The sequence below is a fragment of the Mustela erminea genome, chromosome 14 (genome assembly GCF_009829155.1).
Source record: "Mustela erminea isolate mMusErm1 chromosome 14, mMusErm1.Pri, whole genome shotgun sequence".
Taxonomy (NCBI): Eukaryota; Metazoa; Chordata; class Mammalia; order Carnivora; family Mustelidae; genus Mustela; species Mustela erminea.
In genome coordinates, this window is record NC_045627.1 from 26424848 (window position 1) to 26496936 (window position 72089).

The following is a 72089-nucleotide window of genomic DNA, read 5'->3' on the forward strand; positions in this document are numbered from 1 at the left end:
TCACTGGATCAATGAAGATTCAGTCAGACAAGTGAAATGATAGTCCTTCAAAAGGGTCCAGTTTAATACAGAATAGTAAGAGCTACTCACCACTGAAAGCTTATTGCATGCTAGACACTTTCTGACTGCTGTGTAGGTGTCCTCTTTACAAACCCAGACAGCTACTATTATTCCCATTATAGAGATAACAAATGTAAGCCACAGAAATGTTTAGTAACTCACTCAGGGTCAAACAACTAGTAAGAGGCAGAACCTGAATCAGAACACAGAAGACTGACTCCAGAGCCCATACCCTAAACCAGGAGTGTGTAAATTACAGCCTGAATGCCAAATGTGGCCCTGCCACTTGTTTTTGTAAACAAACCTTTGTTTATACGCATGTCAATTATAATTTTAAAATTCAGGGATAATCTTGTTGATTATTGGTGGGTATATCCATGCTTTTCCAGTTCTTTCTTTTTTTGAGGGAAAGGAAAGAGATGATAATGTCTAAGAATAGAGTATTTGTTAAATTTACTTAATGTTTATTCTGATTCCAGAAAGCTATCACTCAAAGGATTTGAAGAAGGAAGTGTTCTAAGGAGAACAGAATATTAGTTCATTAAACAATCTGTATCTATTTAATTAGATAAGGCTATACCCTCAGATAGATTTTGATAATGTTGTCTCTGGTAAGCACAGCTGGCTGTATTGTTGTCACAGTTCAAGACTCAATTAAAATACTGCCTTATGTTTTGACCTAAAGTAAAACTGAAAATGCTACTAAGTTTGAGATCCTGGTTTAGAAATCAAAAGTGGTGTGATGTACACATATTTTTGAATTGTAAATACCAGTTATTCTTGAAAACAAAACAAAACAAAAATAAAATTCTAAAGACCAGCAATCAATCAACATCAAAATATGTTTATTAAGTGCCACTTCAAGAACTGTAAGTTAAGTAGAGAAAGTCAATTATCATATGGTTTCACTTATTTGTGGAACATAAGGAATAGCATGGAGGACATTAGGAGAAGCAATGGAAAATGAAGAGGAGGAATCAGAGGAGGAGATGAGCAATGAAAGACTATCGACTCCAAGAAACAAACTGAGGGTTTTAGAAGGGAAGGGGGTGGTATACGGTTTAGCCCAGTGATGGGTATTAAGGAGGACTCATATTGCATGGAGTACTGGGTGTTATATGCATACAATGAATCATGGAACACTACATCATTATGGTGACTAACATAATATAATAATAATAAAAGAAATTAATAAAAAAATGAAAAAAGAACTATAAAGTAGATATTAGAAAGATAATATCAATATTTTTAAGAAGCATAAAACCTTGCTGTAAAAAAGAAATTTTTGTTTATTGTCTTCATGAACAGAGCTCCTAGTTAGTATGTATGCATTATTTAAAGCACATTTTTCCAGGTTATTCCATTCTATGGGGATTATGAGTCTTTCATTGCTTTTGAACTATTTTACAACACTAAGTTGAAGGTAACTGATAACACTACAAAAGAATTCTTATCTACAAACCAAAGAGACTCTTAATCTCACAAAACAAACTGAGGGTTGCCAGGGGAAGGGGGGTAGGGAGAGGGTGGTTGGGTTATAGACATTGGGGAAGGCCTGTGCTATGGTGAGTGCTGTGAAGTGTGTAAACATGGTGATTCACACACCTGTACCCCTGGGGCTACTAATACATTATTATATGTTAAAAAAAAATTTTAAATTCAAACATATATGGAAATTGAGAGAATATTATAATAAACATAATCTCATTGACTTAAAAAAAAAGAATTCTTGTCTATACACAGACAAATAAATTCTGTCTAGTGGAAATTTGAAGATTTCCCTCCTCCACTACGGAAGCAGCCAGTTGTGTGTCCATTTACAAATTCATTTCAACCTTGCTGATCTATAATCATGTCTTTTGAACTGGTTATAACATCTTACCAGTTCTCTCATTTATTGCATGAGTTAAATAGAATCTTTGACATATGTTCACTTTATATTTGTTTAAAAATTATCCTTTAATGTGAACTTAAGCTATGGCATCTGTCATAGATACTAATCCTCTCTTGGCTATTTACCAGCTAGCTGTGTAACATTAGGCAAAAATTAACCTCTCTATTAAAAATACCTGCCTCATTGAATTGTTGTGGGATTATGTGATGTGTCACTTCTATTCTGAAACTTAGATGCATTCAGGTTTTTTTTTAAAGGATTTTCAGAGCCAGCGTATGGAATGACTACCATGTGACAGCAATAAAGTAGACCTAGTCAATCAATATTCAGGAAGTATAATGAAGGCAACTCTTTTTTTAACATACACTCTACAGTTCTTTTGACTCAACTACCCAAATAGGTCAAATGTTTTCCAAAGCCATGTAAATGAAACAGGCTCATGACTTTCAAATTCTAGTTAGGTATATTTAATATGCAAAAGTTAATCAGTGAGTAATCTTTGCAATCATGTTTGTACAGGAAGACACCTGTAGTAGTCAACTCCATGCCTTTCCTCTCTAAATAAGTCTTCCGTAAGTTCTTCTTCTAAATACAATTCTCATCTAGTGTATATTTACTATGAGTTTTTCAGTGGATTGAGAACACAGGCTATCCTCAAAAGATTAGTAGTGATCCTTAGCCTTGGTTCTAACTCAAATAATGAATATAATTAATTCCTTCTATAATTATACTTTGCCTTTTAAATTTAGAAATATAGAAACAAATCCCCCCTTTTCTTCCCAAAACTGGAATAGATTATTCAATACTGTTTTAAGCAGCGAAAAGCCAGCGGTTGAAATTGAACATATCACTGTATGGTATTACATGCCATTTATGTAAACAACTATTAATTCCAATCTGAGGTTCCTTTCAAAATCTTTCAGAGATTGAGAAGATCTCTGGATTTTAGACTTATTACCAATCTTCTTAACTTCTGGAACAAAGTTATTTCACCTGACCCACTTTCACATTCCCCACCCCTCTAGTCCATTCTATAATTACATACATATAAGCAGTATTTCCTGAATGAGAAACATGACAGTCTCAACAAGCTCTGTGTAAAAGTAACTTTGAAACACTGTATATAATATCCCTCTGGGAGATTCACAGATCATTAGATTACTGAAGATTCTGGGAAGGCCTATAGTAAAGAAATCTATTTAACTTTGTTAAATCCAGTGTTTCCCAAATCCCAGACCTCATCTCACGGTATGTTCCCCTTCACTCTCTTCTTCCTTCTACATTTGCCTTCTTTTATTCCAGAGTCTAAATAAATGCATTTTCCTGGTGTACTCACACTGAATCTCAACTCTGGTTCACATTAGATTCCCAGTCTCTAGTCTAAAGTGCACCAACGGTCAGTATTTTGTTATAAAACACCCCACCCAGGTCATTCATATTCAGCCAGCATTTAGAACCACTGTCCATGACTCTAAGCTCATGGAAGTAGAGTGTGCCATTGTGTTCACCAATCATAAAAGAAAATTTGTCAAATCAAGGGATAAATAAATGAATTACACATTTGTCAAATAAAGAATGAGTGAATTAATGAATTTGTCAAAGGGATAAATGACTAAAAAATAAATAGTGCTCCCTGGAAAACATTGCCTTGGGGAAACATTTGCTGAGCAATCATACTGCTCAATACACGTTTGTAGGTGGGTATAAGTGGTTCAGTTGGGCATTTTGTGAGGAGTTCAAGCCTTTTAGGACTTCTTCCTGCTGAGTAGTTCTAGATTAAACTACAAAGATTTCAGTTCAAAGTCTAGGGCAGGTCATGATCCTGGTCATACTCTGGGGCAGATTTGCTGTCAGAGAAGATTGCAAGTGTTTCTTACTGCTACTGATGACCTCATTTTTTCAGGGGCTTCTGAACCACAGAGATTCATGTGAAAAACTCGTGCCCAGATTCCTTTTTCATTCAGAATTCTTCCAGGGCCAGCTGAAACCTCACTACCACTGGGACTGCTTTCTTTGCTCATTACATTTCACACTACTCTCTAGGTCCTCTGCAAACCATTGCCCTTATTTACCCGTCTTTGCAAACCAGTGGCTCTGAGGGCCAGTGGTGTAGACGTTGGAACCAGATTGGTTTATAATCCTTCTGTTACCATGTTCTACCTGTCTAACTCTGTGCAAATTACTCAACTTTTTCACATCTTGGTTTCTATATCCATAAAATGAGGATACTAAAAAGTGTTCTCACTTCATAGAGTCGTGAGGTTTAAATGAGGTCATAAATGTGAAGTATTTGGCACATGGTCAGCATGTAATTATTAGTAGCTATTACTATCTCTCTCTTTACATAGTTGTGATTTTTTTTTATCTTGTTTGCTAGGTTTCATAGATTTATAACTTAATGTGCCTTCTTGAATTATAAACTCATTGAAAACTCATTGAAAGCAATGTCTTGATACTGTACATTGCATATAGTTGATTTTTAAAATATATTTTTTGGTTATTACAGATGGCTCTTTGGTTTAGTAATCTCTTCTAATCCTCACATCCCTAAATGGATGGAACTTCTAGTATCTGAAGAAGGATTACCTATGTCTTTACAACTGGACTCAAGGCAGAGACTCCCTGTTTGCCTCTGAAGTCTTATTTCTAGAGGAATGTCTCCCATCAATAAATACCTGTAACCTGTAATCAAGAAATACCTGTAATCAAGAAATACCTGTAATCAAGAAATACCTGTAACCTAAGACTTGAGGTTTAAGTTCACAACACGGTCCTACACTACCTGACACATTTGAGACAGCTAAGATAAGCGTGTTGAGAGGTCAGTGAGGTGTCAGATAACTCTTACAATAGCCAAGTAATCAGCGTTGATAAGAAGTCTATTTAACTTCTGTATCTCCCAAATCCTTATTTAAAAAACCCAGATTCTCTCTTCTCGCAATTTATCATGTTTCTTTCTCCACCCAATTTTGCAGAAGTTGGCACGCAACAATGGCAGAGAAGAATCACCTGTGGGACATTTAGAAAAAATACAAATGCCCAGATTTTATCCAAGACCAGTTAAATTTGAAGTTTAGAATTGGGGTTAGACATTAGTATTCTACAAAACATTCACAGGTGAATGTAATGTGCAGGTAGGTAGGTTTGACAATCAGTAACAAGGAGATGCTTCTCTGAATAAGATTAACAGGCAGTGAACAAACTGTCAGAGCATGATATTGTGCTAAGTACTGCAGAGGATACAAAAAACAACCAAAAATTGTCTCTCTCTTCAAGGATCTTTCACCAATTCATAGGAGAAAGTTTTCACCCAAAACTGATAAATAGCCAAAAGGCTACAAGTGGTATGTGTATGAGGGAGTCAGAAACTAAACGCTGAAGTAAAATTTAGAGGTGAAAAGTAAGTGAAGTTTGGAATGGCTAAAGTTTTCATGACAAAGAAGGGAGGTAACTGAAGATTTAGAGGGATATGAAATTTAGAAAGGTCATCCATGACTTTTTCAAATGAACTTTGGGACATGTTTTTAGGAGTATAGTGGGCTACTTGAAACATTCCTATGTTTGCAGCCTAAATTTCCAAGATATCACAAAAACTTTTTAAATACAACTTATTATTTCTGCAGTTTCAATTCTCACCATAGTTCTTGAAGGGAATGTTATTGTTATATTCAGCTAAGAAAATGACATCTCATAGAGGTAAATGACAGCTTTAAGAAATAGTAGTATATCTGCAGGCACATATTAGACTTGAGGGAACAAGCAGGTAACCTCTGAGGAACTCATACTCAGGCCAGTTGTCAATGTTTCTCAGAAAAGTCAGTGTTCCTTTTGCCTTTTTGGTCTCATTTCTAGGTCATACAGGAAAGACAACCTTCCCCATAAGTAGCTGGGCAAAGCTCTAGTAGCCTGATCCCTGCCTAGTGGCCTATAGCCTCCTTTGCATGTGACTTTGAAATTAGTCCTTGACTACTTCTGTTCTCTCTGTAAGAACTAGTAATTTCATTTTCACTCATTTCAATAGTTTCTTTGCTATTGGACCTGACTGGGTTTTATACTGGAGAGAAAAAAAGCAATGAAATTAATGTACATTTTGCCTCCTTTCAAGAGTATCTTTTTTACACATGGAGTTTGAGGTATCTGGATTTTCATTTTTGAAAATCACACCTTTGTAACAGTTTAGTCAAAAGAAACTCATTAACTTTCCATAATAGAAAAGTTAGAAGTATCACATGCTTATTTGAAGCTAAAGTTTTATTCTAGCAGAGGACACTGTATACTGCATACTTGTTGGCTTAAGATCTTCTTTTGGGGGATATGACTGAACACTGACCCCAATTACTGACAATTTTTCGTGCTTCAGTGCTGCTGTTTCAGAACAAAAACTAATAACCCAAGCCTACAGAGAAGCTTTATAAAGTTACCCAATGATTTTGTAGCTCTTTCCTCCTTTCTCATGGTCACTGAATTGATTTTTCCTTGTTGTTTGCACATGGCTCTCAATTATAGTGAACTTCCAGAATCAGAAGACAGTCAGGTATCCAAGAAAGTACAGAACTTGAGGGGAAAATTTTAAAAATGTAAGCTTTTTCTATTCATAATATCCCAGGCTTTGTCTTTCACACTTGGAGAGCCTGTCACTATTTCCAGTTTGCTCTATCAGGTAGTTTTGATTTTGTATTTTATGAGACCATATCAGTTGCTTCTATTAAAGGTAATGTGTAAATTGATTTAGTTTTCTATTTTGGGATATTTCTAAAACACAAATGGATTAGTTGTTTTTTTCAAGGGCTTTTTTGAGTTGGCCTTAAATCATGGCCATTAAAAATGAGTTAGCCTCAGGGTGCCTGGGTGGCTCAGTGGGTTAAGCCGCTGCCTTCAGCTCAGGTCATGACCCCAGAGTCCTGGGATCGAGCCCCGCATCGGGCTCTCTTCTCAGCTGGAAGCCTGCTTCTCTTCCTCTCTCTCTGCCTGCCTCTCTGCCTATTTGTGATCTCTGTCTGTCAAATAAATAAATAAAATCTTAAAAAAAAAATGAGTTAGCCTCAAAAAAAAAAAAAAAAAAGCCATGGGTTATAGGATCCAGCACAGGGGTCAGGTAAATGGCAAAGGATAAGAGCTGTACAGTTTTCCTACTAGGAAGCCAGTTCAAACTGAAATAGCAAGCCCAAAATGGTGTTAGGAGAAAAATCTTTAGAAAAAATAGAAATGATAAATTATCTGAAAGGTTATATTTATAAGCAATCTGGAAGCATTGTAGTTGCCAGAGGACATGGAAAGACTTAAGTGTATATACAGAGAAAACTGAATGACTTCTTTAAAAAGATGCAATAAAAAACTCTAAGAAAAATAAAAATTATGTTCAGGGAAGGAAATAAAATTATGTGCATGACTTTGCCCAATTATATTTATATAGTGAAATAAAGTTAATCTTTAAAAATATGGAGAACAAGTACCAGAAGAAACAGACATTTATAAGTAGTTACCTTTGGAGAGCAGAGTTAATGTTGCTGGTCTTAGGGGAACAGTTGTCTTTTTTAGTATAAGCTACTTAGCACTATTTTATTTTATTTTTTTTGTGTGTTTTTAATTAAAAAAAATTTTTTTTATTAACATATAATGTATTATTAGCCCCAGGGGTACAGGTCTGTGAATCGCCAGGTTTATACACTTCATAGCACTCACGCTCCCCAATGTCCGTAACCCAACCACCTCTCCCTACCCCCCTACCCCGGGCAACCCTCAGTTTGTTTTGTGAGATTAAGAGTCTCTTATGGTTTGTCTCCCTCCTGATCCCATCTTGTTTCATTTATTCTTTTTCTACACCTCAAACCCCCCACGTTGCACTATTTGTTTTTTAAAACTTTATACCTATATGGTTTTCATGAAAAACTAAATGTTTAAACATATAATTATTTCTAACCCTCTCTAGCATAAGTTATAAGCTTGGCATGCTTTCCTCAATGTTCTGTGGAACAGTGCTAAAGAGGGGTTGGCTTTTAAGCATAAGGATAAGGAAGATTTTGATGGGTTTGGTGGGCTGGTGAAAGAGCCATAGGATTGGAGTCCTGTCTAAAAGGCTCTGGTCAAATGTTTTCAATAACTTCTGTTAGCATTGATCCAGCCCTGATAAATAAGGACAGAAACTGTCATAAATTGCAGTGGATTGAGTTTTGTGTGTTGGATGGGTTGCTGAGCTTCTCTTTAACCATTATTGGCTATTGGCCCAAATGTAATTCTCACTTTCCTCTGGGCTGCCTGGGTGTGCATTGGGCATGTGTTTAAATCCTGGATGTTTCAGAGCATCTTACTGGATCAAAGGCCTTTGGATGAATGTGAATATAAGAGGCTGAGAAACTAGAACATAGGTCAAAAAAATATTATAAGGATTTACCTTGAACTCTTGTCTATAACCAGAAATGCTTTATACTTTCCTATTTATACTTGAATAAGTTTTAAAATCTTATATCAGCTGACTTTTATAATATGACTAATTATATGCATGCACCAATATTCTGTCATGCCTTAGTCATCCAAATATAACAAAAATGTTTCTGAGATGGCCTCTGGTCATTGGAGTTGAGGTATGTGAGTTATGTAGAGCTGTTTACACACAGGTTAAGAATTAAGGGAGAGACACATTGTAGTTTAGGCTCAGATTAGGAAAGAAAATTGTATGTGTTTGGGGAAAGAAACTCTGTATCTCTGCTGTAAAATAATGGAATAATATATGTAAAGTGCCGGGTACATAGTGGTCATGTGACTTCTCTAAAAACTTCTGACTAATGAGCTGTGGGACTGAAATTTTAACCAAAGTTTTACTAGCAACAAAAAAGGTAAAAGCTTAAGCAATTTTTATCAGTACAAATCTGCTTGCAGAAAAATCACTTGTAAAACTTTTAGTAAGTAGAAATTGTAGGGCTCCACTCCTAATCTACTGAATTAGAATTTCTGGGAGAGGTGCCAGAGAATGCCTTGTGACTTTTCTGTACCCCCAAATTTGAGAACCAGTGCTATGTTATAATTGTTATTATGCCCAATTATTTTGTAGGATTCAATGTGTTATCCTACAATTAAATTCCTTTGAAGATTAGCCTTGTTTTATCACCTACTATTTCTCAATCCCTATGGATATGGTCAGAATTTCTGAAAAGTCTATATGCAGAAAGTGTCCGAAGATTAAATTTTAGGGCATCTAGGTGGCTCAGTTGGTCAAGCATCTGACTCTTGATTTCAGCTTAGATCATGGTTTTGTTGGGGTTGTGAGATCAAGTTCCACATTGGGCTCCATGTTGATCATGGAACTTGGTTAAGATTCTCTCTCCCTCCCTCTCTATCCCTCCCCACCCTCAAAAAGAAGAGGATGATGAAGAAGAAGAACAACAACAAAAACAACGGTGACAACAACAAGATTAAATTTTACATTCAAATTGGGCCATGAAGAATTAACTTTTTCTTCTTAGACTGAGTTTGTGGAAGAGTCATACAAAGCAATGGTGGAGTACAAAAAACAAGAGCTGAGAAATTTTCTGTGTGTGTTCATGGCAAACACCATGATTGTGGTGCATCTGTTTCCAAATGACTGATATTAGTTTTCACTGATTCATGCATAGATTTCCACCCCTCAACCCATTCTAATAGGTGGTTGGCTGTGCTGGCCTTTTATACTCTTTCTCTTTTTTTTTTCTTTCTTATTATCTTTCTTTTGGCCATTTTTCTGCATAGTTTATGCATTGAATAGCTTAGTATTTGAGAATACTGAATAAATGTTCCCAGAATCCCTGGAAAAATTATTACCAGAAATTTAATAAGAAAATAAAAAGAACAGAAAAAAATTGTTATACAAAATTAAGGAAATGTAGGTAAGGGGGGAAAATGAGAAAGTTTGTGTTGGTCCATTTTTTCTTAAACCCTAATAAATGGGCCATGCCCTAAATATAACAGAGCAGAAATGACAGGATGAAGAGATGAGGGCCGGTTATGTTCTTCCTACTCTATCCCTTTCCAAAAATGGAAACTTGTTAATGTATAAAGGTGGGAGGTATAGATATTGGCACCAGAGTGTGGTTTTTATTTTATAATAATTCAGTATATTTTAAAATAGGAGAATATAAGGTCACCAGTTCACACTGTGATATTGAATGGAGTTTACATTAAAGTCCTCTGAGTTCGAAACCCAGAGGGTCAGGAGACACAAGTTCCGTCTCGGTTAGCCATGTTACCTCAAGCTGGCCACCCATTTCCTTTGACCTTCAACTCTTCCTCTGTAAAAGCAAACCAGATATTTCTGAGGTCCTTTCGGGCATTATGAGCCTGTGTCTGCATTTACAATTGTGCCACAATAGAGTCTGGAATTTTTCTTCAGTGTCTTAAAAGACTTTAAGTGAGGTTATTATAAGTTTGTTTCAATTGATAAAAATTACAATTGTACAGAAAGATACTTAAAGCGAACATGACAGCCTTTGTCTTTGGATAATATATTCAGTTACTATGAGTCCAGTTAAGGTTCCTAGTCAGCATCTGCCTGTTTCTGAGACAGTTTTCAAGTTAGTTATTCTGCTGATAAAATAAAATGCTAATATTTAAGGTGTAAAGTGGAAAGGAAAAAGTGGTAAACATTTGCATCCTGATCACCCTGAGGTGATATCTTCCCTGCACACTTATTTTTGAATAGCTTTATTGAGGTATAATTGTACAATAAACTGCACATTTTTTATTTACTTTTTAAAAATTAACATATAATGTGTTATTTATTTCAGGGATACAGGTCTGTGATTCATCAGTCTTACACAATTCACAGTACTCACTATATATAGCACATATCCTTCCCAATGTCTGTCACCCAGCCACCCACCCTCCCAACACCCTCTCTCCAGCAGCCCTCAGTGTGTTTTCTGAGATTAAGAGTCTTATGGTCTGTCTCCCTCTCTGGTTTCATCTTGTTTCCTTCCCTATGATCCTCTGTCTTGTTTTTAAAGTATACCATCTTGTAAAGTTTTGACATGACATATATCCACATGTCCAATATGATATATGAACTCATCACCACAATAAAGATGATGAACATGTACATACTCTCAAAAGATAACTTGTGCCCCTTTGTCACCTCTCCCTTTCATCTCTACCCACAACACCCTCTTGCTCATTTTCTTGGGAAACAATGATCTGCTTTCTGTCACTATACATTAGTTTGCATTTCCTAGAATTTTATATAAATAGAATTATATAGTATATATTCAGTTTTGTCTGGTGTCTTTCAAGCTGAGCCATTATTTTGAGATTCACCCACATTGTTGCATGCATCAAGAGTTCATTCTTTTTACTGTTGAATAGTATTCCATTATATGGATATAATATATCTTGTTTATCCCTTCATCTATTGATGAACATTTAGGCTGATATCAGTTTGGGGATGTTACAAATACAGCTGTTATGGACATCTTTATACAAGTCTTTATATAAACACATGCTTTTATTTCTCTTGGGTAAATAAAAACCAAAGATTAAAATGGCTGGGTCATAAGGCAAGTTTATTTTTAACTTTATAAAGAACTTCTAAACTGTTTTCCAAAGGGGTTGTTCTCTTAACTTTCCACCAGCAATGTGTGATCCCTTTATCATTATGAAATGATGTTAGCAGGACATATTATAATGTTAGCATGGCATGTCTTTTTGAACATTTTTAATTTATTTGTGTTTTTATATTTGAAGTAGTAGGTTTTTGTAGGCATCATATACTTTGGTCTTAATTTTTTATTTAACATGATAGGTAATCTCTGCCTTTTAATTTGGTTGTATAGATTTACACATCATATGATTACTAATATGGCAAGATTTAAATTAACCTCCTATTTGATTTCTCTGTATGATCTCTGTTCCCCATTTCCTGTCTTCTTTTGGATAAATGTTTTTATGCCGGATTTTTTCTCCTTTGTTAGCTTATTAGCTGTAATTATTTCTTCTGTTATTTTAGGGGATGCTTTAAGATTTATATAGTATATATCTTTAACTTATCACAGTTTATCTTCAAGTGATAACGTGTCATTTTATATCACATCTTATTACAAGGACTTTATAAGAGTTTACTTCTATTTTTACCATCTTAGGCTTTGGGCTATTACTGTCATACATTTTACTTCTATATATAAACCTCACATTGATTACTTTTACTTACACAATTATTTTTAAAAGATATTAAATAATAAAAATGAAATCTTTATTGTCTTTGTGTAAGTTCAACTTTCCAACTAATATCATATTCCTTTTATTGGAAAGAATTCTTAAAACATTTATTGTATTACAAGACTACTGGTAATAAATTCTTTCAGCTTTTGGATATCAGAAAAGCCTTTATGTCACTTCTTTTTGGGAAGCTATTTTCATTGGGTGTAGAATTCTAGATGGATGGAGTTTTTTGACCTTTCATAATTTTAAAAATGTTGATTCCTTGTGTTTTCATTTGCATTGTTTTAGACAGGAAATCTGCTGTTACTCTTACCTTTGTTCCTCTGTACATAATTAACATTTTTCTCTGACTGCTGATAAAATTTTCTCATTATCCTAGTTTTGGGCAATGTGTACCTTGGTGTAGTATTCTTTACTTTACTTATTCTTGAGTATTTGAGCTTCATGAAAGTTTAGAGTTTTCACACATTTAAGAATTTTTGGCCACCATGTCTTCAAATATCTTCTTGGTTCCCACCTTGCTTAATGACATACATTAAGTCCCTGAAATTGTACTACAGTTTATGGAATTTTATGTCCTTTTTTACTTTTTCATATTTTTCTTTCTGTTTCATTTTCTTTTTTTTAAATTCCAGTATTGTTAAAATACAGTGTTATATTCATTTCAAGTGCACAATATAGTGATTCAACAATTCCATATATTACTTAACGCTCATCAAGATAAGTATATTCTTTTTTTTTTTTAATTAATTTTTTATTTTTTATAAACATATATTTTTATCCCCAGGGGTACAGGTCTGTGAACCACCAGGTTTACACACTTCACAGCACTCACCAAAGCACATACCCTCCCCAATGTCCATAATCCCACCCCCTTCTCCCAAACCCCCTCCCCCCAGCAACCCTCAGTTTGTTTTGTGAGATTAAGAGTCACTTATAGTTTGTCTCCCTCCCAATCCCATCTTGTTTCATTTATTCTTCTCCTACCCACTTAAGCCCCCATGTTGCATCACCACTTCCTCATATCAGGGAGATCATATGATAGTTGTCTTTCTCTGCTTATTTCGCTAAGCATGATACGCTCTAGTTCCATCCATGTTGTCGCAAATGGCAAGATATATTCTTGATTCCCTTCAACTATTCACCCATTCCCCCACCCCATCTCCTCTTTTTACTGTCTATTTGTTCTCCATAGTTAAGAATTTGTTTTTTGGTTTGTCTCCTTCTTATTCTTTGTTCATTTGTTTTGTTTCTTAATTTCTGCTTACGAGTGAAATCATATAGTATTGGTCTTTCTCTGACTGGACTATTTCACTTAGAATTATACTTCTAGATCCATCCATGTTGTTACAAATGGCAAGATTTCATTCTTTTTTATGGATGAATCACACACATATATACATATATACCATATCCGCTCATTCAGTCATCTATCAACGGACATTTGGGCTGCTTCTATAATTTGACTATTGTAAATAATGCTGCAATAAACAAAGGGGTATCCTTTGTATCCTTTGAATTAGTGTATTTGTGTTCTTTGGGTAAAAACCCAGTAGTGTGATAATTGTATCATAGGGTAGTTTCACTTTTAACTTCTGAAGAATCTCCATATTGTTTTCCAGAGTGGCTGCACCAGTTTATATTCCCACCTACAGTGCATGAGGTTTCCTTTCTCTACATCCTCTCCAACAGTTATTCTTATTTTTGATTTTACCATTCGGACAGTGTGAAGTGATATCTCATTTTAGCATTTCCCTGATGATGTGTGATGTTGAACATCTTTTCATGTGTCTTTGGCCATCTGGATAAATTCTTTGAAGAAATGTCTGTTCCTGTCTTCTGCCCATTTTTAATTGGGTTATTTGTTTTTTGGGTGTTGAGTTGTACAAATTCTTTAAAAAAATTTTTTTTTATTTATTTGAGAGAGAGAACACACAAGATATAGGGAGGGGCATAGAGATAGGGAGAAGCAGACTCCCTGCTGAGTGGAAAGCCATATGTGGGGCTTGATCCCAGGACCCTGAGATCACAGCCTGAGCTAAAGGCAGACACTTAACTGACTGAGCCACCCAGCGGCCCCAGTTGTACATATTCTCTATATATTTTGGACACTGGGGCACCTGGGTGGCTCAGTGAGTTAAAGCCTCTGCCTTCGGCTCAGTTCATTCTCTTAGGGTCCTGGGATTAAGCCCCGTATCAGGCTCTCAGCTCAGCAGGGAGCCTGCTTCCACCCCTCTCTCTGCCTGCCTCTCTGCCTACTTATGATCTTTGTCTGTCATATAAATTTAAAAAATCTTATATATTTTGGATACTAACTCTTTATCAGATGTGTCATTTGCAAATGTCTTCTTCCATTCTATAGGTTGTTTTTCCATTTTCTTTGTTTCCTATGCTGTGCAGAGCTTTTCCTTTTCTTTCTTTCTTTTTTTAAAAATTAACATATAACGTATTATTAGCCCCAGGGGTATAGGTCTGTGAATCGCCAGGTTTACACACTTCACAGCACTCACCATAGCGAATACCCTCCCCAATGTCCATAACCCAACCACCCTCTTCCCACCCCCTCCCCCTGGCAACCCTCAGTTTGTTTTGTGAGATTAAGAGTCTGTTATGGTTTGTCTCCCTCCTGATCCCATCTTGTTTCATTTATTCTTTCCCTACTCCCTAAACCCCCCACGTTGCACTTCCACTTCCTCATATCAGGGAGATCATATGATAGCTGTCTTTCTCTGATTGACTTATTTCGCTAAGCATGATACCCTCTAGTTCCATCCACATCACTGCAAATGGCAAGATTTCATTTCTTTTGATGGCTGCATAGTATTCCATTGTATATATATACCACCCTTCTTTATCCATTCATCTGTCGATGGACATCTAGGTTCTTTCCATAGTTTGGCTATTGTGGACATTGCTGCTATAAACATTCGGGTGCCCATGCCTCCTTCAAATCATTACATTTGTATCTTTAGGGTAAATACCCAATAGTGCAAATGCTGGGTCATAGGATCTTTCTATTTTCAACTTTTTGAGGAACCTCCATGCTGTTTTCCAGAGTGGCTGCACCAGCTTGCATTCCCACCGAAGTGTAGGAGGCTTCCCCTTTTTCTGCATTCTCGCCAGCATCTGTCATTTCCTGACTTGTTAATTTTAGCCATTCTGACTGCTGTGAGGTGGTATCTCATTGTGGTTTTGATTTGTATTTCCCAGATGCCGAGTGATGTGGAGCACTTTTTCATGTGTCTGTTGGCCATCTGGATGTCTTCTTTGCAGAAATGTCTGTTCATGTCTTCTGCCCATTTATTGATTGGATTATTTGTTCTTTGGGTGTTGGGCTTGATAAGCTCTTTATAGATTTTGGATACTAGCCCTTTATCTGATATGTCGTTTGCAAATATCTTGTCCCATTCTGTCAGTTGTCTTTTGGTTTTGTTGACTGTTGCCTTTGCTGTGCAAAAGCTTTTGATCTTGATGTAGTCCCAATAGTTCATTTTTGCCCTTGCTTCCCTTGCCTTTGGTGATATTCCTAGGAAGATGTTGCTGTGGCTGAGATCGAAGAGGTTGCTCCCTGTGTTCTCCTCAAGGATTCTGATGGGTTCCTTTCTCACATTCAGGTCCTTCATCCATTTTGAGTCTATTTTCATGTGTGGTGTAAGGAAATGGTCCAGTTTCATTTATCTGCATGTGGCTGTCCAATTTTCCCAACAACATTTGTTGAAGAGACTGTCTTTATTCCATTGGACATTCTTTCCTATGCAGAGCTTTCTATTTCAATGTAGTCCCAATAGTTTATTTTTGTTTTTGTTTCCCTCGCCTTAGGAGACATATCTAGAAAGACATTGTTATTGCCAATGTCAAAGAAATTACTACCTATGCTTTCCCTGGGATTTTTCTGGTTTCAGGTTTTACATTTAGGCCTTTAATCCGTTTTGAGTTTATTTTTGTGTGTGGCTATAAAAAAAGAGGCCAGTTTCATTGTTTTGCATGTTGTTGTCCAGTTTTCCCAACACTATTTGTTGAAGAAACTATCTTTTTCCCATTCCATATTCTTTCCTGCTTTTTGAAGACTAATTGACTGTATAAATATTTATTGGACATTGTTTGTTGAACAATTGTTTATTTGAACAATTGTTTATTTGAACAATTGTTTATTACTGGACATTCTATTCTGTTCTATTGATCTATGTGTCTATTCCTGTGTCAGTTTTATACTGTTTTGATTACTACAGCTTTGTAATTTAACTGAAAGTTTATTTTTCTTTTTCAAAATTGCTTTGGCTATTCTGCACCTTTTCTGGTTCTGTAGAAACTTTAGGATTATTTTAGATCTGTGAAAAATGCTCTTAGTATTTTGGTGGGGATCACATTAAATCTGTAGATTGCTTTGAGAAGTACAGATATTTTTATATATTATTTCCAATCATAAGCATGCAATGTCTTTCCATTTCTTTGTGTTGTCTTCTTTCATCGATATTTTATAATTTTCAGAGTACTGGACTTTTACTTCTTTAAATAAGTATATTTCTAGGGATTTTATTCTTTTTGGTAAAACTGTAAATGGGATTGTTTTCTAATTTCTCTTTCTGTTGCATCATTATTTGTGTATAGAAATGCAACAGTTTTCTGTACATTGATTTTATATCCTGTGACCTTACTGAATTCTTTAATCAGGTCTAGTAGTTTTTTGGTGGAGTGTTTTGGGTTTGCATATAGTATCATGTCACCTGCAAATAGTGAAAGGTTTATTTTTCCTTAGTGATTTGAATGCCTTTTATTTCTTTCTCTTGACTGATTTCGGTGGCTAAGACTTCCAGTGATATGCTGAATATAATTTATGAGAGTAGACATCCTTGTCTTGTTCTTGACCTTAGGGGAGAAGCTTTCAACTCTTTCCCACTGAGTCTGATGTTTGTCATGGGTTTTTCATATAGTCTTCATTATGTTGAGGTATGTTCCCTCTAAACCTACTTTGTTGAGCTTTTTTTTTCTTTTTTAAATCATGAATGGATGTTTTACTTTGTCAAATGCTTTTTCTGCATCTATTGAAATGATCACATGGTTTTTATCCTTTCTTTTATTGATGTGATGTATCATGTTGATTGATTTGCAAATATTGCACCATCCTTGCATCCCAGGAATAAATCCCCCTCGATCAGAGTGAATGATATTTTTAATGTACTGTTGGATTTAATTCGCTAATATTTTGTTGATGATTTTTGCATATATGCTCATCAGAGATAATGGTCTGTAGTTCTTTTTGTTGTTGTTGTTGTTGGTGGTGGTGGTGGTGTCTTTAAGTGGTTTTGGTATCAGGGTGATATTGGTTTCAGAATGAATTTGTACATTTTCCTTTCTCTTCTACTTTTTGGAATAGTTTAAGAATAGGTATCAAGTATTCTTTATATATTTGGTAAATTTCACCTGTGAAGACATCTGTCCTGGACTTTTGTTTACTGGGAGTATTTTGATTACTGATTCAATTTTATTGCTGGTAGTTTGTCTGTTTAAGCTTTTTACTTCTTACTGCTTTAATTTTGGTTATTTATATGTTTCTAGGAATTTATACATTTTTTTCTAAGTTGTCCAATTTGTTGGATATAATTTTTTATATTTTCTTATAATCATTTGTATTTCTGTGGTGCCAGTTATTTGTCTTCTTTCATTTCTGATTTTGTTTATTTGAGTGCTTTCTCTCTTGGTCTCTTTCTGTCTGTCTGTCTCTCTCTTTGATGAGTCTGCCTAGAGTTTTATCACTCTTGCTGATCTTGTCAAAAGAACCAGCTCCTGGGGCACCTGGGTGGCTCAGTAGGTTAAAGCCTCTTGGGATCAAGCCCCATGTTGGGCTCTCTGCTCAGTGGGGAGCCTGCTTCCCCTCTTTCTCTCTGCCTGCCTCTCTGCCTACTTGTGATCTCTGACTGTCTAGTAAATAAATAAAATCTTAAAAAAAAAAAAAAAAAAGAAGAACCAGCTCCTGGTTTCACTGATCTTTTCAATTGTTGTTGTTGTTGCTTTAATCTTGTTATCATTTGTTTCTGCTCTAATCTTTATTATTTCCAGCCTTCTGCTGGATTTGAGTTTTGTTTGTTCCTCTTTTTCTAGCTCCTTTAGGTGTAAAGTTAATGGGAGGTTTTTCTTGCTTCTTGATGTAGGCCTCTATTGCTATAAACTTCTCTCTAAAAACTGCCTTTACCTCATCCCAAAGATTTTGAGTCATTATGTTTCTATTTTGTCTCACATGTGTTTTTTAAATTTCCTATTTGATTTCTTGGTTGACCCCTTCATTATTTAGTGACATATTTTTAAACTTCCATGTGTTTGTGTTCTTTCCACATTTTTTCTGTGGTTGACTTCTAGTTTCATTGTGGTGTGTCAGAAAAGATACATGGTATAACTCTGATCATTTTGAAATTGTTGAGATTTGTTTTGTGACCTAATATGTGATCTATTCTGGATAATGTTCCATATGCACTTGAAAAGTTGTATGTTCTCTGATTTGGGATAGAGTGTTCTGATTATATCTATTAAATTGATCTGGTCCAGTGTATAATTCAAACTATTGTGCCCTTGTTTACTTTCTGTTTAGATAGATCTGTCCATTGATGTAAGTGATGTAAGTTAAAGTCCCTTACTATTATTTTATTACTGTCAAGTAGTTTCTGTATGTTTGTTATTAAGTGTTGTTATGTATTTGGGTGCCCCCATGTCAGGTGCATAAATATTTAAATTGTTATATCTTTTTGTAGGATTGTCCCCTTAATGATTATATAGTATTCCTCTTTGTCTCCTGTTATTCTTTATTTTAAGGTCAATTTATTTCTGATATAACTATTACTGCTCCAACTTTCTTTTGGCAACCATTTGCTTAATAAATGTTTCTTCATCCCCTTACTTCCAATCTGCAAATGTCTAGATCTGAAGTGAGTTTCCTGTAGCATCTCCTGCTGCATATAGATGAGTCTTTTCTTCTTCTTTTTTTAAAATCTATTCTGTCAAGTTGTCTTTTTTTTTTTTTTTAAGATTTTATTTATTTATTTGTCAGAGAGAGTGAGCACGGGCAGAGGCAGAGGGAGAAGCAGGCTTCTTGCTGAGCAAGGAGCCCAATGTGGGACTCTATCCCAGGATTCTGGGATCATGACCTGAGCTGAAGGCAGCCGCTTAACCAACTGAGCCACCCAAGCGTCCCTCAAGTTGTCTTTTGATTGGAAAATCTAGTTTATTTATATTCAAAGTAATATTGTTACGTATGTATATATTGTCATTTTATTATTTATTTTGTGTTTGTTTTTGTGTATCTTCTCTGTTCCTTTCTTTCCTAGCTCTCTTTTCTCCCTATAAGTTAGCTTTTTTTTAGTGATATATGTGGATTCCTTTCTCTTTATTTTTTTGCATATCTATTACTGGTTTTTGATTTGTGGTTACCATTAGGTTTACATATAACATATTCTGCATATAGCAGTCTATATTGAGTTAAGTTTGAACCCATTCTTTTCTCTTCTCCATGTTTTAGGTATATGATGTCATACATTGCATCCCTTTATTTTGTGAATCCCTTGACTAACTTTTTATATACATATTTATTTTTACCACTTTTGTGCTTCCTACTTTTCTTACTTTTATTTATGGTATCTTCTTTCCATTCATAGAGTCCCCTTCCATATTTCTTGTAGGGCTGATTTAGTGGTCATGAACTTTTTAAACTTTTGTTTGTCTGGAAACTCTTTATCTCTCCTTCATTCTGAATGATAGCTTTGCTGGATAGAGTATTCTTGGTTGCACATTTTTCCCTTTTAGCACTTCGAATATATCATGCTGCACCCTTCTGGGCAGCAAAGTTTCTGTAGAGAAATCTGTAGCTAGCCTTAAGGGGTTTCCTTCATATGTAACTGTTTTTTTTTCTTTTGCTGCTTTTAAAATTGTCTCTTTATCATGGCTTTTTGACATTTTACTTACTATATGCTTTGGTGTGGGCCTTCTTAAGTTGATTTTGCTGGGGGAGTCTCTGTCCCTCCTGGACTAGATATCTGTTTCCTTCCCCCAGATTAGGAAGTTTTCAGCTATTATTTCTACAAATGAGTTTTCAAATAATTTTTCTACCTCCTTTTCTCTCTTTCATTTGTCTTCAATCCCTATAATGAGAATGTTATTACACTTGATAGAGACACTGTGTTACCCAAGTTTACTCTTATTTTCCATAATTTTTTTTTTTTTTTGGTTGTTACTTTCCATTATTCTGTCCTCTAGGTCACTAATTTGTTTGGCTTCTTCTACTCCCATTTATTCCATCTAGTATATTTTAAAATGCCATTTATTGTGTTCTTCATCTCTGACTGGTTCTTTTTTTTCTCTGTGTTAAGGATCTCACTGTTGTGCTCACTCTTCTCTCAAGTCTATTGGATATTTTTATGATCATTACCTTAAATTTTCTATCACACTTATTACTTATCTCCATTTTGCTTAGGTCTCTTGCTGTGATTTTTTTTCTGTTCTTTCATTTGAGACATATTCCTCTGTCTCCTCATTTTGTCTAACTCTTTGTATCTGCTTCTGTGTTTCAGGAAAGTCTACTATGTCTCTTGCTCTTCAAAGTCTGGATGGGATGTATGCTTTTAACAAGGTGGCCACTGGTCCTCTTCCATTGGGTACATGAAGCTGTCACAGAGACTAGGGTTGGCTTGGGCTACTCTGCAAATCATGTGTGGGTGGAGCATGTAGTTTTAACAGGGTGCTTGTGTTTTTAGCAGAAGGTGACCAGCTAATACTGCGACCAAGGCCCTACAAAGCATGGAGTTCAGAGATGAGGTATTTGCAAAGTTTAGCAAGTTTCGTACTGGTCTTCTGGGGGAGGAGAACTGCAGCCCTGGGACCAAGGCATGTTCAGCATACTTTAAGTATGTTAGGGGAAAGGCATAGTTTAAGTAAGTTAGGTAATGAATGTTGACACCAGTGCTGGTGCCCACAAGTCATTGTGTTTATCCTAGGGGTTGAGGGAGGAAGATGACACCTGCCAGCTCCTTTGTCTCTGGAGAAGTCTTTTAGCAAACTCTGAGAATAGTAAGTAATTTTCCCTCCTGTATGGCCCAGGCATTTTTCAAACCATTGCTTCTATGCTGTATCTCTCCAGGATGAGTTTTTTTGTTTGTTTGTTTGTCTGTTTGTTTTTGTTTTGTCCTGTTTTGTTTTGTGCTGTCTCTTTAAAGGCAAGCACTCAATTTCCTATTGCCTTTCTGGTTCTCCCAGAGCCAAGCCCCCTGATTTTTAAAGTTCTAGACTTTAAGTCTTGCTGGATAAGAACTCAAGAAATTCGCCCTCTCTGGTTTTCAATCCAAATGCTATGGGGATTCATTTTCTCTGTGCAGGCTACCCTGTGTGGTAGTCTGTTTCTCTTCCCTCCCCACAACTGCAGTTCCCTGCCTTCAGTGGCCAGACCTATGGGATTTAGCTTCCCACAACATTTTTTCTCTTCCTACTCTCTTTGACATGGCCTCTTCTCTATATTTTGTTCTGGAGTTTTTTCTGCCATTCTTCAGGTCATGTTCTGTGTTATTTACATTTTCTGTGTGTTATCTAGTTGTATTCTATAAGATGAGCTAAGCTTATGGTCCTTCTACTCTGCCGTCTTCTCCAGAAGTCTCTCTGTTTCATTTCAGATAGTATCAATTGGTGTCTTCAAGTTCACTAAATTTTGACAATGTTTCATCTGCCATTAATCCCATTATTGTCTTTTTCATCCAGGTTTCATTTCAAGGATTTATTTTCTGATTTTTGTCTCTGAAGCTTATATAGGTCTTTTTCTTAATATCTTTATCTTTATATTTAGCTTGTTCAATTTCTCCTGTAGTTTTTTGAACATAAAAATACAGCATAATTTTCCAATATTTTTTCAGTTAATTTTAACATCTCTGTCAGTTCTGGTCAATTTTGGCTGATTGATTTTTCTCCTCATTGTATGTGGCATTTTCCTGATTGCTTATATCCCTGGCAATTTTGATTAGATGCAAAATATTGTGTATTTTACCTTGTTGAGTGATGGTTATTTTTATATTTCTGTAATTATTCTTGGGTTTTGTTCTGGGATACAGTTACCTGGAAATAGTTTGATTCTTTCTGCCATTGCTTTTAATATTTATTAGGCAAGACCTGAACAGTATTTTGTCTAGGTCTAATTATTCTCCACTACTGAGGCAAGACTCTTCTGAGTACTCTATCCAATGGTTCATGAATTATGAGGTTTTCTTCTCTGTCAGGGAATTCTAGTCCTATACCCTAATTGAACCCAGTAATCCTGGTCCCATGCGGGATCTGAGTGCTGTTGTCTCTTACGTTTTTGAGTACTTCTTCTTAGTCACAGGTAGTTTCTGTACATGTATGCCAAGATCATTACTTAGCAGAGTAGTTGAGGAGGACCAGGAATATATCTTTATAAGCATGCTAATATCATTATTTAAGAAGGAAAATGTCATTCCAGTTATGAAACTCTGTATAGTTTTAGAGTATGTGACTATTTGGCCTAACTTGGCTGTGCTGATCCATTTATTATGCATTGAGTAACTTGCATCTAAGGGCACTGTAGAATGTAATGAGATTTTGAATGTCTTCACATGAGACCCACATCTCATCTTCACAGGATGACGCAAGTGATCATTACTGCTGATGAATTTTAAATAGAACAATCATTCTGATTGCTCTGCTTAAATCTGACTCAGTAATCCAGCTAAAGCATTTCCCCCATCATACAGAATCCTCAACAAATTTCAAGATTTTGCCAGACATTTTCATGAGAAAATTTGAAAAATGGCCAGGTTTCACCTATTACTATAAGGCCGAATCCTTTATATTTTGCTACAGTCTATGGACATGAAATAGGAAAAAAAAAAAAGTAAAGAATAAAGTTAGATTAAAATCAAATCTCAGATTTCACTGTTAGCTCTTATGCTCATTCTCTCTTTTATATTTTACTCTAATTTTCCCTTCCTTTATGTGAATTCTCTTTTTAGCTTTTAAAAAGTATTTTTCTTCAAATTCTTTAAGGAAGGAATGAGCAATAATACATTTAGTACATGTCAACAGACTTCTAATAGGTTACAGTAGGTGGCTGACCTACTTGAAGGGCAGATACTTCACATCTTCAGCAAGTAAAAAAGCTATCATAGCCTGATGTGAGTCAAAAATTGAAAAGATCTGGGGTTCCTGGGTGGCTCAGTGGGTTAAAGCCTCTGCCTTCGGTCGGGTCATGATCCCAGGGTTCTGGGATCGAGCCCCGCATCAGGCTCTCTGCTCAGCAGGGAGCCTGCTTCTCTCTCTCTCTCTGCCTGCCTCTCTGCCTACTTGTGATCTCTGTCTGTCAAATAAATAAATAAAATCTTAAAAAAAAATTGAAAAGACCTTAGTGATTTCATGGTCCAGGGATGGCAAGATTCTGGCATGAGGGCCTTCATTCTTCTATGCCATGCTTAACGCTAATTTATCACAGAACACTCTACCAATGCATCAAGATTCATCTCAGCTGCCTCAAGTTAGTACACTACACAGCCACTACCAATCACTCAAAGTAGGACTGTAAAATCAATTCTATTTGAGGTTCAGAAGCTAGTCCATTCTTTTAATTTTATAGAATGGGAACTTAGACTTCCGATCAGCTATAGAGGTCATTATTAGGACTAGATTCCCAACTCTGAGCACAGTCATTCTGGAATGTCTCCATAGTCCTACAAGGCCAAATACTTTGTGTGTGTGCATGTGTGTGTGTGTGTGTGTGTGTGAACATACAGTGACAAAGCAGGTGTATAGACACACAATGACAGACAAAAATTAAAAGATTTTTCATCTTTTTCTGCTTATTGCCAGACTAAACCTATGTATTAAATGGAAAATTTTATCAAAAGAACAAAAATATTTAGAAACTTACCCTGTTCATCAAGCAACCTAAAAACAAAAACAAAAACAAACAAACAGAAAACCCCATCAGTGTGAGATTTTTGGTTTTGTTTGGTTCTGTTTTCACCTATTCAGCTTTATACAGAGCCAAAGGAGAAGACTATCCACATAAAAGTATTTCAGCATCATTGACAATCTTCACCAACTTCAAAACCCTCTCCCATTTTCAGTTCCTAATATGTGAATTTCCTTTAATGGGTATATAGCTTATGAGTACCTGATGAATTATTATGCTGAAAAATAAATTCCTGTGGGGAGAAGGATATTATTGATTAGGGTGTCAGCAAGTATCAACAGATTATTTTCTAAGGACGTTGGTGATAAAGAGGAGGAAAAATTCATAGCAAGAGAGGAAATGTGGGAAAAGGAGGCTGGGATGATACAACACAGGGTATTTTTTAAACAATATTGAGGATAAGGGAGGATTGAGTGGGCTTCCCAACTTCTTTCAGGTGAAATTGAATTTTGAATCCTTAATTCCTTGATCTGATTCACATTATATTCTATTTCATTATACCCAGCCCTGACCATTTCTCAGACTCTCTCCATGAGCAAAAATTATCTACCATGCATAGTTTCATATTAATATTACAATTAAGTGAACACTAATATAATATAATATGATACAAAATAATATTAATATTAACTTAAGCTAATATTAAGTGGACACTTACAATGTGTCAAGCCATATGCTTACTGCTTCTCATATGTATTACTTTAGTATTTATAGAAAACTTATAAAGTACATTCTTTTATTTTTGCCACTTTGCAGATAAGAAAATTGAGTCTTAAAGAAGTTAAATAATTTGTCTAGGGACTTTCAGCTAGAAAGTGACAGTGGAGATTTGAAGTACAATCCAACTGATTGGAAGCCAAACTTCTAATCACTACACTAATCTGTTTCCTATCTTATCAGAACCAGATAAATGAATCTTAGCCTTGTTTTGTATGTTCCTTAGAATTAGGAATGAAATTATGAGGCAATAAAATAATTCTAAGGAATCCATACTTTCTCCACTTTTGATAAAAATCAACAAAAAATGTAAAACGATATCTGATGTAAGATTGTGAGAGACACCTAACTGTGAAAATCAACCACCAAATCAAATCCCTTGATTAAAATAGACTTTTTGTGTTTAAAAATATCCCTGATTAACAATACAGTTGAATGTTAAATATTATAATACATTTGTTATAAACCTCATCCTTATATCTGTTTACACACACATATTATTTACACACAAAATTATGATGCCAAAAATATATAACAAATCTTCACAGTTCAAAGGCCTCCTCACAGAATTGTGTGGCAGACTCTTTCTGGATGGTTGTCTGGGCAGGGTGTAGCCTGGGAGCTTTTTAGAGGCTGGAGACAATATGCACCTAAATGTTTACTTTGTCTGGATTAGAATCTGTGAATGCTGGTGGTGATTTTTTTCTAAATGAAAGTTCTTGGTAGGTCAGTAGTTAGAAGCCAGAGGAAGTTGAGGAAATCTAGATGCAATAAAAAGCAGTGTTTGGAAATGAGGGTCTAGAACCTGCGGCTCTACTATAAGAAGAATTAGTGGTATTATCACTTGTCTAGTGGAAAGGTCAAAAATTTTGAAAATGGAACAAGTATCAATAAAGGAAAGCTTTTGAAAAATGTGTCCAGGTTTTTACCAGAAAATCCTTTTGGGAGACAAGTGAGAAACTTGCTAATAAACATTAAAACTATTTCTATGGAATCCACACAAGCAGATTCACTTATCTCAGAGAACATGAAGCCCAATAATACTCTTGCATATGAAGTGTTTGGGTAATTATTTTAGTTTAGTGTTACAAAAGCAAGCAAAACAACAAAACAAAACAAAAGCTTTCCACTATGTACCTACATAATACAAATAAGTATATGATGCTTAACTTTCAAAAGTATAAAATATATGTGTACTAAGTATAAATATAAAAGAATAAAAATAATAAAGGTGGTATCTGCTACAAGCCAAATGTCTAATAATGGCCCCTGAAATTTCCAAGGAAGAATCAGAGATTCGTCAGAGGGGAATGCGCCAAGAAATCTAACACAGAGTTTTATCCAAGAAGAAATGACTCAGAGAAAAAAAAATTTCCTAAAGTTTGAACAGCTATAGTAATCCCTCACTGAGTCTACATCTCCTGAGTTCCTGCTCTAAGACATTTGCCATCACATCAGGTTGTCAGGGAAAGACTCATGAAACAGAATCAAGCTGACCCTTGCAGGTAGAGTAGGGCCCTTTAACATTTTGTTGTTCTCATGGATTTTGCTTACTGCAGGTATACTAAATCTTAAGTAAATGGCTACTTTCAACAATTGACTGAAAATGAGACTTTTGACCAGTCAATATCTGTTGTTGAACTTGCATGAACCCAAAATGAATCACAGATACTTCACTTATTAAAGTCATTCAGTCAAAAAAAAATTACTTAAAAATCTGCTGAGTTCTGGAAATTATGCTAAGTTTTGAGGATTCAAGGGTAAAAGATGTAATGACTGATTCAGAGCTTCCTGAAGTGATAGACTGTGCTATAAGTAATTACAACCCTAAGGGTAATTGTTATAGTGGAAATAATTACACATTGTAGTGGAAGAGTTGGCAGAAGGTTCCTGCCTTAGTCTGTCAGAGATCTGTAACAGAATATCATAGACTGAGTGGCTTATACACCCAGTCTATGGTATGATTTCTCATGGTTCTGGAGGCTGGGACATATAAGATTTTAAATCACCAGCAGATTAGGGCTCAGGTGACAGCCCACTTCTTGGTTCATAGACAACCATCTTCTCACTGCAGCATCCTGACCCGGCAGAAGGGAAAACGGAGCTCTACAGAGGCCCTTCCATTTGCACTAATCTCATTCATGAGGACTTTGCCCTCATTACCTAATCACCTCCCAAAGGCCCCACCTTCAAATACCATCACGTTAGGGATTAGGATTTCAACATATGAATTTGGTGATGGTGAATGGCGGTGGGATGGAGCGCAGCATTCAGTAGATGGCAGTTTCTAACTCTTCTAACACAGTCTAGGAAGGCAAAAGAGAACGTCCAATAAAAGAATGTACTTTAGGCAGAGGACATATCTCTGCTTCTCTGCTCTAAGTAGCACTTCGAGGAGAAAGAAATCATGTGGAATAGTGGATAAAGTTACAACCTGGACAAAGGGGTTATTGAGTATCTCTGAAAGTTGAGAAGGACTATTTTTAATCTTGGGGGAAAATATTAAGACCATACATTTCTACCAGCAATTTAAGCAAGTAAGTTGAATGGTCCTGTGTCTCCCTCTGTGAATTCCTGCAAAATAGGTTAATATTAATATCTCTATCATCTTCCCCAACTGCCCCTGCTAATGCAAGGGCTCTGGTTCCTTGCAGGATTCCTCCAAAAGGTGATGGAAATGTGTGGAATTAGATAGTGATGATGGTTCCACAATCTTATGAATATACTAAAAGCCACAAATGTACACTTTAAAATTATTAAAATGATGAATTTTTTATCATGTGAATTTTAACTCCAGAAAAAAATAAAGTTTCCCAAAATATTTTTGAAACTCCTCAAAAGATATGTTACAAATGCTTACAAAACCAGTCCAAGTCTCCTACTCACATCTGGCTTCTACTACAGGCCACTGCTGTTTACATTTTTAGAAATCTATGTACTAAAATATTTCAAGCATACAGAAAATGTAGAGAGTATCCACTCTCCAAAATCATATCACCACCCAGAATCACTAAATACTAACATTTTTCCATATTAAAATTATTTTAACTTCAGAAAGTTTTTTATAAAAAATAAAATGTAACATACGCTTGAAGACTTTTTCCATCTCATTCTTTTCTTGCCCCAAAGACAGCCAGTTTTCTGAAGCTGTCATGTTTCCTTTCTATAGCATATTTAAAAATATTCACCACTCATCTATTTTCATAAACTGTATACAATATTATTTCATAAGTTCAAGTTTGATAAATAAATGCTATTTAATTTTTTAAAGATTTATTTATTTATTTTAGAGAGAAAGAGAGAGAGGGAGGGAGCACATGAATGGAGGAGGGGCAGAGGCAGAAGGAGAGACAGAGAGACAGAAAGAGAGAAGCAGACTCCCCACTGAGCATGGAGGATGACACAGGGCTCAAACTTAGGACCCTAAGATCATGACCTGAGCCAAAATCAAGAGTTAGAGGCTTAACCAACTGAGTTATCCAGGCACCCCTAACCACACACAAATTTTTATTCCATATTATATTTTTAGGATTCTTGTTGAGACATATAAATATGTTTAATTCATTTTAATTTCTTTATACTATTGTATCATATGTATATAGTATAATTATTTATCTGTTCCTTATTGATGGGCAGGTAAGCTGCTTCTAAATATTCGCTAGGGCAAGATCATGCTGGGGCACCTGGATGGCTCAGTTGGTTAAGTTTCTGCCTTCAGCTCAGGTCATGCTTTCAGGGAGCTGGGATAAAACCCTGACTTGGGCTCCCTGCTCAGCAAGGAGTCCGCTTCTCCCTCTCCCTCTCCTTCTTCCTCCAGTTGTTCTCTCTCTCACCTGCTCATTTTCTTTCTTTCTCAAATAAATTAAATCTTAAAAAACAAAAACAAAAAACAAGATTATGCTGATCATCCTTCTGCATGTTACCATGAGTTTCTCAGGGATATATATCAGAAATAAAATTTATAATATATCACCAAATTCCTCTCCGAAGAGGTTGTATTTTCCTACATCTTCACCCGTATCTGTATTCTTATTATGTTTCTCTCATGGATGAGAAAAGCATCTCCTTATTTATATTTGATTAATGATTAGTTAGTTTAACCACCTTTTCTTAACATTTTTGGCATTTGTGTTTCTTTCTCTGCAAATTTGCAGCTCATCTCATATCTGTTGTCTGTTTTCTACCTGTTGTCTCTCTTGCTGATGTGTGGAGCAGCTTTGTATAGTCTGAGTACCATTCCTCTATTGATTATACATCTCCAAGTCTGAGATGGATCACAAAAATTTTAAATATAATCACATTTATTAATGTCTTCTCCAGGTTTCAACTTTTACATCTTTTTTAAGACATTCTTCCTTGCCCTGTCACAAAGACACTGATCTACATTTTATTAATAATTTTACTTTTTTGCTTTTTACATTTAGCTATTTGTTCCTCATGGGTTGTTGGTTTTTTTGTTTTTTTTTTTTTTTTGGCAATAGACCTAATATTTTTCTATCTGAATGGACGATTTTCAGAGCAATGGTTACCCAATAGTGCATTTTCGTCATCTTAATATAATGTCACCTCTCACCTATACCACATTCTGTTTCTGTACCTTTTCTATTTCATGTATTTGTTTATCCCAAAGTCTGTACCATACTATCCTAAGTATCATAGCTTTGTAATAAATATGTTTTGATATCTGGAAGAGAAAGTCTTCAGTCACAGGTTGTTTTCCCAGAGGAAGAAAACCCTGAGAAAGACATTAACCCACAGGAGGTTTATTTTGAATTTCTCTTGGGATTAAAACATATGGAAGGTAAAGGAAGGTTGCTGAATTGGTCAGAAAGAGAAGTTGAGCTGTAATGCATTCCCAACAGAGGCCTCAGCCAGCTGAGGAAGGAAATCTGGAACTGAGATAGCTGTTCAAACTTATCCCAAGCTGGGAGCAAAGGACTTGGCCTTTATACCTCAGCATTGATCAGTAAACTGCCCTGAACAAGAGGCATGGCCTTGGGCTCTTTTCAACAGAAGCAATAGCCAAAGTCAGCTGCCAGCTAGTGAGTGTCTGTCACTAGCTGACAAATACAAGATTCTCAGTATTTGGAGTATTAATTCCTTCATTCCCAAAGAGAGATCTGTTTTTCTTATTCAAAACTACTTCAGGGGTGCCTCAGTGGCTCAGTCCTTAAGCATCTGCCTTTAGCTCAGGTCATGATCCCAGGGCCCTGGGATCAAGCTCCATGTCAGTGGGGAGCCTGCTTCTCCCTCTCCTGCTCCTCCTGCTTGTGTGCTCTCTCTGTGTCAAATAAATAAAATCTTAAAAACAAAACAAAACTACTTCAACTATTCCTGGCTTTTGATGGTTGATATGATATGATTTTACAATCAACTCATAAAATTCCACAGAAACAAAACAACACCTGTTGGGGTATAATTGGAATCTAAAATGCATAAATTATTTGTGAGGAGATGACATTTATGATACTGATTTTCTCATTCATTGAACATGATTTTTCTATTTATTTGAGTCTTCTTATGTTCTACAATAATATTTTATAATATTTTCCATAATGGTCTTGCACATCTTGTTAGATTTATTCCTAGGTATATCAAGCTTTTGTTGTGGTTTCAATTATAACTGTTTTTAATATTATTACATTTTTAAAATTGTCTTAGTGATGCATAGGAATTAAACTAATTCTTCAATCCCGATCTCATATATAACAACTTTGATGAACTCTTATTATTTGTCTTTGTAAATTCACTTGGAATTTCTATGTCATTTCTTTTCTCTTAGCTATGACAGTAAAGTACAATGTTGAAAATATGCAGTAATCACTGGGTGTTATATGTAAGTGAGATATCACTAAATTCTACTCCCAAAGCCAAAAAAATAAAGGAGGAGGAGAAGAAGAAGAAGAAGAAGAAGAAGGAGAAGGAGAAGGAGAAGGAGAAGGAGAAGGAGAAGGAGAGGAATAAAGAAAGATAGAAAAAAATGAAGATATGCAGTAATAATTGTCATTCTTTTAAAAATGTTTTAAGTTTTCTTTCATTTATTTTGAAGTTTTTATTTAAATTCAAGTTAGTTAATGTAAGTGTAATTTTAATTTCAGGTGTACAATTTAGTGATTCAGTATTTACATACAACATCCAATGCTCATCACAAATACTGTCCTTAACCCCATCACCTGTTTCATCCATCCTCCCACCCACCTTCCCTCCAGTAACCTTCAGTTGCTTCTCTGTAGTTAAGAGTCAGTTTTTTGGTTTGCTTCTCTCTTTTTCACTTGTGATCATTTGTTTTGTTTCTTAGATTCCATTTATGAGTGAAATCATATGGTATTTGTCTTTCTCTGAGTTATTTTGCTTAGCATAATACACTCTAAGTCTATCTATGTCATTGCAAATGGCAAGATTTAATTCATTTTTATGGCTGAGTAGTATTCCACATCACATCTTCTTTATGTTTTCATCAGTTGATAGATATTTGGGTTCTTTCCATAACTTGGCTATTGTAGACAATGTTGCTATAAACATTGGGATTCATGTATCCCTTTGAATTAGCATTTTTGTATTCTCTGGGTAAATACCCACTAGGGCAATTAATTGCTGGATCATAAGGTAGTTCTATTTGTAAATTTTTAAAAAGATTTTATTTATTTATTTGACAGAAAACTAGAGAGAGAGCATAGGTAGGCAGAGCAGTGGGCACAGGGAGAGGGGAAAGCAGGTTCTCTGCTGAGCAGGGAGCCCAACTAGGGGCTTAATCCCCAGATACTGGGATCATGACTTGAGCCAAAGGCAGCTGCTTAACTGACCAAGCCACCCAGGCCCCCCAGTTTATAACTTTGCGAGGAACCTGCATACTGTACTGCTTTCCAAAGTGATTGAACCAGTTTATTCCCACCAGCAGTGTAAGAGTGTTCCCCTTTCTCCACATCCTTGCCAACACTTATTCTTTTTAATGTTGCTGATGTTAGCCATTCTGACAGGTGTGAGGTGATATTGTAGTTTTGATTTGCATTTTGCTGATGATGAGTGATGTTAAGCATCTTTTTATGAATGTTGGCCATTTGTATGTCTTTGGAAAAATGTCTATATATGTCTTCTGCCCATTTTTAAATTAGATTATTTGTTTTTTGGGTATTGAGTTGTATAAATTCTTTATAGATTTTTGGATACTAACCCTTTATCAGATATGTCATTTGCAAATATCTTTTCCTATTCCACAGGTTGCCTTTTAGTTTTGTTAATTGTTTCCTTGGCTATGAAGAAGCTTTTTATTTTAGTGAAGCCCCAATAGTTTATTTTTGCTTTCGTTTCCCTTGCCTTTGGCAACATATCTAGTTAAGAGGCTGCTACTGCCAATGTCAAAGAAGTTACTGCCAGTGTTCTCCTCTAAGATTTTAATGGTTTCTTGTTTCACATTTAGGCCTTTAATCCGTTTTGAATTTCTTTTTGTCTATAGTGCAAGAAAGTGGTCTAGTTTCATTCTTTTGCCTGTTGCTGTTCAGTTTTTCCAAGGCCATTTGTTGAAAAGACTTTTTCCCATTGGATATTCTTTCCTGCTTTTTTAAAGATTAATTGACCATATAGTTGTGAATTTGGCATTTTTATTCTGTTCTTGACTTTAAAGAGAATGCTAAGAAACCTTAATCAGATTAACAAAATTCCCTTCAAATCCCAATTTTTTTCCATAAGGGTTTTTTAAATCAGTATACTGAACATTTTGGAGGTAAGATATTAATAAGTTAATATTGATGAAGTAGGCACTGTTTTTATCTACATGTTACAGATGAGAAAATTGAGAGAAGTAACTTGACCAAGTTACTTGACCATTATTAATAAATGGTAGAGCTGGTATTTGAACACAGGAAGTCTATCTTCACAGCACATGTTCTTTTTTTTTTTTTCTTAATTTTTTAATTTTTTATTTTTTATAAATATTTTCTTTTTTATATTTTTCTTATTTGTTTTCTTTTTTTTAATTCTTTTCTTTTCTTTTTTTCTTTTTTCTCTTTTTTTTCTTTCTTCCTTTTTGAACCTCTTTTTATCCCCTTTCTCACAGCACATGTTCTTAACTGTGACAATTGCTATCTCTCAAGCAGTCTAGAAAGGTCTCCCAACTTCTTTGACATTATTTCCTAATATTTCATTTCTACCTTATTTTAATTTTGTTCCCCAATTTTCATTTTTACCTGAAGTTCCAGACTAATGAAAAGATTCTTGCCATTTTCAGACTCAGTTTTACAGAGGGTTCAACCTTTTAGACATCTTAACTTTGAGATTTGTGCAAGAATCAGTTCTACAGCTACACTTCTGGTCCTAGCCTGGGCACTAAAATTCATTTTCCTGGCCATTAGGATTACATTTGGGAACAATACCCTATTGGTCAGTTGTCACGACATTAGTTCATGTGCTTACTGTCCTGTTTTCTTGTTTCCTTTTATTTTTAACATCTAATATTTTTCCTTTTTATTGCATTTCATTATAATTTTTTGTTATATTTTTATCCAGCATTTCTGTGTTTGGAAGCATGGAAGTGGAAAGGAAAGGAGGATCCTTCAGTGTCAACTCAGTTCCAATGTTGGTGGAATTTCCACCTCTTGTTAGGTTCCTTTCTAAGTTCTTTTTAGTATTTTCTTGTCTCTGTCACCAGTCACTTTGTTAATTTGGCTCAGTCACTCTAAATTGCTTAATGATGCACAGTTTTGCAGTTTGCAAACCTAGAAGGGCAAGACTCTCTCCTCTCTGTGACATTTATGTGGTGATAGAGGAACAAAAACAGTTACTTGGGTCTAAAGATAGCTCCTTCTGTATCCTCCCCATTGAGGTAGGCATTACTTTGTACTCTGACCCACTGCTGCTCTCCTACCTCAGGCCCTATTGCTGAATCTCATAGAACCAGATTTTTCTAATCTGATAATGAATTTGATTTCAGTGCCTCTGTCATCTCTTCCAGCTCCACTTGTGCTGGTACCCATCCTCTCCTCCAGTCAGCACCCCTTCCAACCCTCAGGAGATTCAGTAGACACAAGGAGGTACTTGAACAGGGAGAAGAATCGGGTAAAGGGGTACCATGTCACTTTGCATTGTGGACCTACCTAGTCAGCTCTGACCCACTAAGTTCCACTATTGGTACTAAAAAGAAAACAAATCAAACAAGTGATATTAATTTTGTTCAAAAGAATAAATTAAAACTTTTGTTTCAAATGGAGATTTTTTTTAGCATTAATGAGATTTCCAACCAGTTATCCATTCATGAAAGAGAAGTAGGATGACTACAGAAGACCTGACTTTGGATCCCACCTTTTCAAGGCATTAAATCAACACTTCAAGATAGAATGTTAAGTCTAGATAAGGTGTGGATATCTGTAATTAAGGAGCTAACTGATGGGAACCACTTCTACCTGCTAAAGACTAGCTTTTTCTTTTTTTTTTTTTTTTTTTTAAATTTTTATTTATTTATTTTACAGAGAGAGATCACAAGTAGGCAGAGAGGCAGGCAGAGAGAGAGAGGGGAGGAAGCAGGCTCCCTGCTGAGCAGAGACCCCGATGCGGGACTCGATCCCAGGACCCTGAGATCATGACCTGAGCCGAAGGCAGCGGCTTAACCCACTGAGCCACCCAGGCGCCCCAAGACTAGCTTTTTCAACATTTGTCTATAATTTGCATACCTTAAAATTAATCTATTTTTGAGGAATATACAGTATTATGAGTTTTAACATATGCCTAGGTTCATGCAATCATGACCACAATCAGAACAGACAATTCCATCACTCCCAAAATTCCCTTGTGCTGCCTCTCATGTCTAACCCCCAGAAACCACAGATTTGCTTTCTATCATATTGCCTTTTCCAGAAAAACAATTATATTGCATGTCTTTTTTGAGACAGCTTGTTTCACTGAGCAGAATGCAACTAAAATTCATGCATGTTGTTAGTATCAATAGTTTGTTCCTGTTTAATGCTGAGTAATATTCCATCATATGAATTTACTATAGTTTGTTTAGCCATTTACTGTTAAAGGAAGTTTGGGTTGTTTCCAGTTTGGGGCAATTATAAAAAATTATGTTTAAGTACTTTTGTACATGTTTTCGTGTAAATATGTGTTCATTTCTCTAGGGTAAATACCTAGGAGTTTATGTTTAACTTCATAAGAAATTGCCAAGCCATTTTCTGGAATGGCTCTGCCTTAAGCAATGTATCAAATTCCCTGTGGCTCCACATCTTTAGTAGAACTTGATGTGCCAATTCTGGGTAGGGGGTTGTTATTATTTTTTAATTTAGACATCCTGTAATTGATGTTTAGCAGTATGGATATCAAATTAGCAGACAAAAAGATGCCGAATATTATTATTCATAAATAAATTTAAAGTCAAGTCTTTCAAAACTCTTATGAAACGGGTATTATGCTTCACACTAAAGAGACAAATATATCTTTCTGGGAGGTAAATAGTACAGCAATGTTGGAAGTATGACTCTTAATTAGATGTGGTCTGTGGATGGAGGAAGAACAAAAGGAGAAATAATAAAGACTCTGGAAGAATGCCTGGTCCAAAAATAAGAAAATACACTCCATAGTGTCCTGAAAGTCTCTTGCTGAGTATCTCTAATCTGTTGTTGGAATTCAGTGTAGAATTGATTTTCTAATAATGGATTTTTGACAGTTGTTGGGGAAAAAAAGGAAAGGTATTACATTTACAGTTGAAAAGTGTAATTTTTCTGTGCTGTCTGAAAATTCAATGGTCCCTTCACTGCAGGGTATAATGTGTTACATGCAGATAAATAGAGGGAAACTGAATTGCTGAGCATCAGTCCCTCCAAAGGGTTCCATAAAGTTGAGAGAGCCCTTCAGTGGTTTGTATAAGTTCCAGAAACTTGAGGTGAAATTATAGTCCTAGACTTAAAATCCTGCCAGAAGATCTTGCCCCCTGCAAGTTATCCTCCCCAACAAGTTCCAAGATCCTTGTTCCCTTGGCCTTCTCATTTTCCTTCAGTGCTTTGGAGTTATAAACCTTTCCTTCTACTTTCTTCTTCCTGAGACTTGAAGGACTCCCAAGTACAGGAAACATCTGGTTTCCTTTTGTGTTTCGTCCTGCCTCCAAATCTCTCTAGACCTCAGGACCAAGTGTCTAGCCAGGGACACTTCCCACTCTTTCAGCCAGGCAGGCTTCCTATGGTTGCAGGGAATATTTTTCTCTGTATCTTCCTGAAGCCTCCTGTGGAGTTACTCCAATTTTGCCTTCCTACTCCAGTTATTTCTTCTTCACTTTTTATCAGCCCTAAGGACACATTTTTCTACTTTGAGCAATGGCAGTACTATTAGCTAAATTCTACAACTCATAGTCAAGTCTTGCTTGAGTTTTCTTTTCCTCTGGATTGCAATAAGTTTCAATTAGTTTCTTCCTGACTTATTTCACACTTTTTCTACTTCTTTTGACCAGTTCTATGCCAATAGACACTCCAGATTGTTTATTTAAAGTCATATAAATCCAGGGGCGCCTGGATGGTTCAGTGGGTAAAAGCCTCTGCCTTCAGCTCGGGTCATGATCCCAGGGTCATGGGATCAAGCCCCACATCTGGCTCTCTGCTCAGCAGGGAACCTGCTTCCCCCTCTCTCTCTGCCTTCCTCTGCCTACTTGTGATCTCTGTCTGTCAAATAAATAAATAAAACTTAAAAAAATAAATAAAATCATAATAAATCTGGCTCTCTGCTCAGCAGGGAACCTGCTTCCCCCTCTCTCTCTGCCTTCCTCTGCCTACTTGTGATCTCTGTCTGTCAAATAAATAAATAAAACTTAAAAAAATAAATAAAATCATATAAATCCAATCCTAAATTGAGGTTCTTACTGTTCCATGATTGATTAACACAATAAGAATACTTATTTTTCCGTTTGCTTCATTATAGGGCCATTTCAATGGTACATTGCATCAGGAGGGTACTTTGGAGTCAATTCTTTTGATCTATTCATTCTGAAAATAAGAGATGACACTCTTTGAGAGAAAGGATGGCCTGAGAGAATTTATGACGAAAGCTTGGTACTTCAGGCACAGAGTGATTTGAGTCCTTATTATGTTGTTGACTCATGATAAGACTTCAACAAAGCCATTTAGACATATGCTTGTCTGTTAAGTGAGTAGAAACTGTCTCTCAGGTTTCAGATGAAAAATAAATTGCTAAATCACTTTCCTAACATGTTGTATTCTGCTGCTCATCCATTGTCAGGGACCTGAGCCAAGAAGTGGGGAAATGGCTCTCTGGATATCATCACATATCCCTCAAAGGTGAACCACTTATTTTAGGCAATAGAACTGGTACATGGAACCTAGAAAAAAACTTTTTAAGTCACAAGTGAATCATTTCTTTCAGGCAATGGAACTTACACATAGAAACTTAAAAAAATTATATAAAAAGTGTTAACCTTAACTTCATTTTAGCATAATTTATGATGTTGTGAAGTTCAGTTAATCAACCTGGAGCCCATATGCTAAAAAAACTCAAGGGTAATTCTCCTAATACCACTGTAATTAATGAACCCATAAATTAATACCTATCACACTAATAGATTGTAAACTCCATCAGAGCAGAGTTGGTGTCCTGTTGTATGCAATATATATATATATATTGTATACATAGCATTGTATGAGGGAGAAGTCAAAAGAGAAGAAGAATATATCAACCCCAAATCATGGCTCCCTCCCATCAACCATTGGTCAAAGGTGTGCCCTGGTAATAATTTTCCACTTTCTCCACCCTCTGATACAGACATATCCACTTCTGGATTGCTCCTTGCATAGGTGACAAGGTGATATCTTATGAGTCATAGGGAAGGTTCAGAATGGGGGACAAGGGGCACACGTGGCCAGGAGGCAAAGCACTGCAGGTTGGACTCATGTGAAGTCAGTATGGCAACAGCTGGCAAAGACTACCCAACATTGGTTGCTATAGCAGTGGCAGGGCTAAAAAATCTGGGCAAGAACTTCAGAGACAGGTGACGCTAATACGGCGTAAACCCATCCATTAAAACTATTTATACACTAAGATAGAATGTGGCAAACATTAATACCTAGGGGATGGGCAGAGGAAAAGTAGTAAGGGGAAGTAAAAAGGCTAAAATGAACCATAGAAAGATAGGGATAAGGGGGGAGTTGAGAGGAGGGAGTGGCAAGCAAATATATAGGTGTGCTACATTCCAGAAAAATGAATGATTCCACAAGTTTTTGCACTGACATGTCATTGTTAATGATGTTTCCTCTTCTTAAAGTATCTTCCCCTGAATCCCACTGCTGCCAAATCTAATCTTGTAATTTTACCCATTTGGCAAGTAATGAATTACTTTTGCACTCAAAAAGTCTTTTATTATCCTTTTATATCCAAACTCAGAAGTTCTTTCTCCTCATCCGTCCACTCACGGCATTTATAACACCTTTCCTTTTGGACTATTCTTCCTAATTATACGTTATAAACTCTTGGTTCTCTCCTCAAATGCTGTGCTAGTCATAGAGGTCCCAGGGATGCTTGTTGATTGTAAATCATCTGAAGAATGAAATAATCATTGAAAAACTATTATCTAGTTAATATTTCAAAGGACTGAGTTCCAAAATGACAATTCCCTGAAGCTGAGACTCTGTGTAAGTAGTAAGTTGTCCAGGCCAAGAAATAAGAATGAACTGGGCTTCTCTCCCTTCATCTTCCTCTGTCTCACTTTTTGTCTATCCCCTTTTGCCACCTGTCTACTCATTCCCACACACATAAACATTGCCCATCCTTTTCTTTCTTCATTCTTCATGACTCTCTCTCATTCTCTCCTCACTTCATTTTCAACCCACCTGTCCTTTCTTGTTCCCCCATCCCTTCCCATTTCAAACTGTTTATAAAGCACTTATGATGTATCAGTTCTCAAAGAGAATCAGATTACTGACATTAAGGAAAAGAAAATCTAATAAGGTAAATAGAACACAGACATCTTAATACAATCTTTCAGAAAGTGTCTGGAACCCCACGCTCTATTCCTACTATTTCTATTTTCTCTTCTCCCTCACCTTGCTATCCTTATTCTTGCCTCAAATTTTCAACAATTTCAAAGTTTCCATTGGTCATCAAAGTGCACTATAGCTTTGGGTGGGCAACTTTGGGTTTCAATCACAAGCAGGCTTTAGTATAAGGTCAGCTCTACCACCAGCCAGCAGGGTGATTTTGGAAAAATGAGAATAATAGTAGTATTTATTTCTCAAGATTATTGTTAGAATTAGAGATAGTGTATGTAAAGTATGTACCTGGTCCAGAGTCACTTCTTAATAAACAGAACTTTGGTAACATAATCAGCATAATATATCTAGTATTACTAAGTCATAGTCTTCCTTTTATGTCTAAAAGCAAGATTTGAGATTAACCTTTATAACTGTTAAACGTAATTCACAATTAAATGAAGTTGCTTATGTATCACATGTCTTCTGATAGGGGTAGAGGTGGGGAGAGGAGTTATCTTACTCTGTGGGAACGAACAAAGGGGCATTTTGCCTAAAAATGGATGAGTGAGAATCAATATCCTGCCCTTTATCCACCTAACCTCCTGATGTTCCCCTTCCAAAGACTAGGTAAAGTATGCTTTCTCAAAAAAAAAAAAAAAAAAGGTGGGGGGGAGAGTCAATTTTCTTTATGTTTAAATTTAGTTCCATGTTATAAATTTCTAACTCTATCCAAGCTGTGGGCTGCTTTCTATTAAGAAGGTCCCATGAAAGGGTCAAGCTAATTTCCCCCCCTAGAATTGTGTTTTTAGTAATCTATTGGCATTGACAGTCCCTATGGTTACACACTCTGTTAGCCAGAGCACTTCCCACAAGCAAGCAGAGGAGTAGAGACCAGAATGGAGAAGGTGGCTGGCAGTGCCCAGCAAGCAGTCTGGTTGGGGGAAAGAAATGGGGTAGGAATGATAGATGAAAGAATAACTTGTGAAAGAGAGACAAGCAAAGGTAGAGGACTAATAACTCAGCCGAAAAGGACTCTGGAACTAAAGGGAAAAAGGAATGAATTTACCATAAAAGAACATAGGGATAAAAATATAATACTTATTAATACAAAGCTAGATCACAATGAAATTGTTTTAAGTTCCTAAATTACTATGGAGAAGAAAGCATATTTATTTTGTGAACTTAAGGTGTTTGGGGTTATTTTATATGTCTAAATATTCCTTGCATTAAGATGTAGAAATCAAACCTATTTATTGATACAGAATCTCTCACACTCCCAGCTTGGGAGAAGTTTCTTCAGCTTTTTGGAGCCATGAGATACATTTAAGAATCTGGTAAGAGTTGTAGACCTTCCATCCTAGAAAAAAAATACACTTTTTTTTTTAAATACACTTAAGATATTATGTACATAATTTGATTCATTTATGGGTATGGACATGTTAATAGCTCTTCATGGATTCCAAAATTCTCTGATAAAGAGTCTGGAATAAAATATTTCAATTTCAGGTGACTGATACACATTAATACATTAACACATTAAATATAACATTAACAAGATGGTCAGACCAAGTTGATAACTTCTGCTTATGTGTTTTCTGTCAGGGCCTGAATTATGCAAAAAAAAAAAAAGAAAATTATACATTTCAGCTGATCCACTTTAAGTTGATTGCTTGTCTGATCAAAGGAAAGGGGTCTTCAATAAGAGGCAGGGCAGAGAGAAAAGGGGCCAGAGAGGAATTATGAATTGAAGAGAGATTTACAACTGTACTTTAGTATGGTGAATAAATGATGAACACAGAAGTTTAAAGAATTAACATCAGGAAATTCCCAAAACACACAATTGTCTTGATATAAGGATACTATAAAGCCTAAGGCTTGATTCAAAAGTGAAATTTAAAGAACTATGAATTGCAAAATGCAATGTGGGAACCTGGATTGAGTCCTAGAACAGAAATAGTCCATCAGCGGAAAAGTAGACTTTCCCAGTGTTAATTACTTAATTTTCATAAATATCATAGTTATGTAAGATGGTGACATAGGGGAAATCAAGTACTATCTTTGCAACTCTTCTGTAAATCTAAAAGTATTTCAAAATAAAAGTCTATAACTTTTTAAAAGAATCTTGAATAGAGGAACTAAAATGGATCTTGAAAAAAAAAAACCTCACATCATCTAATATGATTTCAGAAAACCGAGTATGAATACATGCCACCTTGAAACAAAGATTCCACCTGGTTCTTCAATAAATCTACTCTCATGTTTCGTCTCCTTTACTAACAGAGTCCTACTTTATAATTAACATGGTCCTTCTTTCCAGGGTTCTTTTCAGTCAGGAGGAAAGGAAAATGCCTGGTTGACCATGATTTAGCCTTTCATATTCTTGAATTAGTGTCTCTATTTCCTGGAGCAAAAAGACTGCTCTTTAACCTTTCTCATAGATGAAATTAATCCAGCAATTAATCATTTCCTTTCTGTTCAAACTTGCTTCAAATTTCAGTTCCTCCTAAGATCCTATCTATGAATACTCAGTTTAATTGGGTGGAAAAATATCTAGTGTGTACTACTAAATGGATATTGTTAGTGTGTGAGCAATAGGGGAAGAAAATTCTGCTCTTTCAATGGTTAAGAAATTATATTTGCTGGCTTACTAAAAACAGATCTACTGAACATTTTTATGTAATCCAGTAAAACAAATGTTTACTAAAAGCCTTTTATGAGCCATGTGCTGTGCTAAATTATGGGAAAATAAGACTGAGTAAAATGAAATCCTTGACTTCAAGGAGACTCCATTTTAGGGAAGACACAGACAAGGAAAGAGGTCATTTCAGTATATTAAATTCTGTCAGAGAATATGTATAGGGTCTCATGGGATTGTACAAGAAAGGCACTGGGACTCTGGCCAAATGCATGTTTAATCATTACTTTGCCCAGTGTTAAACAGTTTCAAAATAGACTAAAATGGTGCCTTTCCCATGTTTTTTGTTTTTTGTTTTTTAAGACAGATGCTTTCTCCCTACACACAAAGGATCTCTTTAAATTGTTTTACTCTAGATACAATGCATCTATGACATGCCATTTTCTGTGAAACACATTGTTGCATTTTGGTCTAACACATTATTTTCCCAATCACTATTTATCATCTGCTCTATGTTTGTCTAATGAACAAAAAGTGCAAGACAACAAAATAAATAAACCTCAGCAAAACGATGAAAAGGCAACCATGCATCATTGATTTAGCAGGGAACAAATAGAAAGTGGAGCAAATAAAAAGGGTATAGTGACTTAGTTGCTTCTGAATACCCAGGAAGAGACATCTGTGTTTCTCAACAAGTTAAAGCATCAACTGTGCCAACAACTTGGAACTACTGAGTGGGAAAGAAGTAGCCAGCCAGATTTTAATACAAAAAAATTATTAAGCTGTATTTAGGTACTTCAACAGTAGAGTCAATCAAGAAACCAATGAAGCAGCTGTAATAAGATTTCAAAGGTGTCCACTCACAGTAATTTCTCCTATCACTACCATTAACTCAAGCTAGGGAAGTATTTTAATAACTCGAAATTACACTATATATGGCAGCCTGAATTAGCATAACAGAATACCAGAATAGACTGTTGACAACAGAACAGAATAGACTGTTCGGCTTAAACAAATTTCTTTCTCATAGTTCTGGAGGCTGAGAAGGTGCTGTCAAGGGAAGCTTCATTCTGAGGTTTCTTCCCTTGGCTTGTAGGTAGCTGCCTTCTACTATGTGCTCACATGGTCTCTTCTTTGTGAAGTGAGAGTAGGGGGAAAACACAAAAATGTCTCTTTTTATAGGAAGACAGCCTTTTAAATCAGAGCCCTACTCTTAAACCTCATTTAACCTTAATTTTTTCCATAGAGGCCCATCTCCAATACAGTCACACTGGAGTCTAAAGCCTCAACATATGAATATGGAGGGACTCAGATATTCAATTTATAACAACTCACAAGAGAAAGGAGGGTTTTGGGGTTGGAGGGAGAAGAATGCAAACCAGTGGTTGAAAAATACATAATCTCCTACTTTTTTTTTAGGAGATGTGAATACACATCTTCTAAAAGTGGTGTCAACTATAGAAGCATTTCTAGAAATGTCAGCGCCTTAGGCATACCTTCCTGATTGTCAGAATGAATAGAGAGTCCCAGGAAACCAGCATATCATACATGATAAGAAGTGATGTAGTGGTTGGATTAGGTCTAGAAAAAATGTAGTGGCTGTAAAGAAGATGCTAGTAGGTCAATAATATTTTCCAGGAAAGAGTATTTAAAAATTCCAGAAATAGTAATTTCCTAACCTTTGTTTGAATTAAAGTTTTTTTTTTTTTTTAGTTTTTGATGACTTTCTGAAAGTAGCTTTGGAAGCACATTGAAAGGCATTTTAAGAGGAACTATAGGATTGTGGGGTGTGTGTTTGTGTGTGTGTGTGTGTGTGTGTGTGTGTGTGTTTGTGTGTGTGTTTTCTCTAGTTTTATCCCAAATATATAGAGCACCCTAAGGTAAAACATTTTAACCTCTCTGTGCTTAGACCTCTACAATCATTATATAAAATGATAGTGACAAATGTTTTTCCATAACTTATCGCATTGAGACAAAGGAACATGTAACATATTAATAAAAATGATTATTTAAAATTTGGGATCCAAATTTTAAAAAAAAATAGAGAAGGGTCTTTAACACAAACACGAATGCAGCTCATATGTTTAGACAAAGCACCAAGCATTACTAGTCTATCAGATTCCTCAACTGTAAAAGAAGGATGTTAAACTAAAATCTGATCTCTGAAGTTCCTTTGAACTAGACTCTATGTTTTTAGGTGATCAAACTAATAAGCATAAAAAGGATCTAGGAAATCTTTATTTTTAGATAAAACTGTACATATTTTCTTATTATTCTAACTAAAATGCCTTCTTACTTTTTGTACATTTTAGACTTTGTCAAGCAATTCCTCTCATTTTATATTTTTTTCTCATTACACCCTGTGAGGATTACAGGCTTTGCTTTCCAAACAAAGTAACTTGTTCAAGTCCAGAGGTGAAATGACTTGCTGGAGGTTTTCTCACTAGTAAATTGTAGAGACTCAATCCACTCTTTTTGACTATAAATCCAGTATCCTATCTACTCTACCTGTCCAAGGGTAAATTCTATTCTTCAGTCCACATAAGTACCATTTTCAAGTGGAAAATAAAAAGTTATTCTCCAGTCAATCATATTATTCCATAAACTCTTTTTTTAAAAGATTTTATTGATTTTTTTTTATTTGACAGACGGAGATCACAAGTAGGCAGAGAGACAGAGAGAGAGAGGAAGGGAAGCAGGCTTCCTGCCGAGCAGAGAGCCCACTCTATCTCAAGGCCCTGAGATCACAACCTAAGCCGAAGGCAGAGGCTTAACCCACTGAACCACCCAGGTGCCCTCCATAAACTCTTTTATTGAAGTTTAATTGACATATAACATTATATTAGTTTCAGGTGCACAATATATAGTGGTTTGGTGTTTGTATACATCGAAAAATGATCACAAGAATAAGTCCAGTTAACACCTGTCACCATGCATATTTAAAAAGAAAAACTTGTTTGGTAAGCATTTATTGAGTATTTATTATACATTTGTGTTGGATTTTGCAGTTATATTAATTAAATCAGAATTCCTACAGGATCCCTCTCCACAAAGCAAATATGATCTATAGACATATTTGTAAAAATGAAGTTTCCACCAGTTTATAATATTTTCTACTCACTTACCCTTAATTTCTACCCTTCTATGTTATGAGATAAAAGGCTCCTTCTTTGACATTACTTACAGTTTACCTACAAGGATGCATTGACTTAAAGCTGTGGCAAGAAATGAATACAAAAGGGGAAGGTGTAGCATTACATATTTATTTTCTGTCTATAGCCTCTTAGCTCTGATACATGGGAACTGACTACTTTGTGTTATTAGGCTAATGTAAAATGTTAGGAGGTAAAGCTTTCATTGGAAGCTATCCAAATAAGAGTTCCAAATAATGATGGTGGATATAATAGAAGTTCTAGTGAAATTCAGCAGTTTCACAAATAAGAATAATTCACGAAGGAGATTCAATAACATTGTACTGTCCTTTTTAAAATTTTTATTTATTTTTTAATTTATTTTCAGTGTTCCAGAATTTATTATTTATGCACCACACCCAGTGCTCCATACAATACATGCCCTCCATAATACTCACCACCAGGCTCATCTAATTTCCCACCCCCGTCCCCTCCAAAACCCTCAGTCTGTTTCTCAGAGTCTATGGTCTCTTACGGTTCATCTCCCCCTCCAATTTCCCTCAACTCACCTCTCCTCTCCATCTCCCCATGTCCTCTGTGTTATTCCTTATGCTCCACAAATAAGTGAAAACATATGATAATCGAGTCTCTCTGCTTGACTTATTTCACTCAGCATAATCTCTTCCAGTCCCATCCATGTTGATACAAAAGTTGGGTATTCATCCTTTCTGATGAAGGCATAGTACTCCATAGTATATATGGACCACAACTTTTTTATCCATTCTCTGTTGAAGGGCATCTTGGTTCTTTCCACAGTTTGGCAACCGTGGCCATTGCTGCTATGAACATTGGGGTACAGATGGCCCTTCTTTTCACTACATCAGAATCTTTGGGGCAAATGCCCAGTAGTGCAATTATGGGGTCATAGGGAAGCTCTATTTTTAATTTCTTAAGGAATATTAACACTGTTTTCAAAAATGGTTGCAACAGCTTGCATTCCCACCAATAGTGTAAGAGGGTTGCCCTTTCTCCACATCCTCTCCAACACATTTTGTTTACTGTCTTGTTAATTTTGGCCATTCTAACTGGTGTAAGGTGGTATTTCAATGTGGTTTTGATTTGAATCTCCCTGATGGCTAGTGATGAAAATGTTTTCATGTGTCTGTTAGCCATTTGTACGTCCTCTTTGGAGAAGTGCTTGTTTATGTCTTCTGCCCATTATTTGACATGATTATCTGTTTTGTGTGTGTTCAGTTTGAGGAGTTCTTTATAGATCTTGGATATCAACCTTTTGTCTGTACTGTCATTTGCAAATATCTTCTCCCATTCTGTGGGTTGCCCCTTTGTTTTGTTGACTGTTTCCTTTGTTGTGCAGAAGCTTTTGATCTTGATGAAGTCCCAAAAGTTCATTTTTGCTTTTGTTTCCTTTGCCTTTGGAGACATATCTTTAAAGAAGTTGCTATAGCCAATGTCGAAGAGGTATTTCTTATGTTCTCCTCTAGGATTCTGATGGGTTCCTGCCTCATGTTGAAGTCTTTTATCCATTTCAAGTTTATCTTTGTGTATGGTATAAGAGAATGGTCAAGTTTTATTCTTCTACACATAGCTGTCCAATTTTCCCAGCACCATATATTGAAGGGACTGTCTTTTTACCACTGTATAAATTTTCCTGCCTTATCGAGATTATTTGACCATGAACTTGAGGGTCCATATCTGGGCTCTCTACTCTGTTCCACTAGTCTATGTGTCTGTTTTCTTGTCAGTACCATGCTGTCTTGGTGATCACAGCTTTGTAGTAAAGCTTGAAAGCAGGCAACATGATGTCCCCAGTTTTGTTTTTCTTTTTCAACATTTCCCTAGCAATTTGTGGTCTCTTCTGGTTCCATAACAAATTTTAGGATTTTTCGCTCCAGCTCTTTGAAAAATGCCAATGGAATTTTGATAGGAATGGCATCGAAAGTATAGATTGCTCTAACCAGTAGAGACATTTTAACAATAGTAACATTGTACTATCTTGATGCAATACAGAGCTAATCTAATCATTGCATGTTAGAAAATTAGGTGTTGAACACGCAGTGTACCAGTATAATCACTATATATACTTTTGTTTGAGCTACCACTAGCTGGAAAAATTTAGAAAGACAGATCCTAAATAATATTTCTCTTTATTATTAATAAAGAACTGAAAATACAGGAACTTGGAAAAAAGAGAATAGCTTGATGCTTAAAAGCACTCCCTAGGGAGACACAATGATATTCAAAACTGTGGGCTCAGAATGGAGTTGGATTTGGAAATGGAGAGCTGAATTCTAGACTTAAAGTTCATACAGTGAGGAGAACAAAAGCTCTATAGAGCCTGAAGTAGGCTGTGCTATAGGGTTGAAAGGAGAGAATGGCCTGACCTTGAGATAGGGGTCTCCTATAAAGCTATATAGTTGGGAATTCTCATACTCCTCAATTAATCACTTATTAAAATCTGTTGAGGAGGACCACATTCAGTTCAAATATCTTCACAGGTCTAAAGCAAGCTTTCTAGCTGGTTTTATTTCCAAGCCCTTTAGGCAAAAAAAAATGCATTCTTAATTTTGTTAATTTGGCAACTGAAGTTAGAGGAGTGACTCCTTGGGGTCAGGGAATGTTGTTAACAATATATTCCATTTCTGGACCAGGATACCCTTAGCATTAAAATGAATTACTTGGTTTCATTTATAGGAAAAATGTTCACTTTGCTGAAACAGAGCTGAAAAGCATTTGTGTTGAATAATTCTTAGCCATGAAAGAAAATGTATGAAACTGATTTCGTTTAAAGTTAAGAGTTATTTTATTAGTATTCCCTTTTTATAATCATTGGTTCATGGCAAAACTCGGGGAAAATGTGAAAAGGAAAAAGAAACTCCTAGTGGCTATTTTGTGTATTTTGTGTTTTTACAGCACTGCCCATGTGCTACATATCACTAACTATGCCTACATAATATCAGATTTTATAAGAAAGATCTTACATAATTAGTAGCCATATTATAATCATATATTTATCATAAAAAGCTCTATATTCTGCTTCTAAGACTATGAAATGCTATTTTATGCCTTGAGAAAAGCAAGGAATTAACAGACTAGAAATAAACTTTAATTTCTTTAGAATTCATAATCAATATTGATTATTTGTTGGATATCTTGAAACTTCTTTGGTAACAGAAACAGTCTAACTACAGGAATTCTACCCATGCAAAGACATTTATTCTCTCCCTAAAAAATAACTCTTAAATTTTGTTCTGGTGTGTTTAGGTATAAATGATTTGGTATTTAACTTTAGCATTTAATCAATATTTCAAGTTACTGTTTTATTAACAGATTTATCAGAACTTTAAGGTTTTTTTAAATACTGTTTGGATTTGTATTTGAAAACATTACAGCAATATGTTACTTTGATTTTGCTTTTTACTATATGTACTTTGTTTTATAATATACATATTAAACTATTACTTTAAGAGCTTGATAAAATAGCCAAAAGTAATAACAACATTTAACTAAGCCATTCTTAGGGAAAGATCCTAAAAACTAAGTGATCTAGGTAAATTCTGGAATAGCATTCTCTGGAGATAATCAGCAAGACTATTAATGCCACGATCTAGGGAAACTAGCCATGTCTAAGAATAATCCACAATTGTAAATAGAGATATGACCACATTTTGGTTGGATCTATCCCTTCAGAAGATGAATAGGCTCTGATTTTTATTTTATAATCTTATAAGATATTCTCTGGGACTAAAAAACAAAAACCATGGGTAAATTTGATATGATTCTGTTTTTAGTTCAACTGATGAAATTTGGGACTTTTTGTGTTAAAAATGCGAAAGTCCCAGACAAACTTGTTTGAGTTGGTCATCTAACAATTGTCCTTAACTCCTCTGCCTACCTGGAAATAAAGGAATCTTTCATCTTGAGACTATGAGGACAAATGTTTATACAGATAGAATTGCAAATAGGGAAAAACTTGGGTCCCTAATGCCCTATATGAGCAGCTATATTTGCTTTGAATTGTCTACCTCTGAATTTCATGCCTCTGAATTAGATGAGAAAAACCAGCCTAGTTTTGTTGTTTCTGTAGTAGTATTTCCTGTTAAGTGCAGCCAAATGCATTCTCAACTCATGGATACATCCAGTTAAATCTGGAGATTCAGAGATGCTTTATGAAAAAGATGATGATTAATCTGAATCTTCATCAATGAGTAAAAAAATAACGAGGTTAAGAAAGGCTTTAGCCCATGGTCAATCCACAGTAGGCACTTAATGGAGTGACTAAAACACCAGTAGAAAACCCATAGTCTCTCTGGAATGAAGAAGCAGAGGATAAAATGTAAGACAACCATAGCCATTTGGAAATAATGTATGCAAAGGAGGGTGTGATATATAATTCCAAAAAAGAGAAAACCTGAAAGTATTGGAGGCAGCCAGAGGAAAATGACCTATAAATACGGGTTATTTGCTCTTTATGAAGCATGTCCCAGAAGGTGACCCCTCTTGAAAACAAAGGAACTGGCTGGTCCATTTCCCTCCCTCACCCACTCAGCCACCTCTGGGAACCAACACAGTGCAGATATTCACTACCTAACTTGCTTACACCAAGCCCCATCCCCATGTACTCCTCTAGAACTCTCCTCCCAGTCATTCTTGCTTCAGTCCCTGTATGGTGAGCCCCTCCACCACAGAACACAAGCCCCAAACCCTGCCAACATGGAGACTCCCAATGCAGGAGCTCCTTCATTAGATATTACCCTCAAGAACAGGAGATGTAGCTGACTTTCTTAACAACAGAAGCAGGAACAGAGACTTGAAAAAATGAGAAGAAAGAGGAATTTGCCCCAAATGAAAGAAGAGGACAAGGCCATGGCCAGGGATCTTAGTGGAACACATACAAGTAAAATACATGATAAAGAATTGAAAGTATGATCATAAAAATACTCACTGGACTTGAGAAAAGAATAGAAAACATGCTTGAAACCATTAAGACAGAGAAGAAATAACATAGCAGAGATCATGACCTCAAGAAACAAAATAAGGAGTAAGATGGCAGAGGAGTAGGAGACCTAAATTTTATCTGGTCCCAGGAATTCAGCCAGATATTTATCAAACCATTCTGAACTCCTACAAACTCAATAAGTGATCACAGATAAGAATGCCAGTAATTCTATGAACAGAAAACTGACTACTTTATGGAAGGTAGGACATTTGGATAAATAAATTTGAGACAATATACAGGAAAATTGACTGTGGGGGGAGGGGCCAAATCCTGGCAAGTGAAAGAGCAGCAAAGCACAAAATCAGAACTTTTAAATTTCTGGTCCATGGAGGACATTGCTCCAGTGGCTAAGCAGGAGATGGAATCCTCACTGGGTCTGTGTGATCTCAGGACCCTTGAGGGTCTCAGAAAGACCAGGGATGGTTGAGTGTGACAGAGCACCCAGGTATCAGAGAGGAGAAGCTGGCTGCAAAAATGGAGCCAGGGAGAGGGCTCTCAGCTTGAGGTTGCCATAAACCATGATGTGAAGCTAAGTTGAGCCACTACTCTTCAAGCAGGACCCCCACGTAGAGAGACCCCACCCTTCCTCCACTGAGAGGAGTGGCACAGGAGTGCACTACAGGAATCTGCTGGGTTTGGAGACTCCAAACTGGGCCACGTGCCAGAGACAGAAACACTTGATCATAGGCTGGGTGAGCTCAGAGTGTGGCCAGAGATCAGGGAGACAGGAGTGATTGACTGCTTTTCTCTAAGGGCTCACTGAAGAAGGGGGCCCCAAGCACTCCTCCAGTTCAGAGATTGGGAGGCTGCCATCTTCATTCTCATCTCCAAAGCTGTAAAGAAAGCTTTTAGAGAACAAAAGCTACCAGGAGCAAACCTGAGCAGATTGCTTAACCTGGCCCCTAGCAAGGGTCGTGCAATTCTGCCTCAGGCAAAGACATTTGATAACCACTTCAAGAGGTGCCTCCCCCAGATCAGCAAGAACATCCAGCCAAGACCAATTTTACTCATCAATAATAATGGCAAAACACCACTGCTAAAGGAATACAGCACATAGAATTCATGGCTTTTTTTCCATGATTCTTTAGTCATTCAAAGTTAAATATTTTAAATTTTCGGGACGCCTGGGTGGCTCAGTTGGTTGGACGACTGCCTTAGGCTCAGGTCATGATCCCGGAATCCCGGGATCGAGTCCCGCATCGGGCTCCCAGCTCCATGGGGAGTCTGCTTCTCCCTCTGACCTCCTCACTCATGCTCTTTCTCACTGTCTCTCTCTCTCAAATAAATAAATAAATAAATAAAACTTTTAAAAAAATATTTTAAATTTTTATTATTTTTTTCTTTTCTATTTTTTAAAAAAATTTTCTCTTTCCTATTTTAACCTATTTTAAGTATTTTATCTTATCAATACCTTTTTAAAAATCTTTTTTAATTTTAATTTTTATAGTCATATTCTATCCATTCATTATATTTAACCTTATTTTTTATACATATGTGTTTCCTTTCTTCCTTTCTTTATTTCTTTCTTCTTTCTTTCTTTTTGTATACATATGTTTTTTGGGATACAGTTTCTTCTAACAAACCAAAATATACCCTGAATCTAGTGTATGTATAGTGCTGTTCTAGCCTCCAGCCGATTACATTCCCTCCTTTTTTTTTCTTTTTTTGAACCAACTGCTTATCAACTCCTTTTTAAAAACCTTTTTTAATTTTCATATTTAGAGTCATATTCCATCACTTCATCGCGATTACCTTTATATTTGTGTGTGTATGTATATATATAGATATCTATATATATATACATATATATGTTTTTCTTTCTTTAAAATTTGGGGAGGCAGTTTCTTTCAACAGACCAAAATACACCCAAAATCAAGTCTATAGCTCTGTTCTATTTACCAGCCTAATCTAATCATTATATATATATATATTTTTTTTCCTCTCCCCAGTTTCTAGTCTCTTCTGATTTTGTTAGTGTATATTTTTCTGAGATCATTGTTACCTCTTAGCATTTTGTTCTCTCATTCATCTATTCTTCTCTAGACAACAAGAAAAGGTGGAAAAACTCAGCTCAAAAAAGAATAAGAGGCAGTAGGGCACTAGTGACTGCTAGGGATTAAATTAATATGGATGTTAGTAAGACATCAGAACTAGAGTTCAAAATAATGATTATAAAGATGCTAGCTGGGCTTGAAAAAAGCATGGAAGACACTAGAGAATCCCTTTATGAAGAAATAAAATCCTCTTCTGGAGAGATAAAAGAACTAAAATCTATACAAGTTGAAATTTTTAAAAAGCTATTAATGAGGTGCAATAAAAAATGTGGGCTCTTACTGCCAAGATAAATGAGGTAAAAGAGATAATTAGTGATATACAAGACCAAATGATGGAGAATAAAGAAGCTGAGAAAAAGAGAGATAACGAGGGAAGAATTTGAGAGATAATTGATACCATAAAATAAAACAATAATTAGAATAACAATATTAGAACAATTGGGATCCCAGAAGAAGAAAGAGACAGAGGGGCAGAAGATATATTGGACCAACTTAGAGAACTTCCTTAAATTGGGAAAGGAAACAAGCATCAAAACCCAGGAAGCACAGAGAACTCCCTTCAAAATCAATAAAAATAGGTCAACAGCCTGTCATCTAATAGTAAAATGCACAAATCTCATAGACAAAGAGAAAATCCTGATAGGAGCTCAGGACAAGAGGTCTGTAACCTACAATGATAGAAATACCAGACTGGAAGCAGATCTATCCACAGAGACCTGGCAGGCCAGAAAGGACTTGCATGGTCTATTCAGAGTGCTAAATGAGAAAAATTTGCAACCAAGAATACTATATTCAGCAAGGCTGTCATTGAAAAAAGAAAGAGAGATAAAAAGCTTCCAGGAAAAATAAAAATTAAAAGAATTTGCAAACACCAAACCAGCCCTACAGGAAATATTGAACAGGGTCCTCCAAGCAAAGAGAGAGCCTAAAAGTAACAGACAAGAAAGGAACAGAGACAATATACAGTAACACTGACACTAAACTATACCTTTTAATAGTACCCTGAATGTAAATGGGCTAAATGTTCCAATCAAAAGACACAGGGTATTAGAATGGGGGGGGGGAAGCAAAAAACAAAAAACAAGACCCATTGATATTCTGTCCTCTAGAAACTCATTGTGGACCCAAAGCCACCTCCAGATTGAAAGGGAAGGGGTGAAAAACTATTTACCATGCTAATGGACATCAAAAGAAACCTGGGGTGACAATCCTTGTATCAGATCAATTAGATTTTAAGTCAAAGACTATAAGAGATGAGGAAGGACACTATATCATACTAAAGAGTTGTGCAACAAGAACATCTAAAAATTTTAAATATCTATGCCCCTAACATGGGACCAGCCAATTATATAAACCAATTAGTAACAAAATCAAAGAAACAGATCAATAATTCAGTAATAGTAGGGGATTTTAACACCCCCCTCACTGATATGGACAGATTACCTAAGCAAAAGATCAATAAGAGAATTAAGGCTTTAAATGGCTCACTGGACCAGATGGACATCACAGATATATTCAGAACATTCCATTCCAAAACAACAGAATACATATTCTCTAGTGCACATGGAAAATTCTCTTGAAGAGATCACATCCTGGGTCACCAACCAGGTTTCAACTGGTACCAAAGGATTGGGATCATTCCCTTCATATTTTTAGACCACAATGCTTTGAAACAACAAGGGGAAAGTTAGAAAGAACTCAAATACATGGAGGCTAAAGAGCATCCTACCAACGAATGAATGGGTCAGCCAGGAAATTCAAGAAGAGTTGAAAAAATTAATGGAAACAAATGAAAATGAAAACACAACTGTTCGAACTCTGTGAGACACAACAAAGGCAGTTCTCAGAGCAAAGTACATAGCAATACAAGCCTTTCTCAGGAAACAACAGAGGTCTCAACTAGACAATGTAACCCTACACCTAAAGGGGCTGGATAAAGAACAGCAAAGAAAGCCTAACCCCAGCAGGAGAAGACAAATAATCAAGATCAGAGAAGAAATTAATGAACTAGAAACCAAAAGAACAGTAGAACAAATCAACAAAACTAGGAGTAGCTTCTTTGAAAGAATAATATTGATAAACTCCTGGCCAGACTTATCAAAAAGAAAAGAGAAAGGACCCAAACTAATAAAATCATGAACAAAAGAGGAGATATCACAACCAACACTGAAGAACTACAAACAATTATAATAACTGTATTATGAACAACTATACCCCACCAATGTGACAATCTGGGAGAAATGGCTGCATTCCTAGAGACATGTAAACCACGAAAAGTGAACCAGGAAGAAATAAAAAACCTGAACAGACCCATAACCAGTAAGGAGATTGAAGTAGTAATCAAAAATCTCCCAAAAACAAAAGCCCAGGGCCAGACAGCTTCCCAGGGGAATTCTACCAAACATGTAAAGAAGAATTCATACTGTTCCTCTTGAAACTGTTCCAAAAAATGAAATGGAAGGGAAACTTCCAAACTCATTTTATGACTCCAGTATTACCTTGATCCTCAAAACAGACAAAGACCCCATCAGAAAGGAAGATTACAGACCAATATCCTTGATGCACATGGATGCAAAAGTTCTCACCAAAATATTAGCCAATAGGATCCAACAGTGTATTAAAAAGATTATTCACCACAATCAAGTGGGATTTATTCCTGGGCTGCAAGGGTTGGTTCAGCATCTGCAAATCAATCAATGTGATACAATACATTAATAAAAGAAAGAACAAGAACCATATGATTCTCTCAATAGGTGCTAAAAAAAAGCATTTGGCAAAGTACAGTATTCTTTCTTTATCAAAACTCTTCACAATGTAGGCATAGACAGTACATACCTGAATATCATCAAAACCATCTATGAAAAAACCCACAGCAAATATCATTCTCAATGGGGAAAAACTGAGAGCTTTTCTCCTAAGCTCAGGGACAGGGCAGGGATGTCCACTATCACCACTGCTATTCAGCACAGTACTAGAAATCCTAGCCTCAGCAATCAGACAACAAAAAGAAACAAAAGGCATCTGAACTGGCAAAGAAGAAGTCAAACTATCACTCTGTGCAGATGATATGATACTCCATGTGGAAAACCCAAAAGACTCCACTCCAAAACTGCTAGAGCTCATACAGAAATTCAATAAAGTGTCAGGATATAAAATCAATGCACAGAAATCAGTTGCATTTCTATATACCAACAAGGCAGAAGAAAGAAATTAAGGAGTTGATTAAATTTACAATTGCACCCCAAATCATAAGATACCTAGGAATAACCCTAACCAAAGAGGCAAAGAATCTGTACTCAAAAAACTACAAAGCACTCATGAAAGAAATTGAGGAAGACACAAAGAAATGGGAAAATGTTCCATGCTCATGAATTGGAAGAACAAATATTGTGAAAATGTCTATGCTACCTAAAGCAATCTCCACATTTAATGCAATTCCTATCAATATACCATCAACCTTCTTCAAAGAAATGGAACAAATAATCCTAAAATTTATATCGAACCAGAGAAGACCCCTGAATAGCCACAGGAATGTTTAAAAAGTAGACCAAAGTTGGCAGCATCACAATTCCAGACTTCAAGCTCTATTACAAAGCTGTAATCATCAAGATGGTATGGTACTGGCACAAAAACAGACACATAGAACAATATAACAGAAGAGAGAGCCCAGAAATGGACCCTCAACTCTGTGGTCAACTAATCTTCAACAATGCAGGAAAGAATGTCCAATGGAAAAAAGACTGTCTCTTCAATAAATGGTGTTGGGAACATTGGACAGTCACATGCAGAAGAATGACACTGGACCATTTCCTTACACCACATGCAAAAATGGACTCAAAATGGATAGAAGACCTCAATGTGATACAGGAATGTATCAAAATCCTTGAGGAGAACACAAGCCCCAACCTCTTTGACCTCAGCTGCAGCAACTTCTTCCTAGAAACATCACCAAAAGCAAAGGAAGCAAGGGCAAAATGAAGTATTGAGATTTCCTCAAGATCAAAAGCTTTTGCACAGCAAAGGAAACAGTCAACAAAACCAAGAGACAGCCAACAGAATGGGAGAAGATATTTGGAAATGACATTAGATAAGGGGCTAGTATCCAAAAATCTATAAAGAACTTATCAAATTCAACACCCAAAGAACAAATAATCTAATCAAGAAATGGACAGAAGACATGAACAGATATTTCTGCAAAGAAGACATCCAAATGGCCAACAAGCACATGAAAAATTGCTCAACATCACTTGGAATCAGGGAAATACAAATCAAAACCAAGTGAGATACCATCTCACAGAAGTCAGAATAGCTAAAACTAACCGGTCAGGAAATGACAAGAGTTGGTGAGGATGCAGAGAATGTGAAACCCTCCTACGCTGTTGGTGGGAATGCAAGTTGGTGCAGCCACTCTGGAAAACAGTCTGGGGATTCCTCAAAGGGTTGAAAATAGAGCTATCCTAGGACCCAGCAATTGCATTACTGTGTATTTTCCCTAAAGATACGATGTAGTGATCTGAAGGGGGCACATGCACTGGAATGCTTATAGCAACAATTCCACAATATCTAAACTATAAAGAGAACCTAGATGTCCATCAACAGATGAATAAATAAAGAAGATGTGATATATATTTATATAATGGAATACTTCTCAGCCATCAAAAAATGAAATCTTGCCATTTCCAATGATATGGATGGAACTAGAGAGTATTATGTTAAGTCGAATAACTCAATCAGAGAAAGACAATTACCATATGATCTCACTGATATGAGGAATTTGAAAAACTAGGCAGAGGATCAATGGAAGGAAAGGAAAAAATGAAACAAGATGAAACCAGAGAAGGAGACAAACCATAATAGACTCTTAATCTCAGGAAACAAACTAAGGGCTGATGAAAGGGAGGTGGGTGGGAAGGATTGGTGGTGGGGTTATGGACATTGGGGAGGGTATGTGCTATGGTGCGTGCTGTGAATTATGTAAGACTGATGAATCACAGACCTGTATCCTTGAAACAAATAATACATTATATGTTGATTTAAAAAAAAAAAGAAACAAAATAAGTAACAAGCTTGATAGAATGAATAGCAGGCTGGGAACAAAAGCAGAAGAACAAATTAATGATCTAGACAGCAGAGTAATGGAAAGTAATCAAATTGAACAAAAAGAAAAAAATAGTAGAGAATAAAAGTAGAAATGAGAGATGAGACTAGATTTAGGGAACTCAGTGACTCCATCAAATATAATCTTCACATTATAGAAGTCCCAAAAGAAGAAGAGAGAAAAGGGGACAGAAAATTCATTTAAAGAAATAATAGCTGAAAACTTCCCCAATTGGTAGAGGAAACAGATATCCAAAGCCAGATGTCACTGAGAACCCTCAACAAAATCAACAAAAGCTGATCCATGCCAGGGCATATTGTGACTAAAATGTCAAAATATACTGATAAAGAAAAACATCTTAAAAGCACAAATACAAAAGAAAACAGTTACATATAAGGGAAACCCCTTAACACTGTCAAGGCTTTTTCAACAGAAACTTTCCAAGCCAGAAGGGACTGACATAATATATTCATAGTTCTGAATGGAAAAAAAAAAATCTGCAACCAAAAATGTTCTATTCATCAAGGCTACCATTCACAATAGAAGGAGATATAAAGGGTTTACCAAACAAAGAGAAACTAAAGGAGTTCATGACCACTAAACCAGCCCTGTAAGAAAAACTAAAGGGACTCTGTGAGTAGAAAAGAAAGGCTAAAAGTGACTGTATGAAGTTAGGAAACACAAAAGTTAGGAAACACACACACAAAAATGAATATTTCAGTTAAAAAAATCAATCAAGGAACTCTCAAAAGGATGGAAATATGACAACATATACGTAAAACATAGGGAAGAGAAAGGAAAAGATGGGCTCAAACTAAATGACCATTAACCTCACCTAGACTGCACTATGCAGAAAATGTTATATACAAATTTAATGGTAACCACAAATCAAAAACCACTATTAAATATTCAAAGACTAAAGAGGAAGAAATACAAACATACCATTAAAGAAAACCAGCAAATCATGAAAGAAAGACAAGAAAAGATCAGAAAAAATCTTCAGAAACACCACAAAACAAGTAACGAAATGGCAATAAATACATACCTATCAAGAATTACTCTGAATATAAATGGACTAAACCCTCCAATCAGAAGACATAAGGTGAAAGAATAGATGTTTAAAAAAAAAGAATAAAAGATAAACAAGACCTATCTATATTTTGCCGACAGAATACACTCTAGACCTAAAGATACTTTTAGATTGGAAGTGAGAGGACAGAGAAACAGTTATTATGCAAATGGATGTCAAAAGAAAGTTAGGGTAGCAATACTTATAAGACTTTTTAAAAAAAGATTTTGTTTATTTTATTTGAGAGAGAGAGAGCTTAAGTGGGGCGAGGGGCAGAAGGAGAAGCTGAGCAGGGAACCCACTGTGGGGCTTGATCCTGGAACTCTGGAACCATGACCTGAGTCAAAGGCAGATGCTTAACCTACTGAGTCAACCAGGTACCCTGAAAAAATAGACTTTAAAACAAAGACTAAACAAAAGACAAGGAAGGACAGTATAAATCATAAAAGGGGAAAATCCAACAGAAAATCTAACACTTGTGAATATTTATGTGCCCAAAATGGGAGCATCCAAATACATAAAACAGTTAATAACAAACATAAAAGTACTAATTTTTAATAATACAATAATAGTAGGGGACTTTAACCATTTACTTACCTCAATGGACAGATTGTCTAAATAGGAAATAAACAAGGAAACAGGGGTTTTGAAAAATTCACTGGGTCAGGTGGATTTAACATATTTATTCAGAACATCCTATTCTAAAACAACAGAATACACATTCTTTTCAAGTGCACATGGAACATTCTTTAGAATAGATCACATATTAGGCCCCCAAATCATGCCTGACAAATTCAAAATGATTGAAATCATACCACACATCTTTTCTGACCACAATGCTAATGCAACTAGAACTCAACCACAAGAAAAACATCTGGAAAGACCACAAATACCTGGTGTTAAATAAAATGCTACTAAACAATGAATGAGTCAATCAGGAAATCAAAAAAGAAATAAAAAATTATGTGGAAACGAATAAACATGAAAACAGTTTAAAACCTTTGGGATGCAGCAAAAGTGTTCTAAGAGGGAAGTTTGTAGCAATATAGGCTTACCTCAAACAACAAAAATTTCAAGTAGACAACCTAACCTTTCACCTAAAGGATCTAGAGAAAAGAACAACAAACAAAATCTGAAACCAGCAGAAGGAAGGAAATAATAAAAATTAAAGCAGAAATAAATGATGCAGAAACTAAAAAGCAAACAAACCTACAAACAATAGAACAGATCAATGAAACCAGGAGATAGTTCTTTGAAAAAATCAATAAAATTGATAAATCTCTAACCAGACCTATCAAGAAAAAAGGAGACTCCAATAAAATCACAAATGAGAGAGGAGAAATAACCAACACTAAAGAAATATAAACAATTATGAGAACATTATGAAAGGCTATACGGCAAGAGTTGGACAACCTGGAACTGAATAAATTTCTGGAAGTATGTGACCTACCAAAACTGAAACAGGAAGAAATAGAAAATTCGAACAAACCAATTATCAGCAAAGAAATTGAATCAGTAATCAAAAAGATGGCTTCACAGACAAATTTGACCAAATATTTAAAGAAGAGTTAACATCTATTCTCAAACTATTAAAAAAAAAAAAAAGAAAATGAAAAATAACTTCCAAATTCATTCTGTGATGTCATTATCATCCTGATACCAAAATGACATAAAAACACCACAAAAAAAGGGGGAACTATAGGTCAATTATCTCTGATGAATGTAGATGCAAAACTCTCAATAAAATACTAGCTAACCTTGGTTACTTTAGGGAAAGGGGTTAGGTGGATGGGTGAAACTGGTGATATGTATTAAGGAATGCACTTGTGATGAGCCCTGGGGGATGTGTTGAATTGTTGAATCACTATATTATACATCTGAAACTAATATAACACCGTATGTTAACCAACTGGAATTAAAATAAAAATTAAAAAATAAATCTAACAGTATTGACAGTTATAATATATGTTAATGAATTAAGTATTTCAATTAAAAATTAGAGATAATCATAAAGGATTAACAAAAAGGATTAAATATGTGCTCTCTATAAGAATGAACTTTAAATATAGAGACACAAACAAGTTGAAAGTAAATGGATGTGCAAGGTGTACTATACAAATACTGAGTGTAAGAAAGCTGGTGGGGTAGAGAGGGACTCTTAATAAGACTTCAAGATAGAACACGACCAGAGAGAAAAAGGAACGTTTCATAATGATAAAAGTTTAACTCATAAAAAGAAATAATAATAATAAATATATGTATACCTAATTAGAATATTTCAAAATAATATGGAGCAAAAATTGGTGGGCATTAAGGAGGGCATGTATTTCATAGAGCACTGGGTATTATACATAAACAGTGAATCTCAGAATACTACATCGAAAACTACTGATGTACGGTAACTAACACAACAGGATAAAGAAATTTTGACAGAATTAAAGGGAGACCTATACAATTTCATTATCTTAGAGAGATCACCATCACCACTCCTTTCTCAGATTTGGTAGAAGATCTAGACAAAATTCAGTAAAGACCTAAATGATATGAGCAACTTTATCTACCAACTAGACTTACGGGATATCCCCAACAATTAACTACAGGATACACACTATTTTTCAAGTGTACATGGTATGTTTACCAATAAAGAAAATTAATCATATAGAGTATGACTTCTGACCAGAAAAGAATTGAAGAAATCAGCAAATGTAAGATATCTAAAATTTACCAGAGAGAGAGACCAGAAGAATACAAGAGGACAAACTACTACAAAATGTACTGAAGTGTTAAAATAAATGTCCAAATACTGTCACATGGAAAATATTTATGAAAATAATAAAAAACAAAATAATTATTACAAACTGCCCAAACTCCAAGTTATGGGTAATGATCAAAGCCTACAAAGGATATCAAAGATTCTCAAATTAAATGTGGAAAGAAGAGAAAACAATTGAATACATTAATTAGCACTTAAGGTAAAATGGACATTTCTAGAAAAGGTCAACAAGGACCTTTTTTTCCCTATGTTAGCCAACATATAGTACATTATTAGTTTTTGATGTAGTGTTCAGTAATTCATTAGTTGCATATAACACTCAGTGCTCATCACATGTGTCCTTTCATTATTTCTTGTAGGGTATCCTGAGAAAAAGGTGCTTTGCAAGTATTGTACCCATTCAGTTTGGAGGAAATGGAGTACATAAATTCATCTCTTTGTATTTTAGTTTCCTATTTATTTTTATCAACTTTGGCTGTGGGATCTTAGAAGGATTAATGATTTAACAATCTGAAACCATTTGGTGTTACTTTAGCAGATGGTTATTTATTTAGATTTTATGTCAGAGTAGAAGTACTCCTGGATGTACAGTGGTTACATTGTGTGTTTTTCCTCTAGAGCAGAAGTTTATTGAGTCCACTTCTTGACAGATCACAGTCTCTTCTTTCTCAAGGTGCATAAAGTTAACATTTACTCTGAGAAGTCTAAAAAAAGGGAAACCCTAAGCATTAAAAGTACAGACTTTAACTCTGGCTGACAGGCTGTGAGTGACACTTTCAAAGACAGCCAAGTAAGTGGTGGTAAATTCTCATGTCTAGAATGGAGTCCCTCCTCCTCACCCCAAGGGACCTTGTTAATCAGTTCTTGACTAAAGGCTACAGGGTATAGAATCCTGATCCAATAAGTAATGGCATTTAGAGGTACACAGTGCTCTACATAAAAATAAAGCAAAGTTTTCAGCTCATTCTTGGAAAACATTTAATTTTTAAGAAGTATGAGAGTGATTGGAAAATGATTATAATCAATTCATGTACAACCATATTTGGATGAAGTATATTAATAAGAGAGATTCAAACAAGGTAACTATGCAGTTTGTCTTTCTAAAAACCTGCAATCAGAACTGACTAGATCAAACTTTTAATTCTCTGTTTTCATAGTACCCTGTTCCTTTAATTTGTAATTCTATAGCTGTTTTGGTGATTATTTGAATAATGCTTTCCTCCTCTACTAGATTTTAAGTTAGAAGAGTAGATAGCATGTTTATTTTGCTAACAATTATATTGTCAGCACTTAGCATAGTGACTGGCAAAAAGTGTGCATTTGGTAAATATCTTTAATAGAAAAAAAATGAATGGTGAAGTTGTATTCTTTCAGCCTTATCCGTATTTCCCCATACATGTAATGTGGATAATAAACACCATTAGCAAGTGTTTAAAAAGATTAAATTAGATAACATAATTAATGTTTCACTTATAAATAGTAAATCATTTTGCAAATCATATGCCATCATACTATTTTTTGTGATCCTTACTCCCCCTCTCTCTTAATATTAAGAGTTCTTATTATTTCATTTCTTTCTCCAACTCCTCTTTTCTTCCTTTGTTATGTCCCCCTCTCTGTATCCTTATCTTTTCCCTTTGGGTTCATTACCTCCCACTCAGGTCCTTCTTCCTGAAATGGATGATAATACTGATGTTGGTGATGATAACCATCACCACAACTAAGAATGTAGGCTGGTATGGCATTTTATCAGAACAGTGAGAGTCCTACAAATGGAAGTACACAGGGTCATGGTTGTCTAAATGTGTAGAACTATATCTATTTTTGTCCTTAGAAGTCTCAATGTCTATATTATTAAAATTCTCATCTTTACTTTTAGAAAATAAATAAAATTATAATAATGTTGTGTTCCATCATTTTAGCACATCAAAAAGAAAAGGCTCTTTTATAGCCAAATCTTTCTTCCTCTTCCTCTTGTAAGACCCAAGTTTGAACGAGTTAGATACCATCTCATTCACTCAAACCCAAACACTAAGTCCTTGTAGAGTGTCTTCGGTTTCAACATTATGGTTCTCTCCTCAATTTTCACATATCTATAGCTTGTTCGATGGTGAAGCAAGCATTGGTTCAATATAGAAACTGTATCCATTGGCTTATTGCCATTTTTGTGGGGTTTAAAACAGGCTAAAGTACAAACTAAAAACTTATAGAGTCCAAGACTATAGCTTTGATTGTTTTATCCTGCATATACCAGGTTATCTCTTGCTACATCAACAAACTGCTCCCAAATCAGTGACTTAAAGCAACAACTGTTATGTTTGCTAAAGAACTCAGAAAGCATTCACTTGAGAGTTCTTTCATTTGTGGCATCAACTGTGACGGATCAGGTGGAAGCTGTGCTCAATCATAGCACTAAAATATTTGGGGCCTGAACATCTAAAATGTCTTCACTGATGCATCTGGCCACTCTATTGGGAGAGCTGGAACAGTTAGGGAATAGTTTAACATCTCTTTCTATGATGTTCCAGTATGGTAACTGGATATATTTACATTACAGTTTGGAGTTCTAAGGAGGAAGCAGTCTTTTAGGGTCTTTTAGGATCCAACATTGGAAGTGATACAGCTTTGCTTCTACCACATCTACAGATTTGCCTATTCTAGACATTTCATATAAATGGAATTATACAATATGTGATCTTCCGTGATTCACTTCTTTCCCTTAGCACAGTGTTTTCAAGGTTCATCCATCCATGCTATAACATCTATCAGTACTCACTCCTTCTTATTAATGAATAATAATTTATTACTCCTTCTTATAATGAATAATATTTTATAATTTGATATTCCATTATATGAATCTTATTTATCCATTCATCAGTTGATGGATATTTTGGTTGTCTCTACTTTTTGCCTACTGTGAACATTTGTGTTGTACCATTTTTGCATGGGTGTATGTTTTCATTTCTCTTGGAGGTATATATATATACACATATATATATGTATGTAATATGTATGTGTGTGTGTGTGTGTATACATATATATATAAATATATATATACGGAAAATGTATCTTTTAAAGGTACATTTGTTTCTTATTAAAGAAAATAGTAGTGATGTTGTTATTTGTCATATTATACCAGACCTAATATTAAGGACTTATGTACTACTTCATACAATAGTTCAGAAAAAAAATCTTAGGGAAGTTGTTCCTTTTTCTCTTGTTTCGTAGATGTCCAAAGGAAAGGAGTTACCCCAGAGAAGAACAAAGGAAAGAAAACAAGTTTCAGTTATATCATCATGCCTCCATAGCCTCCTGCTGGCATTTCATACCTACATCAACTCGGGTATTTTGCATGATTTTAGCTTTCTGCTCACAACACAGAAATATTTTTCTAGATTTCATTTGTATATGTCTTCTTGACTGATTCAAAGAGGGTACTTATGGAAATAGTAGAGGATATGGAAAATCATGTAGTGAAAAACACATTTGGTTAAAAGAAATCTGGATTCAAATCATGGTTCTGCAACTCAGTAACAAAGTGACCTGGGGCAAGTAACTTGGTTTTTCTGTGCCCAGGTCCCTTCTCTATAAAAGAGAAGATAAATAACAGAAATATTCTTAATCTTCTGAAGATTAAATTTAAATATCATAAAGTACATAGCAGAATACCTTGTATGTTCTATGTACCTGATAAATGCTGGTCATAATTGTCTTTTTATGGCATGATTTGGGTTTAAGAGTAAACAATATAAGGATTTAGTGAAAGGAGTTGAGTAACTGTGTTAAGTTCTTATTCTCCAGGCTATATGATTCATTATCACTAATACAACAGAGGTTTAGAAATAGCATATTAATGGGTTGTGCACTAGGTTGCCTTGACAAATTATTGAGAGAAAGTTGTAAATGTTCTGCTTCCAGCAATTTGTTTTTCTTCCTTTATTTCACTTACCAAAATAAAAACCTTGAAACACTCAAAAAGACAGATAAGCAGATATCCTTGAAAATGTCTACAGATGAGACTTGGACATAGAGTTTCCTCATTAGTTAAAATGTAAATACCCCATTTAGCTTCATCCATTGAGACTTCAATCTCTTCTGTAATAACATCTCCTATGCCTATTATCCCTAAGAGAAATAAAATTAATTTCTCCAAGTTGAGTTCCTATTAATATCATCATAATAGGTCCCTGTGTTCAATCATTGAATCTAAGTCAGTTGGTCATGACCCAACCCCATTTGTTTCAAATTATAATTATGTTTGCCAAGTTAAGTTTATTCATACATCTTCCCAGGTGTCTAAAGGTCAGCATTATGTTCACAAATTTATTAAGAATTGGAATGCATATTTAAGTTTAGCATCATTTTAGATTATATTTTGATTTATTCCATTTAACATCATGCACTGCAAAACTGGCAACAATCCAAAACATCTTTTATAATTCTGACAAAATTATTGTTTTACCAAATTGCTTTCTAGTTGACATTTTCTTGTTTGCTACTGGAAAATAGTGAAGTCTTCTGAAATAAAAATTACTCCATAGCAATAAAGTTTTCTGAGACCTTATCATCACTATTGTTTTCATAATTTTAAATGTAAACACATTTATAATGCACTTACCTGGGGTCCATTGAAAGAATCATTGTTTATCCCCTACAAATAAAATTTATGATCTAAAAAATAAAAAATAATGTTTGGCAAGATCAAAATGCATAATTTTAAGTAGCTTTTTTGAGGTATAAGCAACCTACAATAAATGTATATACTTGAAGAATATAATTTCATATATTTTGACATATGTATATACCCCATGAAAGCATCATCAAAATTATAATCACATTCCCAATAATTTCCTCATACTCCTTTGTAATCTCTCCCTTACACTCCTCCCCCTGCTTTTCCACTGCCACCTCATCCCTTGGTCATTCCTAAATGCTTTCTATGCCTATACTTTGTACTATAAATATATTATACAAATTGGTACTCTTTTTTGTTTTCTTTCACTCAGAATAATTATTTTGAAATTTACCCATATTGTCATATATCACGGTTTCTTTATCCTCTTCACCTATTCAAGAATATTTGGGTTATTTTTAGTTTGGATTATTACAAATAATGCTGCTCTGAACATTTGTCACAAATTTTTACATGGTCAAATCTCTTTATTCCTCTTAGGTAAATAGGCTTAGAATGGCTAAATCCTATGTTACATGAATAGTTAACTTTTTAAGAAACTGCCCACGTGTTTTTCAAAGTTGTGTCATTTCACATTCCCATCAACATCATTTCAGTGTGCCAGTACATCCACATACTTGTCAACACTTAGTACAATCAGTCTTTCTAATTTTAGCCATTCTCACAATGTGTAGTGGTAACTCACTGTGGTTTGAATTTGCCTCTTTAGGAATTCATGATGTTGAGTATCTTTTTAAGTGCTCATTTAGCATCTGTATGTCTTTATTGGGTTGTTGGTTTCTTTACTATTGAGTTTTGAGTTATTTATATTATTTATATATTCTATATATACGTTCTTTATCAGACATATGTATACTAAATATTTGACCCCTGTGTATAGTTTTCTTTTCATCTGACTAAAAATGCCTTTGGAATTTTGAAGTTTTCATTTTGATGAAACCTCATTTTTAGAGATTGTGCTTTTGTTGCCCTATTGAAGAAATGTTTGCCTAACATGAGTTCATAAAGATTTTCTCTCATGTTTTATTCCAGAAATTTTATATTTTCAGGCTTTACATTTAAATTAATTATCTATTTCCATTTATCCTGTATATAGTGCAAAGTATGGATTGAAGTTCCTTTTTTGGGCAAGCTAGATATAAATTTCTAATTTTTCCAGAACCATTTGTTAAAAAGGCTATCTTTTCTTTACTGAATTAACTTTGAACCATTATCTAAAATGAGTTCCCCTTGGGGCGCCTGGGTGGTTCAGCGGTTAAGCATCTGTTTTTGGCTAAGGTCTTGATCCCAGGGTCCTGGGCTGCCTGCTCAGCTGGAAGCCTGCTTCTCCCTCTCCCATTTCCCCTCCCCCTACTTGTGTTCTCTCGTTCACTGTGTGTCTCTCTGTCAACTAAATAAATAAAATCTTAAAAATAATATAAAATAAAATAATAAAATAAAATAAAAGGAGTTCCCCAAATATATGTGGATTAACTTCTATCAGAACAATGAAACATTGCTTCCTAGTTCATCTCTCAGCTCATAAGTTTTCTGATTTCCCACTTTGTCCTCTTTTCCCTAGGTAAACACACCAGTTATTTCCATTGCTATCCCTAGTCACGATACAATGATGGATATCCTTCCTGCTGTTGGATGAGAAGAATGAGAACTATCAGTCTATTTATTATGGACTTTAATTCTGTTCCCTTTTGGTATTATTTATTGTTTTATTTTATTATTTGTTTTTGTACATATAACAATTTGATAATTATTGTCACTTTATACATGATTATAACTAAGGCATTCAATGTCAGACACAAACTGAGACATCAAAAGCCCTCTTGTGCACAGGAAACATCTCTTCAGAAAAATCAAGCTGATATGGCAGTAGGGCACACATTTCACAAATATTTTTACATGTCTGCTATGCCTGAATCAGCCATACAGATAAGTCCTTCCTTATCAGGACAGTCAAAACATGTCTACAGAGAAAGAACTAAGAAGGTAGGTACAAAAAAAAACAATAAAAGGGGGCAAGATTAGGATGTGCCTATTCCTAGAGTTTGTGCTCCTACAGAGTAACTATTCCTACAGAATGGGCAGTCCCTGGTATCACATGTATATATTCAACCTTTCAAAGGACAATGACAAATTCATAGGGACTCCTATAAAACACCACTCATGGTCACACACACACAGACACACAAGACTGAACTTCTGAAACAAATATTTTGTGGAGGCCGAGAAAATTAAGGCCATCCCACCTCAAGTTTAGCCGATATGGGAAACAGAGGCAGAAGAAAATCATTAAAATTCCTTACCTACTGACAAGCCCTTGAAACAGATAAGAGTGGCTCTCCTCTGGGGACTCAACTGCCCTCACCTTGAGTTTTGCTAAGAACGATCCTAACCTGACTGACCCCCCTCCCCCAACAGGTCCAACCAGGATCCTGTAAGTCTAGTTTAACAATTCCTTTATCTCTAAACCTCCAAGATAGTGTCAAGAATCATTCCCAAGCATATGACCCACTGATATACATCTAAAGGGTCTCATGAGAATATTTTTATTATTGGTGATAAATAACCTTTCTCCCAACAATAGCTAGCCCTTCAAGGTCCTGGAGACCTTGCTTCCTAAGAGACTTACATCATCCATAATCCTCTTTGTCCTCACCCACCGATGAGTCCACCTTTATTCTGCCTTTAAAAATTCTGACTGTAATCTGGTTCAGGGTCCAATTTCCTACTCCGCTGTGTCGGGTATACTTGGGCCCAAACTTAAGCATGTCACCTCGAGGTCCAAGTCCCTATTCCGCTGGGTCGAGCATACTTGGGCCCAAGCTTAAGCTTGTCAAATAAACCCTCATGTGATTGCATCAGTGCTTGGCTCCTTGGTGGTCTCTTGGATGCGAAAACTCAGGCATAACAATTTCACTTTGACATTCAAGAAACCTGTTGAGTCATCTAAAATAAAATTTTAATAATGACACTGAATTGGTAACTAACTCTGTTTTCAGGACCTTTGTTATACTCCAAAAACTTACTCACATTTTAAAAATAATTTTCTCCCTACATGCAAATGTGTACTTGATGAGGGATAAAGAAAAAGAAAACCCAATAGGTGGAACAAATTAAGTAATTTTTAAATTCTGATTATGTCTGCTAAATTCTTGGTGGAAGAGAAGAGATTCCATATAAATATACAACCAATCCTTCCGTAAGTCATCGATGTGAGTCATATTGGCTGTACTTATAAATTCAGCCCCAAACTAACTGATTGTCATTTTTCTTGTCCGTGGTACTTTTGCTCCTTAGTACAAAAAGTTAAGAGTTGGTGTCAGAATAAAAAATCTCACATTATCATTATAAGGTAATAATGATAATGAATTAGCCTACTATTCTTATATCTTGGTCAGGTGATAGGTGATAGGAATAACAATGTATGAGATTTACGTTTAATACAATTTAGTGAGCAAATGTTCATAATTTTCCTCCTATGGAAACACACCACCTAAGAAGCTTTATACATTCAAGATATACTAATAATTATAATCTCTAAATAAGAGGAGCATAAACATAGATTATAGTTGTAGCCAATGGGTTTCCTAATAGACTAGAATAAAAGTAAATAGTATATCGCCATTGTCATTAGTATTTCATAAACTACCAATTAATTATCCTTGACCTTATACAGTTTTTCATGTTTTTAAACTTTCGCTCCATCTAAAAATTCAAATCAATTTGTTCTTACCTATAATTGCTTTTGAGTCACTAGATAATAGAGAAATATTAAAAAAAAAATAGGGACAACTCCATTGGGATCCTATATATTTAATTATACAATAACTATTAAATAAAGATTCACAGTTCTTTAATCATAATTTAAAATAGTATAGCACTATACACTTTAGGACAAATCAACCGTGTCCTTTTGAGTTTTGATCCCAAGTAGGTCATCCCAAGGGTTTTGTCTGCATACAGCCAAACAGCCACCTGGTTGTGTAAGATGCCATTTGGTTGGCTCCCTTAATGATCCAAGTAGGTCACTGCACAATTGATTTGTATGCAACACATTCAGATAAATTGAATAAATTTGCCAGTTCCATTATGTTTGCCCATTTTCCAACTGCCTCAGCTCATGTAATGTGTGCATAATTAAAAATTGAGGAATAGTAGTTTGGGACACACCCCGAAGTTTAAATTTTTCTATAGTATGAATATATGAGCTACCTTATATATTATTAACTAAACAATGTCTTGCCTTAAAGAGTGTAAAAAACAACATAACTGTCTCACTGTTTTTTTGGAGGGAGAAAATCCTTATATTTTGACATAAAGAAGATATAGCTACAAATACTAACATGGTATAAGCATACCATTTACTAGGTAATTTTCTGCACATTTTATTCATTACACTTATTGAATTGAATCTAACTATATGAAATGGATCTAATTATTCTCCTCATTTTATAGAGATGGGAACTAAGGCATGGAGAGGTTAAGTAACTTTCTCAAAATCTCGCAGTTGTAATCGACAGATCTAGGATTTAGATCCCAACAGTTTGACTTTAGAGCTTGTGTCTTTAGCCATTAGCCAATACTCTCTCTTCCTTCTGCCTCCTTATACTTTCTCTCTTGCTAAATTTAAGCTTCACTCAAGTTTCCAGAGAGACTTTTAACCACTACTATCCTTTTATTAATGTGCCTTCTTGCATATAGGTTCCAGTAAGGATGGTCCAAAATATAATTGAGGGGAGAAGAAATGAGCTCAATGATCAAAAAGGATTTTTATGGGGGCACCTGGGTGGCTCAGTGGCTTAAAGTCTCTGTCTTCAGCTCAGATCATGATCTCAGGGTCCTGGGATGGAGCCCCATATCGGGCTCTCTGCTCAGCAAGGAGCCTGCCCCCCCAACCCCGCTGCCTGCCTCTCTACCTACTTGTGATCTCTGTCTGTAAATAAATAAATAAAATCTTTTTTAAAAAAGGATTTTTACGAATTAATATAAAAAGCTAACTAAAAATAAGTAAAATTTCAAAGTGTAGGAATGGCAAAGGTTTAGGGAAGTAAAAAATGAAAGTTGATGATTAGTTTCCCTGAACAAGAGGAAACATAATCTCTCTGGATTTGAAAGAAAATAAAATGAGCAATTTAATGATCTACCTGAAATCGCTGAGATAGCACAAAACCCCTCATTAAGCAATGTGAATCCCTAAAAATACCAACTACTGGCAAATCATGTTTTAACTGTATTTTTGAAATCCTGCAAATGGCATTTCAAGTGATATTATCAGGGTATAGGATTCACAGTAGGGTAGAACTATATAGTCTGTTAGCTTTGTGGTGTTATGGTGATAAAGGTTTAACAACCAGCTGTGAGGGAGCAAGAGATCTCTGATTTGTAGCATGAGTTTACTGATTTGTGTGGAAAAAATGTTTCCACTATGACCAATTTCAAGCTGCGAACTTGACCTCACTGAATAGAGTTTAAATAGATATGTAAAAACACACTGTTTCACAGCATTTATCACACAGATGAAATAGATGTCAATAACATCAAGAACACAAATAATAGTAAAATGTACAATAGTGTGTTTTGAGCATTTATAAAATTTGTTCCCATATATGTCTATATAATTTAATTTTTAACAATAACCAGGTTGCAAAATTCTTGAAAATTTAATAAACAGCTCTTCTGAGTTGTTATAAACTAAAGCATCCCACGGCCACCAAAAAAAAAAAAAAAAAAAAAAAAAATGTTTAGATGACTTTGCAGGCCATGATGTAAAAAAAAAAAAAAGGTAACTTAAGTTTCCTAGGCCTGATATTAAGTAACTAATTATAGGTAGGACATATCACCAAGCTGTGTTACTCTGGTGTCCAAAAGCAAATTCTATATTCTAATCAATCACTGAGAAGGCAAAAATATTTATTAAGAATTTTCACTTGGCCAAGAACATTCAATGTGTGGTAGAAAACTATTTTACAGAATTGTTTTAACTGAAACAACTCAGTGTTTAAAAATTCTATAATCACTGGAAAAGAAATATAGATTCACCATCACAGATTAAGTAACTAACTGAAAACACACCTCTGATTCTAAAAGAGACAGTATGAGCATAGTATTGAAAACCATGAACACTAGAATTAGACAGCCTGGTTTTGAATCCTGGCTCTTATACTCATCATCTGTGTGGACGTGGGAAAATAACTGATTTGTGACTGTTTTGTCATTTGTAAAATGGGAATCAAAATAATACCTACTTCCAAGTAGTGTCAGGATTAAATAAGTTGATACGTATTAGTTCTGAGAATAGTACCTGGCACAGAGTAAGCGCTCATTTGGTGACTGCATATCGTTAGGGATAGAAGGTATGTCTTTTTAGTATTTTTCTATTTCTTTTTCTCCCTAATAGACTAATCCTTTTTGTTCATTAATAATCCTATAGCAGTAATAACAACTGCCATTTACTGAGCACCTATTTTTGCTAAACCTTTTATATGTGTGTGTGCCTGTGCACATATATATGTGTGCATGAGTGTATTTGTATGTAGTTCCTTATAATTTTCAAGCAAACTTAAGAAAGACACTTTTAAAAGATTTCTTTATTTTAGAGAGGGAGAGCAAGCACAAGTGGGAGGGGGAGAGAATCTCAAGCAGACTCTTCACTGAGTGCAGAGTCCAATGCATCGCTCAATCCCATGACGCTGAGATCAGGACCTGAGCCAAAACTGAGTTGGACACTTAACCAACTGCACCACACAAGTACCCCAAGAAAGACACATTCTACCACTTCTCTATAGATGAGGAAGAATGAGGTTTAGTGAGGTAACATGACTTTCACAGCTTACATAGCTAGTAAATGGTGGAGATAACATT